This window comes from Camellia sinensis, unplaced genomic scaffold (genome assembly GCF_055761805.1).
Source record: "Camellia sinensis isolate YWXY unplaced genomic scaffold, ASM5576180v1 Unanchor1, whole genome shotgun sequence".
Lineage (NCBI taxonomy): Eukaryota > Viridiplantae > Streptophyta > Magnoliopsida > Ericales > Theaceae > Camellia > Camellia sinensis.
Window position 1 is genome coordinate 3042335 of NW_028128987.1, and position 72089 is coordinate 3114423.

A 72089-nucleotide genomic window follows, 5' to 3' on the forward strand; every position below is an offset into this window, starting at 1 on the left:
AATGGAGGAGGAAGATGAAGTGCACGGTTTTTGGCACTTCAACTCTCATTGATTGAGAATGTGATACATTTCATTTTTATGTTCGTTAAATGTTATTTTTAATGCCATAAATGTTTTTATTGTGAAAAATGGAGTCCGGCAGTATAAAAATCGAACCAGAAAACACCCTGGAAGGCGGAGCATGGGCTTCACGCGCCACCTGACGCCGTGGGAGGCTTCCATGCGCCTCCACGCGCTGCCATGCGCTCTCACGCGCCTCCATGCGCGCGCTGTTCCGCACTTTCCACGCGCGTGCCATCCGCGCCACACACGCTCGCCGCGCGCTGAGTCGCGAGCCGAGCCGCGCCGTTTTTCCTCCGCCGGCTTGGCTGCTGATGTAAGGGTCTGTTTGTTTTGTTTTTAAATTCAGAATTACGTTAAATGATCATAATTAATTTGTTATAACTTTGTTTTAAGCGTGGTTAGTACCGTTAGACTCAGAATTATATTTTCTATCTTTTGTAAAATTTTGAAAATTTTATGAAAATAAAAAGTATTTTTCCTGTGATTATAATTCATTATTTATGCTTTAAAATGCTTCTGGTATTGCATAAATTATTTTCTGGGGTTGAATTTTTTATTGTAGACTTCTGAAATGTTTTACTATTTACTGGAGTAATTTTTTTAGTTTATCAGATTCTAGAATTTTTTATTTCTAATTTAATGTGTGTTTATTAGTTATTTAGAATTCCAGAAAATTTCAGAAAAATTCCTGATTAATTTCAGAAGTGATACAGTTTCTGTTATGGCATAATTTGAATATTAAATACAGCATATTATTTTTTTTAGGATTTGTAATATGTTGTGATTAGAATAGCATGAATAATTGTTTTTTTTATTTTAATTCCGTTATTAAATGTAACATAGCATGTATTGATTGTGAATCTACATTATGATGCTATTGTATGGAATTAGAATTTTTTTATCATGATTTTAGACATGCCATAGTCAGTGGGAGGTTATTCGGTTGAGATAAATCTTTGTAGATTAACTCTCGAAAACCAATATTTTGTGCATAAATTAAATTAAATTTTGGATAATTGTCACCTGTGGCGCAAGAGATGATTATGAGCATAGCGGATTTTCGATCTTGCGACTTGTGTAATATTGTCACTATTTAATTTAGATTTTTGTGGCAAAATTATATTATGCTAATCAAATTAATCCCAATGCGAATTTCTCTCTAAATTGACTTAGCTTATGGAAGTTAATTGGTTGACCTAGACTTAGTAAAGATGTTCAAATGTGAACAATGTAATCCCATTCTTTAGATGAGCAAAAGTCTTGGAGACTTTAGGTCAAGTCTTAATTGAGCCAAAGTAAGGAAACATGACTCAAAGTCGCCGTGGTTTTGTTGCCTTGTTTGGCATAATAAAAACTAATGTGTGCGCTATGGTTAGCGGCACGCTACGTAGTTTAGTTGGCGAGTTTTGGAGTTATGAAATTAGTAAGCCATCAATAGATCTGTATATGATCTTGACTATTGAGCTGCGCGGATGGACTTTGTAATTTGACTTGTAAATAATGTTACATCATTGGATGAAGTAACATTCAAGAGTCACGTCATCCAAGAAATGCGAGCTCAAATAAATTAGTCATTAAGTGTAAGACGAGTAGCCAGTATGAGTAGTGTTTTGCTCTCTAACCAATTATTGGGAGTGGATGGAGCAAAATTTTATGCACTACAATAGTGTGCGTTGAAATATCACGTGAAGTTAAAAGATTAGCGCTTAGAAGCTGCAAAATCTATTAACACTATGTGAAAAGATTAGCGCTTCGAAACTGCAAAATCTATTAACACTAAGTGAAAAGATTAGCGCTTAGTGTCTGCAAAATCTATTAGCATTGCCAACTTGTCTAAGTCTGGACACTTACTGTTTCCACACTTGTGTGTGAGACATGAAGAGGGGCTCATTTGTATGATTCCTTAGCTAGGCTAATGTTTTTTAATAACATTTACCACTAAGCGCAAACGTTGTAGAATAGTAATGAAAAGGTCAAGGCCGACAAGGTTGTTATGACTCTAAGAATTTGACGCATCGCTTGTGAGAGCATGGTGTTGAATTAGACTCTTTAGCCTAATTCGCGCTTAAGTTACTTCAGGAGCTGTCATAAATTGATAGCTTATTCTCTCCTTCTTGTGGGTAGTAGAATTAATTGCAAGTAACTATGAAGCGAGAAACAGAGATGGCAAGAGGAGTATCGTCATCTTTCAATTAGATGCAGTAAAGTGTATGGAGAATAAAATTAACTTGAAAGTGTAGGGGATTAGCACTTACTAGTTAAATTTGCGACTTAGGAGCACTTGGTATCTCCATGACATCCTTCTATGATCTAGTGAACATGAATTAGTCATGAGTCATTACCTAGTTAGGTCTAAACCTTTAAACTTGTCTTCAAGAACTCACACATTAAGATGATAGGAATTAGTTTATGACATTGGTCATGAACCGGTGGCTTATTATACTTAATCACATTAATGAGATGATGACACGATGGTTTGAGTAGGCCTTCTCGGGCCAACTCGCTTATGACATCCTGCTCTCATGTGAATGTATAACTTTGTTCGCAATGGTTGCGCACAAGGAAGTAGGAAAGCCGTAGAAGGTCATTTGTATTGGCGCATTTAAGTCCACTATTGTATTGGCGCATTTAGTCCACTATGATATTTGTGACTAGATATGTGTGAGGGTATGATAGCTATGCCTCAATCTCGACACATTTATAGATTACGATGCGTATCTGAGTCAAGACTATTTGATCTCCCATAAGTCAAAAGTTTTTGAGATGATTTTTGACATTGCACATATGAGGTCGAGATCAATTAGATAAGAGCTTTTGTGCTTTTAGTTTTCACCAAGGTGGCGAGTATCTATTTGAGTTATTTTTTTAGAAAGCTCTGTGAAGAGAGATGGATGCTTAGAAAATTGATTATTCCTAATACTCAATAACACAATGGTGTAGTAGAGATAAGAAATTAAGTATTGTTAATGTTAGGTGGATAATGGCGCAAAATGTTTCCCAATTGGAAATTGCACTAGTTTGTTGCCTATATCCCTAACTAAGTGCCCTCCATATCAGATTTTACACTCCATTTTGAGTAATAGGTTAGCGGAGAGCCATCTATGGGCGATCTGTAACCGTTAAGCAGCTTATCTTTATTTTACTTCTCATAAGATTGCGAAGTTAAGACCTAGGGTTCTATAGCGCATTATTGTATGCTGTCTTGTAAACACAAAGGGTCGTGTGGCACATTATTGTATGCGGTCATGCAAACCCTCTGGGTCATGTGCATATAGGTAAGCAGCTTTGTGGTAGTGTAACTAAGTCACATAAAGTTTTATTAGTAAAGGTGACGTGAATAGAGTTTTTGGAACTCTATAAGATAGAGAATTCTAAGCATAGCCTAGTTGAGAATGGAAAGAAATTTTCAATATCCTAGGGACAGTGGGAGCGATGTGCCTACTAATGGATTACTCCATTAGAGAAGAATACTCTACATTCTTAGTTGCATGGTAGCGAATGTGAAAATTTTTCACGTCATCACTAGGTGATTGAGAGGGAAACATTCATGATTGCTCCGCAAGATGATAAAGAGCCTAGGATAATGCCTAAGGCTCTAGTCCCCTATTTTTAGAAAGTGGATCAATGTTGCGCAATTTAAGACAAAGTCTTTGAGGATTAACCATTTTTATAATTTGTTTGACTTTCCATTATGACGCAAAACTGTTATAAAGTTATGTGTAATTTGGATAGTCATTGTTGAGTCATGAGGCTCGCTAGATACCGAAAAGTCGCACTATTGTGGAAAGTGTTGACCATGAGAAGGCTTGGGGAGTGAGGTTATTTTGACTTAGGCTATGATTGACATAAGTTCGGAACATTGATTTGTGGACATTGTGACCCAACTTTCTCGTTAGAGAATTGAATAAGTAGATCCGTAGGGATTTACCTTCTGCTTTTATGGTGAAAAGTTAGGAGCGCAAAAAGGTTGCTAGTTCCAATAAATCTTTTACAGCCTAAAACAGTTATCCAAATAGTGGTTCTTAGATTTTGTCAAGCCATGATAGGCCAACGATGATCGATGAAGACTACTGAGGCATGATCAATAGTCCAAAAGAAGTTTTTCCTTACTTAGTCATTATAAGCCAGGAATTTATAAGGTTGTCGCCACCTAGGGTGGGCAGTCCTCTATTTTAGATATGATGGACATGGGTGATGTAATTTATATGCTCGGGTGTACGATCCTTAGGGATTGCTTTGGGAGAATTCATGTTTTGTCTTTGATGACTTACATAAGGAATATCCTAGAACGATTCTAGATGCAAAATTGCAAACCCATTGACTTACCTATCGGTAAAAGCCAGAGCCTTAGCTATTGAGTGAATCCTCGGATTGTCTTTGGGAGAAACAAATGACCTATATTCCTTGATCTTTTCTTTGTTGTGGGAGCCTAAAGTACGCTATGTGGGCGTATTCGGCATGATAAGTGTTATCTTTGGTAAATGGTCAACTGAGTTGTTTAGACATTGACCTTGCTCATTAGACTGTGGATAAAATGTTTTACTAGTAGTATATTAATTTGCTCCTTGTAAGATTCAATGCGCTAGTTGGGTGCATATGCGCTAGTTGGGCGCATCAAGAATGAACGCAAATTGGTCACCAAAATATCTTTAGAGAGGTTATTGCACAAGAGGTAGTGATCTTAAATCACTTCATGTAAGGCGCACATGGTGGATTCTGTTGTATATACTTATCGCAAGAGGTGCTGATAAGGTCTATGTTTGGAATCTAGAATTGTGATCTTGAATCACTTCGTGTGAGACGCACATAGTGGATTCCGTTGTATATACTTATCGCAAGAGGTGTTGATAAGGCTTATGTTTGGAATCTAGAATTGCGCAAGCTGTGGTCAAATTTTTTTTAATTGATCACTTATTTTGAGATGATGGGATGTTGACACTATTATGGTTTGTGTCATAATGATTAGCAAATGATGATGTCAGCATGCAAGATTGGCTCACTCACATGAGCAATCGCCCTTGGCGCTTGGGAGCGAGCAAGGATGAGACTAGTGGTTTATTTTTATTTGGAGCCAAGAGAGGCTTAAATAATCCACTATATATGTCGCCTTGGTTACACCAAGATGAGGTCATGTTAAGGATCAAACATGGATATTAGTACCCACTTTCCATGTTGTGCCTGTTATGATTAGCCAGATGCGAGATCTCCTTTGGCGCCTAGAAGGCGAGCAAATAGAGAATTCGGGTTAGGCGCTAGAAAGCGACTAGACTTATATCTGTATGATGTATCGAGGATGACGTCACTCTTTTGGAAGAGTTACTCCACCGTAACATGTATTCATACTATATGTGCTTGGCGACTGAGTAATGAGGTGAGAGAATGGATCCCTATTTCCTCACCGTGTGAGTCTTACGTGTCATTATTGATATGACTTTCATTTATGCACCCTTTTGTGACTTTTGACTATGTCATAAGGTAAGGGGTTGATGTTCTGCTACTTTGGTATGTTGCCTGCGGTCATGTATGATTCGGCCTTAAGGGACATCACTGGGAAAGCGGTCAATACTAAACTAAATGGCATGAGGGCAAAGGGAAGATCATCTAGTATTACACCACTGTTGTATATTCACTGCCGGCAACTCACATCGCTCTGTATGAGAAGTGGATTGAGTGTGAATATATTGCAAGAATTGAGAGGGTCAAACATGCTCTTTTGAGGGATTAGAGATGTTTTTTGGACCGGTGTAATTAGATGTGTCTGGGGTATATGAGACACTATTTCTGTTCTTTTTGGGTTGATGTCTCTATGCTGGCTCATTTTGAGTTTCTAGTATAGAGCTCCCACATGCAAGTGTTCTCAGCAGTCGCACGGTGTAGTGGCTAGTATGAGATTGTTTATTTTTTGAGGAGATTGAGATAGAGATGTGGCAGTGTCATGCCAACTCCTGTCTGAGTGGGAGATGTTAGAAATTGGGCGCCCATGTGGCATGACCCTTAGAACCTTTTGAACCTAAACCTTTTGAACCTTATCCATGTAAGTTTGAATTTGAATTCAAACTTATTTGGATAACCATTCAGGATATCTATATCTATCATATCAATAGATATGGATAGATGGATAGATAGATATTGGTTATATATCAGATTATATGGTTAATCTAAAGATATACGTATATCAGATATACGTTCTGTGATTTTTACCCATAACCTTTTTTCCAGACTCTCTCTCTAACTCTCTCCTAGAAAACAACGTCAAGCCATTTTGCACTGTAACTTGTGTGGGTGATACTCATTTTGTAGTATCACTCCACTGCTGGGTTCGTTGACTAATCAGATTTTGGAAGCACATGATTTACCCACGAGGTTGTGTCATTAAGGTATGATCCGAATTATTTTTATCCGCTGCGTTAATTTATAATGCTTTATGATTTACATAAAAGAATTTGAATGAAAGAAGAGAAAGGGAGTGAGGTGTGGGAGACAACCCGTGTGGGTTCGCTTCCCCATGGATGATCACCTAACTTAATATCATACAAATTAATACAGAATATATGGTAATAATACCTCAAAATTTTATAATATAAATTATGAAATGATATAATTTTTCTTACCACAAAATATAACATTTTTATACACCACAAAATATAATATTTTGCTCACTATGAAATATACACATTTTCATTCTTTATAATATATATAATTTTTCACCATATGGTACACACCATAAAATCAACTATCAAATATTTGTTATAACCCCTATATAATAAATAATAACAACTTCCAAGGTGGTTACTACCAATCACATAATTAAAAAGGACCAAACAGTTAAACATGAGTCACTAAATAAACTCAAATTAAATTAAATATAAATCATGGATCTCACCCATAAGTTAAAATCACCCAATTATACACCAAAATAGACCCAACAAATTTATCTCAAATCTTGGTCCAAACACCCAAAACTCAATTTCAAATTCTGCTATAAATTAAACTGAACACCAATCAGTCCGTGAATTTTCATAAAATAAATACTCATCATTTAATTCTGAAATAATTTATCCAACGTGCTAGACTCATATGAGAACAACATATAATCATTTCATAATTTTCTGAGATCGGGAACTGTTTTTAAAAAATACAAAGCCGAACTATTTTCGCACAGAATTTACACAGCAATCAAATTTGAAAATTTGCTCAATTAAATTATGCACTGACTATATATATATATATATATATAATTGAGTCATTACAGTGTGCTAATATCACGTGAGATGGAACAACCCAGTTTAATGGTGGGCCACGCTTTCTTAACTCACTACAGGAAAAATGGGGTATTGCAACGGTTCTTTTATGGCGTTTATGAAAATGCCATTATAAATTAATAAAACACAACGTTTTGAAAAATGTTGTCTCTGACCTCAGTTAAACGGCGTCATATTGGGTCAATTTATTGACCATCCAAACCTCTGTCTCTTTCAACTCAGTCTCTCTCTTTCTTAGTCTCTTCCACAACTTAGTCTCCCTCTCTTCCAAAACCCTAGATTTGAAGCTATCACTATCACTTTCACTTTCATTCTCAAACAAACTCACTCTCTTTCGCTCAATTTCAAACACACACACACACACACACACACTCTCGCTCGCTCGCTGGATTGCAGATTTTGCATTTGATTAGTTTCTCACTCTCACACACCATGGTTTGCACTTAATTGATCTTTGTTGCTCGCAATCGAACTATCTAGTTGTTCTTCATTGATCTTTGTCGCTCGAGGGCTTTGCTCTAGCTGTTCTTCATCGAACTCAAACTTGAACTCAATCTGTTCTTCATCAAATCGCAGATGCAAAATTGATATCATTCTTGAACCAGATCGATCTCTCTTGCTCTTATCTCAGGTACATTTTTCATTCTCTACTTTCTCATTGTCAAATCTGCTGATTAACTTTGAAATTTTTTCATGCTTTAGTTTAAAAAAAAACTACTTTATATAATTCGTGATGATCTTTCTATTCTAGTTCTTTAGATTATTTATGATTTTAGCATTGCAATTTGTTTTGGGGGGGGGGGGAGAGGGGAACTAGTTAATATTCACTTGATCCCTATCTTGAATTGGATGTTGTGTTTCATTGCTTACTCGATGACTTCTCTTCTGAACAGTTATTGGTAATTTTATTCTTCTTTCTTACTCTGTCTCTGTTTGAGAGAACTAATTGATGATGTGTTTGATTACTTACTCAAGTAGTTGATCTCTGTTTCTGAAAGTTGTCTTTAATGTTGTTTTTGAACATAGAAATGATGTGATACATAAAACAAATAACTTGTTACTATTACATTTTAATGACTTAGTTTTAATAATTGTAACTTAGATGGAAAGACCTATTTTGGATGATTCTTCTGTTTAAATCTGAGTGGTCTTATTTTGAAATGAATGTGAAAGTGTTGAAAATAGTATTGATGAATAGAGTAATTTTTATTTTTGCTTTTTGGGTCTGATGAATACAGTAATTTGAGTTAGCCATGAATCAATCTGTCCTAGAATAACCCATTTATAAATTCCCCTGAGTTGTTTTTTGTATTCAATTGCCTAGAACAATTGTTAGTTTGTCATTCGATTATCACTACTGTCATAGTTGTCGAAGCGGAGGGTGTTAGAATATGGATTTATAAAACGATGCAAAACATTTTTAACTGTGACACCAGTTGTTGAAGTGGTATCAAAGACAAGGAGATTGAGGAAAAAATTCTTGAAAAATAAAAAAGGACACCTCTATTGTGGTGGTTGGCTAACATAAGCTCATTAGAGGTGTCCTATTGAAGATGATTGTAGTAAGAAAAATAGGACACCTCTACAGTCATGTAATGTGCTATCAACTACAATCATGAAATTTTTTACTTTGTGATCAATCAGGATAATTTGGTTATTCTTGTAGAATCTTCATTAGAGATACCTAGTCATCTTGATGAAGCTCTATGTCATAATCTATCAAGAGCATTATAGAAACTATTAGTTTCTTCATTAATATGCTTCATGCTATAAATGCTTCTAGTATGCTTGATAGTTCTGATTCAGGTTGCACCATTGAGATGCAAAAATCATGATAGTTGTTAATTTAGCAAGTAATTATTCATGCATGCATAAATAGCCGTAGACCCATCCAAGAATCTTCATTAGAGATACCTAGTCATCTTTGATGAAGCTCTTCTTGGATTGTCCAGTTTGGATAGTTCAGAAGCACAAGTCTATGTTGTAATTAATATTTCTACTGCTTAAATGTAGTCCATCTCATAGAGATTTCATGTAGTAGCTCCTCATGTTCTTTGGGTGCATACTAGACAAGGTGTAGTAGTACACCCAGTCTATGTCAGTACTTGGAGAACCATGGGGAGATGTTGCCGAAATTTCGTTAGAGATGGATAGAGAGGTATGAGCTACTTTTTACAATATAGACTGTGCATTCTTGAATAGGAAAGTAGGATGAACCAACCTATTAGACAAGAGTTAGAGGTGAATGGTGTCATGTCGCATGCATTATAAGGTACTTAATTGAGGTTAAGAATAATTAAAATGAAATGATAATTTGAACTTTGTTGATTTGGCAGTGACATTTGTAGTGTACGAAGAAGTCAGATGGATAAAAGTTGGATAAATCAGCATAGGTTGCACCCAGAATATATAGAAGGGGTTAAGGAATTTGTTAAACTTGCATGCCAAAATAATCCTCTATCAAATGAAGTCACATGCCTATGTAAACAGTGTTGGGATGTCAAACTAGTAAAGAAAGACCTTTTAGGGGAACATTTAATGGCCAATGGGTTTCTTCCAAGCTACACTAGATGAATTTTTCACAGGGAAGATTTATCGGCGTTTATGCCATTGAATGAGAATATCAGGGATTTGAATGGTGGTGATGAAGTCAATGAAATGATATATTAGGGGTTTGGACTTCATCCAACAAGCTTAGTCCATCTTGCTAGTAATAAGACAGGAAGTTCTAACATCGAACTAGGCCCGGATAAGAAAATTGAAAGATTTTTCAGTTTATTGAAGGAGGTCGAAAGAGAGTTGTATCCAGAGTGTCACAAGTTTTCAACACTCTCATTTGTTGTTCGATTATTTCATATCAAGTGCCTTAGTGGATGGAGCGGCAAGTCTTTCATAATGTTGCTTAAGCTTTTCAAGGATGCATTCTCAAAAGGTGAAACTTTGCCAAAGTCGTTCTATGAAACAAGGGTACTCCTTAGGAAATTGGGCCTCGATTATCATAAGGTACATGCATGCCCAAAAGATTGCTCACTGTATTGGAAGGAGACAGCTAGTAGGGATGATTACATAGTGTGTCAGACGCCTAGATACAAACAGTTTGAGGGTGAGAAGAATGATTATAAAAAGAAGCAACAAAGAATTTCCCAGAAGATTGTGAGATACTTTCCTTTAATTCCAAGGCTTCAAATATTGTTCATGTCATCCAAAACTGCTTCATTAATGAGATGGCATGCAGAGGGCTGAATTGATGACAACAAAATGAGACATCCTGCTGACTCTCCTATCTAGAAAAATTTTCATACTTTGTATTCCAAGTTTGCGAATGAGCCTCGCAATGTCAGACTAGGTTTAGCAGCGAATGGATTTAATCCATTCAAGGCAATGAATCTTGCTCATAGTAGTTGGCCAATTATTGTGATGCCTTATAATTTGCCACAATGGTTGTGCATGAAGCAACCTCATATGATGATAATATTTCTCATTGATGGTCCTTCTTCACCTGGCAATAACATTGATGTCTACTTGTGCTTGTTAGTGGATGAACTAAATGAATTGTAGAAAAATGGTGTTCAGACATATGATGCTGAAACTAATCAAATGTTCCGAATGCACGTGGTCTTATTGTGGACAATAAATGATTTTCCTGCATATGCAAATTTGACTGGATGGAGCACGAAAGGCACTTTAGGTTGTCCTTGTTGTAACATACGTACTTGACATCGGTATTTGAAGAATGGAAGAAAAATTTGTTACATGGGGCATTGCCGTTGGTTGAATGCGAGTCACAAATTTCGTAAAGGTGGTGCATCTTTTGATGGAACTTCTGAATTTGAACCATGTCCGACTCGGTTATCAGGGGCTAATGTATTACAACAGCTAGGGCCTAAGCATCAACAAACTAGCAGATGAAAAAGAACCAGGAAAGGAAAGGAAAAAGAGGACAACGAGGAGGATCATAATTGGAGGAAGAAGAGTATTTTCTTTGAGGTTCCATATTGGGAGCATAATTTGATTCACCACAATCTTGATGTTATGCACATTGAGAAGAACATGTGTGATAATGTATTGTGGACGATATTAAATGTTGATAGGAAAAGAAAGGACAATTTAAATGCTCGTCGAAACTTGCAAGATATGAGAATTTGAAAGGCACTACATCCTAAAAAAGGGGTTGGGAACAGGTATTATTTGCCGCCTGCATGTTTCTCTATGAATAATAGAGAGAGAGGTTTGTTTTGTACACTCCTGAAGAATATCAAAGTTCCAGATGGGTATGCATCTAATATTTCTCGTCGTGTTAACCTCAAACAACATAGCATATCTGGACTGAAAAGTCATGACAACCATATATTGATGCAACAAATACTTCAAATAGCAGTGAGAAATTTGTTACCGAAGAAAGTAGTTGAACCATTGATTGAGTTAAGCAATTTATTCAAGCAGTTGTGCTCCAAAACTCTAGAGCCAGATAGGTTACATCACCTTCAATCCCAAATTGCTCTTACACTTTGCCATCTTGAGAGAATTTTTCCTCCATTCTTTTTCGATATAATGGAGCACTTGCCCATTCACCTAGTAGAGGAGGCCAAGATTGCCGGTCTAGTGCAATATCACTGGATGTACTTTATAGAAAGTTGTGCAATTCTACTCCAATTTACATTTGTATTCATTTGTTTGTTTATAATTGAAAGTCATGTGTGCATTTGTTTGTTTATAGGTATCTTATGACACTTAAGTCATATATGTGTAATCAAAGTCATCCAAAAGGTTCAATTATAGAGGGATACTTAGTTGAAGAGTGTATGACCTTTTGCTTAATGTAACGCCCCAAATTTCTAGCCCAAATGATAATACAACAATCATGGCTCTTTCAAGGGAAACAGAATATAAATCTCCAAACTTACATTACATGATACAATAGTTCTTCATGCAACAATACATTAATCCAATAACAAGTAAATAAACAAATAAATATCCCCAAGGGTTTACAAGTTTCCAAGGCTTGAGCCTGGTTACACAAAACAGTTATTCAAACTAACACACATATAACCCTGGCTTACACACAGAGTCACAACATAATGAGAGTCTCGTACTCTCAACACACATTTTCTCGCCTTTAGTTAGGCGGCATCACCATATCTTTTCCTACACAAAAATCCCATAGGGTGAACATAAAGCCCAGTAGGAAATCCTTAACAAATTATATACATTTTATACAAGTCTCAAGAGATGAAATGCACATGCCATGTTATGCCCCTTTTTGATGATAAATCACATTTTCATCTTTTGAAAACCATCATGCTCAATGATGTCATGCAATTTCAATTGTTCAAAACTTAACAATTTATTTCAAGAGCGGTAAAGATGACTCTGGTAATCTCTAGGTCAGTGTCTGCAAGTAGACTATACAAGTACTACAAATTTGTCATTTTTACCGGTATTAACCGGAAGGCTCGACACCTATCCGCACGGGTTTTTAGTCTTTCACCCCGGACTCTCAGGCCAACTTATTCAATATCATCTACACCACTTATCAAAACTTAACAATGTATTTACCCTAAAACCATTCCATGAAAACATGTTTCTCAACATTCTTTTCTCAATGCAAGTTTTCAAATCAACTTTCAAAGCTTAATATAATCAAATGAATTGATATGCCAATAACACAAGATGAATATAAATACTTTTATTCCAATTCATCATCCAAGGAATAACACAATTCCCTCTTCTCAAGTATCCTCAACAACTAGTCATTTCAAGACTATTTCAACGTTTTGAACAATAATTTCCAAAATGAACAATAATTCTCATATTCCCCGAAATTCATCATTTATATAAATATAAATAAGAAATTTTCCAAACATCCATTTATTTGACACACAAAATAAATATAACAATATCATTCATGGATTTTCAGTCTCTTAAAAAAAAATCCCCAAATTCTAGGTTTTCTCACCAAAACTATACAACTCAAATCTTTTGAAAGAAAACCTTCCAAAATCATCTTTTCTTCAATTAACGAAGATCAAAAACCCATAAGATCATTTTAAAAGAACAAGAGACAAACCCACTTTCAAAATCGCTCAACTTCTTAAATTAACAATCAATTTTCAAAGCTATCGAAAGATGATTTCAAAAATCATATAGATCTTGCAAAATCATATATATAACTCTAAGAAAATCCCTACCTCAAGTTTGAAGAAGAAATGAGATGAAACCCCCAAAATCAATGGTGTCAAAACTCGATCTTCACCGCACACAATGAAGCTCTCGAGAAGTTATCCAACTTTGATGAAGAACTTATGGTAGAACTCTAATGAATCTTGAGAAATCAAGGTTTTGATCCAATTTGGCGTAGAGAAATGTAGAGAGAAGGGAGAGGAAATGTTTTTAGAGGGAGAGAGATATACAAAAGTGATCTGAAATATCAGATTCACGAACTGATATAACATGGTGCGCGCAAGTGTGGAAAGCCCCGCTGGAGCGTCGAATACACCTTCCCAGTACTTTTGCAAACAGGTCAAACTTCTGGAACCAAACATTCTCTGCTCGAGTGCATAAACAGCCGCTTGAGCGGACAAGCAACTTTGAATATATTTCGTATTTTTGCTTCAGGACGTTGCCCCTCGACCCAGCCAAGGCGCTGCCCTCGGACCCGCCAAGGGGCGCTACCACCTAGACCCCCGTGAGCTGATCGGGCAGCTCGATCCCCGACTTGCCCAATCGAAGTGGCAAAACATGAAAGAAGGATCGAAACCGGGATCGCTACACTCAAGATACTTGGATGATGTCGAATCAAAATTGAATCGACCAATAAGGAATTACGATGTTAGCGACAATCCTGGGATATTACCGGGTCATACTTTAGGAAAAAGAAAAGGGTTTGCACTTGATAACACATCATGGGTACAAGCTCATCGTTATGTGTTATTTAACACTGTTGTGGTTGTCCCATATCGAGAGTAAGATACACATCTTTGTTCCAAAATTTTATTGATATCATTAATAAGTATCTTGCATTTTATAAGTACTTTAAATGTGTAGGGAGCATCGTGATTTTATTAAGAGGTCACATCGTCGTCTCAAAGATTTTGATGTGGATCGCCGTCACAATGATGAGTTTCCCAGATGGTTCAATTCTCATGTAAGTACTAATAACTTACATGTTTCCAATTTTTAATTCTCATGTTTTCAATTTTTAATTCTCTGTCAGTCAATGTTTAATTTTGTTAACTTTTTAAAAATAGGTTGAAGAGTTTCTAGCTATTGAAAATGTTGTGTTGTCATATGAGATTAAAATTTTTGGCATTGGGACCTAGTAAAAAGGCCACAAGATTCAGTGGGTATATAATTAATGATACTAGATAGCATATGAGGAGTTGTGAGTGGAGAAGAAAGACTCAAAATAGTGGGGTTATGGTGAAAGCAAATACTTGTAACTATGCAAGTACTAGAGACATACGTAGAAACTCGGAGTTTGTAATAGAATTGTTTACTACGTTAACTGATTTGGAACACCGAACACATTTGAAACCATCGAACAAAACATTAATTGATTAGGTAGTTTCAAATGTTTTTCATTGAAGATGAATACATGGGTTTAGAATGGTGATGAAGAAGAATACGATTAGAGTTTAGATTGGTAAGGAATATGTATAGATAGGAATTGAGGTGTGTGTATAATATTATAGAACGTCATTCTAATTGTTTTCATTTGGTGGGTGAGTGTTCCATTAAAAGTTGTTATTTAATGCACTTCAGAGTATAATTGTAATAAAAAAAAAAATTGAGAATTAAGAGGTCTAAAAAATTAAGTACTAATAGCAGCACTCTTTGTTTTTCCAATGGAATGGGCGTGACATGACTTCTCTTTGCAGAATATCATCACTACTTTTTTTTTTTTTTTAGAGAGACACAGGGTACTTTGGTAAATTTACTACCTCCGTTAACTGGTTATTTGACAGGGGATATTTTGTAATTTTTGAAAACATAGTGGTATTTTATATTTTGCTTGAATCTTAAGGGGGTGTTGGTAATTTGTCCTAAAATGTAAGAAGACCACTCCCAAATTTGTCCATGACTATCTATATGTCTAACTATCTATGCGATTAAATGGACCTTAAATGATGCGTCAATACTTTACTAGTTTCATGCGAACGGTAAAGGTCAATCAAAACTTAGTATTGTAAATCAAATGTCACTGTAAATCTTTACACTATGTGTTTCTAAATTTAATAAATTAAAAAATTAAAATGTTAAAAAATTAAAAAATCATGTAAAAAAGTTAAAAATTAATTTTCATTCTTTTTACTTTTTGCACATTTTTTTATGAAAGGTAAAAAATTCAGTCCTACATATTTCAAGTATTTTGTCAAAAAATTAAATAATCACAAAAGAACATCACTTTTTATATAAACCTAACTATCTAGCAAATCAAGACCAACAAGGACATGGCATGAACTTGCCAGTTTCATGCAAAATCTAAATGTCACTTTCAAACTTATCATTGTAAAACAAATATGTGACTATCAAACTTTTTATTTCTAACTATTTAGCTAAATAAATGGACCAAAAAGGACGGGGCAAAACCTTACTAGTTTCATGTAAAATGTAAGAAGGTCACTCTCAAACTTATCAATGACTATCTATCCTTTTATGTCTAACTATCTATGTAATTAAATGGACCATAGACGATGCAGCAATATCTTACTAGTTTCATGCAAATTGTAAATATCAATCTAAACTCAGTAATGTAAATCAAATGTCATTATGAATCTTTACATTTAGTCTATATTTGAAAATTGGCTAAATTAATTAAAAAAGATTAAAAAGTCATACAAAAAAGTAAAAAATTATTTCCATTCTTTCTATTTTGTACACAAATTAGTCATAAAAACTCAAAAAGTCATTCTTAAATATGTCAATTTTTTTCATTTTATATTTTTAGTTACAAAACTAAAAAAACATTAAAAAATATTCTCTAAAACATTAGCTTTAAAGCAATAAATTTGATTAAGGTTATAATAACATTTGATTTAAAGGAATAAATTTGACTAAGATTATAATAACATTAGTCATAAGTTAACACCACCCACGATATAAAGTTACTATAGAAAAAATCAAAATGATCGTAGTGGCACTACAAGAAATAACACCTTTGCTGACCAAAAAATTGGTCGCTAAAAGCTCATTTTTAGTCGGCAAAAGTTATCCGCGACCAATTTTTTTGGTCGCTACTTTGGTCGCCAATTGAGGGTCAGCAAAAGTAATTCGCGACCAAAATTTTTGTTGGTTGGGAAAAGTTGGATTTGCCGACTAAATTTTTGGTCGCTAAATATATCATTACTACGACTAATCCATTTTGTCGGTAAAACACTTTGGTCGCGAAAAGTGATATTTTCCCGACCAAATATCTTAGTCACCAATTGTCACATTCCACGACCAAAAAGTTAGTCGTCAATTATCACATTCCACGACTAAAAAATTTGGTCGCCAATTATGACATTCCATGACTAAAAAGTTAGGTCGCAATTGTGACGTTTCACAACCAAAACTTTTGGTCGCCAATTGTGACATTTGACGACCTCTTAGTTTGGTCACCAATTGTCACATTCTATGACCAAAAAGTTTGGTCGCCAAAAGGAATGTTTGTGCCAACATGCAACAAAATAAACCTATAATTCATAATAATCTATCCAATCCATTCAATACAATCTGTAATTTACAATAATCAATCAAACCAACAATTCACTTGAATCATGAACATTCCACAAAATATATAAATCATCAAATTCTGAAACTGTTTGTTAGGTTTTTTTCTTGACAATCCCATTTGAACAACACTCCTTTCAGTTGTACTTATTTTTGCACTTTTTATTTCAGTGAGGCTATGAGTGTTTAGATGTGAATCCAACCCGAATTGTGCCTTGCAGAGAAGTTTGTGATATTAATACTTTCAAGATTGCCACTTCGCTGATTATGACGGGGATCGAGCTGCCCGATCAGCTCGCGGGGGTCCAGGGGGCAACGCCCCTTGGCAGGTCTGGGGTAGCGCCCAGGCGGGGTTGAGGGGCAGCGCCCCCGAAGCAAAATGCAAAAGCAAAATGCAAAATTGCATTCAAAGTTGCATGTCTGCCCTTGCTCGCTCGAGCGAAGGAGTTCTCGCTCAAGCGAAGGCTGCGTCCATATAAAAACCTAAAAGAGATGATTTTACGCTCGAGCGCAGGTTGTTTAGCTCGAGCGAGGCCACTTATGGAAAACACGCGTTTTTGGTTCCTCGCTCGAGCGAGAGAGTCTTCGCTCGAGCGAGCATCGCGATTCAGATTTCTATAAGTACGTGTTTCTGTCAGATTTTAGGATTACTTCTCTAGATCTTCTTCTTGGGTTCTAGGGTTTATATCTGGGGATATTTTGCTAGTTTTCTTTGATGTTTTGATTGAGTATTCAACTCATAGTTTAAAGAGTTTACATCAAAGGATTGTTTGTTTGTTCTACACAAAAAAGAGAGTTGTTCTTTGGTGGATTCTAAAGAATTCGAGCCTCAAGCTTTGGTGGATTCTGGAGTGGCTCATCGTCAAGACAGTTCCGAGGTGAAGACGGGTTAGAAGAGGCACATAGGGGTTGGTTCAATTTGGGATGCGGATTCGCTAGGTAATTGAGATTATACCTGTGTAATTCCTTTATATCTTCTTAGTGGATTGTTTTGTGGCTGTTGCTCGTGATTTTTTTTTATCACAATTGGTGGTGTCCAATTGTGGTTTTTTCATGTAAAATCGTTGTGTCGATTTGTCTTGATTGTTTGATTGGGATTGTTGTTTACTGCTTAAAATTGATACATAATCACAAATTAACATCTAGGGGATGTCTAGATTTTTCAATGTTTAATTAAAGTCAACCACTATTATAAGTTTTCATCCACAAGTAATTCCAAACTACATATTCCTTCAATTTAAAATCCACTTGTAATCTTATATAATCATCCAATTCACAGCCATCTAGCATTAAAATTTAAAACATATTCTTTAATGCTGTGTTTGGTTGGGGGATTTGAGGAGCGATTTGGAAAGGGAAATGGAAAAGGTAGGTGAAATGTGAATAAAACATACCCATATTTCACCTAGTTTCACACACCTTTTCCCTTTTCTTTTCCAAATCCTTCTCCAAATCCCCCAACCAAACACAGCGTAAGTGAAGAGTAGAACTCCCTTTGCATAGTATTAATAGCTTTCATTGATTGAGCAGAAAGAAAATTCTTCCAGCAGTATTCATATCCAGCTTCGCCTCTTTCGGCTTCTTTCCAGCCCTCATAAGCTCGGACAAGAGCAAAGTGATCACTGTAATCACGTGAAAATTGTGCTTTTGATGCTTCTGCTAGCTACAAAGAGAAAGACACACAAATCAATTAGTAAAACAGATAAGATAAGATACTCAAATTTCCAGCAAAAGCTATCTATTAGTGAAATCACAATGCCTTGTTACACGCCATTTTGAATAATCTAAATAGGAGTTACACGACGAAATGGCCAATGTTTAGAACCATTGCTAGCATCCTTTGTGAAGACTGCAAAGTGGCCCATTTAGCCACAATAACCACCAACCAGCAGCTAAATAGCCAATAGAGGTTTTCATTTTGCAGATTTAGATAGGGAATTAAAAACTAATTGAACAAACTATATACCATATGCTCAACAACTTCCTAAGAAAATAAAAGAAAAAAGAAAAGGGTAAAAAGGATAATCTTGAGTTTTATCTTGTAATTGGTTTTCAGAAAACTAAAATTCTACTGCACAAAGTTGTAGTAAGCACAGTTGCAGGAATACTTGTAACTCAAGTACTTGTACTACATAATTCAAAAATGAAGAAGATACAAAGATACAAAATTCTTTCTTTCTATTCTCTCTCACTACAAGAAATGTGTGATTTAACGGCGTTTTGTTAAAGGTCACGTTTTTTAATATTTAACGACGTTTTATAAACGTTGCATTTTGGTTTAAATAAAACGGTACCATTTAGCTGATAGAAGACGTTTAAAAGCGCCTTAAAATGTTATCCCTTTCTCACGTGCTCCCTCCCTCTTCAAACCCTCATTCTAAATCTGAGAAACCCATCTTCTCACTCTCACTCTTTCAAATCTGAGAAACACAAATGTATGAATCTCGCTCGCTCACTCTCTTTAAACCCTTAAAGTGATTTCAATTTCGAAGTTCAGTGATCCAATCTCAGACTGATTTCGATTTCGTAGAGCAAAATCGATTTCGTAGAGCAGAATCGATTTCAATTTCAATTTGGAAGATACAATTCAACCTTCTTCAGCTAGGTGATTTCGATTTCGAAGCTCTCTCTCTCTCTCTCTCTCTCTCTCTCTCTCGATTTCGAAGCTCCACCACCACCACCACCATCACCATCTGCATCGTCTACTAAGGTGAGCACTACTGTCTACAATCTCGATTTTGATGTTGAAGTTATCTCTCTTTCTCTCAAGATCTTCATTACGTTGATTCTTCTCCTAGGGTTTACAATCTTGAACCTCCTCTTAGGGTTTGGATCAACTCTCCTCTTGCCTGACTTGCCTCGTGCTATTTCAGGCTGTAAATTCGCTCTCTGATCTTGAAGTTCATATTTAATTATAAATTTGTTGTGGGAGATTTCAATTTGAATCCATGTGTTCATTTGATTTGAATTTGAATATGAATTTATAATTGTCAAATCTTGAAATTCAATCTGTGATGCTATGATATTGAACTTGAGTGATTGCTTCCTCATGAATTTACTTGAGTTATTGTGTACTTATCATCTCTAAGTTTATATTGCAAGGCTTCTCTATTTTAGTATTCTGTTCCATGTTGTTGTCCTTCTCCGATATTAAAAAACCTGAGTGAGTCCAACCATGCTTAGTGGTTGTGCTAAGACTGATTTGAGGGTTCTATTACTTGTTCATTTGAAAAAATTATGATGTGATTTTTCACAACACTGCCATGTATCATGCATGTGATTCCTGTAGATATTGTATTTGGGTAAGAAAATTAAATTAATAGATAGATAAAACACAAGTTTGATATATACTCTAGTTATTGTAATTTGTTTCTCGGTGCCAATTTAATCTCCTATGTTCTAATACATCAATTTTCCCTTTGATGTTTCTTAAAATTGTATCAATTTTTAGTTTAATTGATAAGTCTATTTTAGAAACAAGACTCATACTGCAATTAAGGGGTAAACTCTCTCTAAGTTTGGTGTTCCAGGTTACATGTTATCTCATTTTTTTCCCTTCATTTTTGCTTCTTGAGTTTGTTAAATCTGAGATGTTGTATATAATCTTATTGTTATGATTGATAGATAAACTATATGTAAGTGGGTACAATCAAACTTTGATTTCATGTCTAACTCCACTGTCACTACAAGAAAACTTTGATAAATAATTTCAAGTATTTTATGCATTAATCTCTTGCACTTGATTTTAGAAAAAATGGGACAGTGGTAGTATATATTTGTCAATCTATTGAGTGATCAGTAGTTATTTATTTTGTTTAGATATTTAATTTTGCATAATTTCAGCTTTGATCTTGGTGTTTGGGTCCAGCTCCTATTGTATTTGTTTGAACCATCATTCAACTACATCAAACTCTTTGGTATACAAAACAGTGTTATTCCTTTGGTATATAAAATTAAAGAAGAAATGAATTTTATCTTGAATTTGTTAAATTGAGTTGAGATGCAAAATTATTGGTAAATTGCCACACGATCTAGTCTCTTTCACAAGAATTGTCTATTATCTTGGAAGATTAGTTTATTTCTTGTTAATTGTGGTGACTCAGTACACCATTTGTTCTTACTTATTCATACAATCCTAAGAGAATATGGTTTTGGTTTTGAAGTTCAGCCTCCTCTTAGCTATATGTAATTTAGCAAATTTATGTTGGACTTCTCTTTTAGTCCTATATTATAGCTCATTTTATGGCTTAAAAAGACATAGAAAAGGAGGGAGTATAAGAAGTATCAGTGGGGTGTATTTTAACCAAATGCATATCAGAGAATAAGTATGGTACAGGATACTTGACAACTGTTAAGTTGGTTCAGAGAGCATTCATTTTCACATCATGTTTTTTAGGTCCTAGCTGAAGTTAAGCCACACAAAAGCAGACAAGAGGTTCCATATATGTGCATGGTCAATGGGGTATTAGTGAAGATGGCGTTTTAAAAGTTGTTTCAAGTCACATCTCTTGCTTTACATTTGGGAAATTAACTAAAAATTAATCAAAACTATTCCATTACAATGCCATGATTTAAAAGCTCTGTTAACTTCTTTCACAACTTGTTTTTTATTACTATATATGCATCTGTGCTATTTTCAAATAAATAGCAACTTGTTTCACAACTTGTTTTTTCAAATAAATTTGTGTTAAATTGAGACAAAAGATTTCATCTCATTGTTCATTTAAGGCATGTAACTGCTATCAATGACAGTGACAGTGTAATGCCATGTACTTACTATTTGTCTTTTGGTTGGATGATCAATGTAAGAATTTCATAATTGTTTTCACAATCAGTGATAGTGTATTTGTTCTTGTTCTTGAACTAGGACAGCCTATGTTCATAGAAAATGAGTGTTTGCTGTTAATATACTTTTGTGGTGGTTACATGCCAATTCCATATACAATTTATACAAGAAATCATTTGATTTTTTTTTTCCAATTTCAAGGAAGCTGTGAGTTGTCAGTATTGCAAAGTTAAATTCCTTTTTGGTTTATGCTCTTAGGGATATTTTTTTTTTTCCGTTGGTTTATGCTCTCGGATTTGGATTACCTTTATCATACTATGGATTTTTTGCATCTAGTCTGTTGGGGCACCATATTCTTGTGATATCAGCTATGAACCATTTCTTGGGCCTGAGGTTTGTTCCTATTTTCTTTTCAATTTTTGCTTCTTTTGAACATCACAATGTATGTTAGTGAAATGATGACTCCAACACATCTCCGAATCTGATAAACGTATTTTGGTTTGATTTGAAAGTCATGATAAAAGTACTATATGGTTTTATTCTTGTTTTATTTTTAGAGATGGTTCTTTTTTTTTTTTTTAAAAAAAAAACAAATTGTAATTCCATTTATTGGTAGCCTAGTGTAACCAGCCCGCGGGGGACCTCGCTACAGCTCGGACTCGATTTGTGTTCACGGTTCTAAGTCTGAACCAAAGAGTCCAAATCCGGCAAATCGTTTTGAGAAAAATAGATTTTTTTGAAAGAAGTGCCAAACATGGACTGCTTTGCCAGATACAGAGTCGCTACCTAAATATTTTTTAATGGGAAATTTAGGAAACCCTGACTCGGTGCCAAAGGCCACGTGTCCGTCATCACCAAAGTTGTCTCGGCTCGGGAACTTGGGTACGATTGGGGAAGGTCACTTCGTGAGCACCCCCGCTCGCCCGATCAAAGATCGGCCTCTACTAACCATGATATCTATTTTTGAAAACATTGTGAGTTCTTATTCCAGTTATTAGCCTAGGTTATTATGTGATGCGCACAGCATATAAGTATAGACTGGGTCGCCCGAATTGGAACAAAACATTTCATGTTTGCTTATTTGAAAGATGGTTTGCTACTCGCAAGTAGGCTTAAAATACAGATTTTGCCACTCTCAGGTGGGCTTAGTAAAGATGGTTTTGCCACTATCTAGTGGGCTTAAAACAAATAGTTGATGATTTATTCCAATTCAGATAACTCAACCTTCACCCATAGGCATTCAGGCAGTTATATCACATAAGCAATTAGCCTCATGGTAAGCATGCTATTCATGGCAGTCACTCACACGCATGCGAGGATGCTAAAGCATAAAACTTACCGAGTACTCCAAGCAAAAATAGAAACTCATTAGAAATCATGCATGAATCCTAAGCATACAGAAATGCCTAATGTAACACATGCAAAATGCAACTATAGCAGGCTCGGCTATTCTAAGATGGCATATGGAATGCTACAGCTAACATGTTTTCAATTTGGAATTGAAAGTACAATGCAGTTAGTATGATGCGCCGAGCCCGGTGTATGCAATACAGATGAATGATGCAAACATGCCGTCATACTGTATGCTAATTGAAATATGCCCTAATCTAACCATCATAAGCAGGTAAATAAAAGGGAGAAAGACGTGGGGTTGGAAGACATACATCACACACATGCACACTTATTACAGTTGTGCCCTCGCGCAGAGGGTCCGAATAAATAATACAGTCCCGAATGAAAGAATATTACAGTCCAAATATTACAGTCCGAATAATATACAAATTCCTAATTAATTAACAAATTAACTAAGAAAATAAATAAACTGGCATGCAAGCCAGGGACTGCCTTGCTTCTGATGGATGATGCATGTCCGGGTTGTCTTGCGCGGAAATCCACTGGGATGCCCCAATTAGCCTCTGTTTAGCAGTTATTCTTGAAAAGCGTCCCAAGTCCCGAAAAGTTGCTGATTCTTCATTTTGCTGCAACAGAGAGCAGGAAAGGGGCATAGCAATGTATTTTCACAAATATATGCATGCCTCGATCCTCGTGCCACCAATCACGCATACCGAGGCATGATGACCGAGGAGTCGAAATGCACAATTCAATATAGGATGAATGCACATGAAAACACAACTAAAACCTAACTCCATCATGGATAATCCGGAGTGTCGGTGACTAGGGAATTGAGACGCATTCCGTCACTCGGAGTACGAAATGCACCTCGTTTCCCGTGCCCGGGCTAACTCCTATCCCGGATACGATGCGATATGCATGACATGCATGAAATGCAACTAAGATACAATCCTAACATACACAATGTTATGGAATGACATGCCTCGAAATACGTGCACACGGGCACACAAACCGAGAAAATGACAGAATGCGATCTAAGATACAACCTAGTATGCACTATGCTGTAAAAATGAGATGCCTCGAAATGCGTGCACACGGGCACGCAAATCGAGAAAATGACATACGCAATGCAAATGACATGGAAATATGATATGGGCTTACACTAACATGAGAGAGCCTCAACCACACTCACATAAGAGGCCGATGGGTGAAAATGAAGCGCCTCGAAATGCGTGCACACGGGCACGCAAACCGAGGCAATGCATAGAGCAATGCAATGGCATGGAAATGGCATATAGAATGCAACATGGACTTACACTAACATGAGAGAGCCTCAGCCACACTCACATAAGAGGCCGATGGGTAAAAATGAAGCGCCTCGAAATGCGTGCACACGGGCGCGCAAACCGAGGCAATGCATAGAGCAATGCAATGGCATGGAAATGGCATACAGAATGCAACATGGACTTATACTAACATGAGAGAGCCTCAGCCACACTCACATAGGATGCCGATAGATGAAAATGAAGTGCCTCGAAATGCGTGCACACGGGCACGCAAACCGAGGCAATGCATACGCAATGCAATAACATGGAAATGTGATATGAAATGCACCATGGACTTATACTAACATGAGAGAGCCTCAGCCACACTCACATAAGAGGCCGATAGATGAAAATGAGGTGCCTCAAAATGCGTGCACACGGACACGCAAACCGAGGCAATGGCATACGCAATGCAAATAACATGGAAATGTGATATGAAATGCACCATGGACTTATACTAACATGAGAGAGCCTCAGCCACACTCACATAAGAGGCCGATGGATGAAAATGAAGTGCCTCGAAATGCGTGCACACGGGCACGCAAACCGAGGCAATGGCATATGCAATGTAATGGCATGGAAATGACATATAGAATGCAACATGGACTTATACTAACATGAGAGAGCCTCAGCCACACTCACATAAGAGGCCGATGGATGAAAATGAAGTGCCTCGAAATGTGTGCACACGGGCACGCAAACCGAGGCAATGCAAAAATGCGAACTATGGGATGGGAAATGGTATGCAAGCATGGTAATAGAATTTAAGCACTGAAATGTGGGGGAAAACAGCCCCGAAATGAGGCGAAAACACACCCGATGCGAGGAATGGTCTCGAAACATGAATTTTGGGACCCGAAATGGCCTATGGCTATACCAAACATGCACAATATGGATATGCAATGAATAGACAGTAGCAAGGCAGCCCCAAAATTAGCATTTTACCAGCACAAAACATGGCCAAACAGCAAGCAAAGATAGGGCAACAATGGCATGCAAAAATGGTCTTAAACATGAGATTGTGAAGCAACTCATAGCTGCTAATTCCAAACAGGTTAGGGCCCTTCAACAACATTGAATAGGGGCCAAAAATAAGCATATTTCCAGAACTGTAAAAACCTTAAAAACAATCATAGACAAGGCTAAGTTCTTATGCAAGAAAAAGGGCCAAAAGGTGGCCAAAGAGGCAAGTGGTATATGCAATGCCCAAACTGAAAAATTCCCTTCTACAACATTGAAGAGGGACCAAAAATAAGCATATTTCCAGAACTGTAAAAACCCAAAAACAGAATAAAAACATGCTATAAATGCAATGCAAAATGAGGCTCAAAAAGAGGCTATAACATGAAGTATACAAAATATTCCACAAATGGCCAAAGACCCTTAATGAAACATGTTAAGAAGGTCAAAATAAGGCCATATCTAGGCTTGTAAATCGTCCAAAAACAGAAGCATGATAGGCTGCCAAAGCATGCAAAAATGGGGACCAAAAGAGAGATATAACATGAAGTGACATATGGAGGTCCCAAACAGTGATGATCCCTTCTTCAATGTTGAAGAGGGGCTCAAAATAAGCCTATTCACAGAACTATAAAACGCCCAAAAATGGAAGCATAATGGGTTGCCAAAGCATGCAAGAAAATTGACATTTAAGGGGATATTGAAGCAAGTGCAATATGGGGGCCTCAAACAGGGTTGAGCCCTTAATGAAACAAGAAAATGAGCTCAAAAAAATGACCTTTTCAGTTTTGGTCGGAGCTCAAATCAATAATCATGTATGGCTTAGAGATGGTGCAAAAATGGGCTAGAAAAGAGGGAAATTGGACTTACCTTTGAAGACCAACACTTTTGTTGCTTCTTGGACCAGATTTGGTGACTCTAAGCTGCTGGAATTCTTCCCCTTGCTGCTGGAATGGAAAGGTGGTGGTAGAGCTTGAAGATGATGAAGGAATGGAGCCCAAAACTTGAAGGAAATGGGGTCCTATGTATGTATATGCTCCAAGCAACTCTTGTAACCCTTTCTCTAGAGTTGGGAGGCTCTCTATATGGATAAGAGATGAAGAGAAGAGTCTAGCCAAAGTGGAGGGAAAATGAGGCCTTTTTTCCCTCCAAAAGGGTCCTCCGGATGTAGATATTTTTGGGGGAAAACCAAGGCACAGCTGGAATGTACTCAACCTGAAGAAGCAGGCCGGCCTGACATTTTGGCTGCAGGTGGCCGGCCGGCCACTTCCCCTAGCCGGCCGGCTAGGTCAAAGGAAAAAAGTGGCCGGCCCTCCAGAAAAAGTGGCCGGCCACCCCCTAGGATGAAGCCCCAGAAGTTAGCTTTCCAATGGCGCAAACCTTGCATTAAAATTCCTCCTGTAGAAAAAGTTATGCCCTTTTCCGTGAAGCCGCGCAGATTCGGTCCAAGCGGACTTCAACCAACCACATCTCTCCCCCCCGGACTTGGACTTGGGATATTCTTGAGTGCAAAATGAAGCCCTGGAAGTAAGCTTTCCAATGGTGGTGGCCTCATATCTTAATTCCTCTTGTGCAAAGAGTTACGCCCGTTTCGGTGAAGCCGCGCAGCTTTTTCTCCTTCCCGGATTCATGCTGAACCACTTTTGACCAAAAAGAAGTTGGATTTTCAGAAAAATTGCTGGCCTACCACCCTCCTACAAGCTTTCTAACAGTGAAAATAAGGTCTCCACCAAAAATGAGCCCAAACCGATGCAAAATGAAGGTTCGGGGGCCAAAACGCGCAGCCCGAGGCCTCGAAAATTGGCTGTTAGGCACCGGGAGTGGTGTTTGACCACGAAGTGGGTCTCTCAGACCCCAGTGTCCCTCAAAAGGGAGTAAATAAGATGCTTACCAAAATTTAGAGCAAACGGAGATGGTTAAGCGGTCCCGAACTGAGGCACACGGCCTGACGGCTCCGAAAACCGGGAACCGGGCTCCGAAATGGGCAAAATGGCCTACGGCCACAAAATGTAGCCCACGGTCACTGAGAGATGGTCTACGGGACCTCTCTCTTCCCTCAGGAAAAGAAACAGAGAAAACCGAGTCTGGTTCGCAAACCGAGGCAAGGCACAGAAGAGGGTTCGGAAGTCCGGAGGCAGGGCTCGCAGCCGTGACTCTGAGACTTCTGAACAAGCACAACATGCAATATCACCGAGTGCTCAACTGGTGGCGTCTGAGTCTCAAGGTCGGTCAAAAATGGGGTGTCTACACCTAGTTTAAATGAGAAGTGAAAATACATTCCACATGATTCTCATGACTTTGCTTGTTCATTTACCTTCTGATTGAAAGATCTTGCCATCCTCATGGGTACTTCAGTTATAGTGGGCAGTCCCTCTTCTTGATTATTTATGAGCAAATAAAGATATGTTGACTATATTTACAATTGCGAGCTTATAGGGGGCAGTCCCTCTTCTTGATTATTTATGAGCAAATGAAGATATGCTGACTATATATACTTTAGCTATAATAGTCAGCTTGATCTTCATCCATAACAAATGATGGGTATGTATGCAGATTATTAGCCCATAAGAAGCTGGATCATAAGAAGCTGGATCATCTCGTAAGAATGGGGCAAATGGATATATTATGAGAATGACTTTGTTTTGGATATATTTGTTGAGATCGGAATGGGGCAAATGGATCATTATGAGAATGACTTTGAAGTAGATATGCTGAAAGTTACCGCGGATTATTATTCTCGAAAGGCTTCAAACTGGATCTTAGAAGATTCCTGTCCAGATTATATGTTGAAAGTAAACATCTATTCATTTTCTTTTTTTCTTGTTAAGGTCAGATATATTTGTTTGATAATCCTATATAATTTCTAAAAAATCCTTTTGTAACTCTTGGCTGAGGAGTGTTTGAAACGAGAGAAGGATAGGGTTGCTCATTACCTACATTCTAGTAGCGAGCTGAAGTTGCTTGAGGTTTGTTCTTCCTCTTGTAAAGTCATACTAAATTTCTTTCCACCCAATAATAATTAGTCTTTTAATGGTTACTTCTTTTTTATTTATTTATTTATTTTGAGGCCAATTTTGAAGATATGCACTTTCGCTGTTATAATTATGGGTAATTTTGTCTTCCTATAGAAAGTTCAACATGAATTGTTGTTCATTTATGCAACCCAATTGCTTGAGAAGGAGCACTCTGGATGTCATGCATTGCTTAGGGATGACAAGGTAGTCATTTGGACCATTTTTTTTTATCAGACTTGGACAGTGTTATTATTCAAGCCTTCTTGCTGTTATTTCAGTTGCAATTAACTAAAGTTTATTGACATTTTTTTCCTATTCTCTTGTAGGTAGAGGATTTATCAAGGATGTATAGGCTCTTTTCCAAAATACCTTGAGGTTTAGATCCGGTTTCTAGTATATTTAAACAGGTTTTGGTCTTTAACTTGCAGTACATTGTTCTGTAAAGAATGTAGCATTGTGCCTCTGGTATTATTTGTTTCTTCCCCTTGTTTATTTTGAAGTTTGGCTGGGTTTTTCTTTATGCAGCATGTTACTGCTGAAGGTACAGCATTGGTTAAACAAGCGGAAGATGCAGCCAGCAATAAGAAGGTGATGTAATCTTGATTGTGTTATTTCAGATCCCATAGTCTTTGTGCAATTTGTCTTCTGAGGAGGTGCATTTCACAAGGCTCATGATTGATCTGCCATTACATTGGATTTGGTTAACAAGTTATATACTCTTTTTTTTTTCTTTTTTTTTTTTTGCTGAAGGAAATTAAATTTGGATTTTAATTAAATGAATGGCAATGTACAAAATTTAGCACTACATTTGACTTTGGGGGTACAAATAATTGTTTGATGTGGTGGCATCATTGACCAAGGTTGTTCACTTAAAATTTTTCTTTCTTTCCTTTTTTTATTTTATTTCCCCTTTTCTGGGTGGAAAGAACATATCTACTCTTGTATATGTCTTAGTGATAATCTTTTCTAATTTTATTTCTGGTTCTAATGCTAAGAAGTGTCCTGGTACAGGCAGATAAGAAAGATGTGGTTGGTCTGCAGGAACAGGTAATGTCAAATTCTTATAGTACTTCACTTCTAGGATTTGTCAATGGATTCTTGGTATGGGAACTGACTAACTTGTGGGGCCTTCAGGTTTTTGTTAGAAAATTTATCGAGCTTCATGACAAGTACATGGCGTATGTAAATAACCGTTTTATGAACCATACTCTTTTCCACAAGGTTTGTATTAAACAATTGCTGCATAGTCGTGGTTTCCTTCCTATTATTCATGTATTAAAATCTCCTTTGTTTGCCTTAGGCACTCAAAGAGGCTTTTGAAGTCTTCTGTAACAAAGGTGTTGGTGGAAGCTCGAGTGCAGAACTACTAGCCACATTTTGTGATAATATTCTTAAGAAAGGTGGGAGTGAGAAATTGAGTGATGAAGCCATTGAGGAAACACTTGAGAAGGTATGCTTCTATCTTTCATAGCATTTGCTTTGACTTATTGTTGAGAATGAGATACAAACAGTTGCAATTGGATTTCTTTTTATTCTACAGGTAGTAAAGCTCCTTGCTTATATTAGTGATAAGGATCTGTTCGCTGAATTCTACCGGTAATTTTATTTAATTTTTTGTTATTTTTCAAGTGATTGCAGAATATTGTGATTCGATGATTCATAGATACTTATTTTTTGTTGCAATGACTGGTAGAAAAAAGCTTGCTTGACGCTTACTTTTTGACAAGAGTGCCAATGATGAGCATGAGAGAAGTATCCTGACAAAGCTAAAGCAGTAGTGTGGTGGTCAGTTCACATCAAAGATGGAGGGAATGGTGAGTTGTCTACAGCCTGTATTAATTTGCAAGCCATGCTTTAATGTAGTTTTGGGATACTGGCAGAAATAATTGTTTTCTTGCTTTGCTGTTTTCCAGGTCACAGATTTGACTTTGGCAAGGAAAAATCAAACTAACTTTGAAAAGTACCTCAAAACCAATCCAGATGCAAGTTCTGGGATTGACCTGACTGTTACTGTCCTAACTACTGGCTTTTGGCTTGGTTACAAGTCTTTTGACCTCAACCTCCCAGCAGAAATGGTAATGCTTGTAGATTTTTATTCGCACATAGATTGAAATTTTGAAATTGTTTCTTTTAATGTGAATTTATGTCATATGATGTGTTTCTGAACATTCCCACTGACGTCATTCTATTTATTCACTTCTGCTCTAGGTTAAGTGTGTGGAAGTTTTCACAGAATTCTATCAAACAAAAACAAAACACAGAAAACTTACATGGATTTATTCATTGGTACTTGTAACCTCAATGGAAAATTTGAACCCAAAACTATGGAGCTTATTGTGACAACCTACCATGTATTTTGTTGAAGAAACTTATTTTAATCTAATGCATGGATTTATGATTCTTAACGTAGAGGTTTGAGCTTTAGCATTTCATCCATACAGGATTCTGAGCTGCTGCTTTTTAATGCCTCAGACAGATTGAGTTACAGGAAATCATGACTCAATTAAACTTGACAGATGATGATGTTGTTAGGTTGCTTCATTCTTTTTCATGTGCAAAGTATAAGATTCTTAACAAAGAACCAAACAACAAAACAATCTCTCCAACGGATCCATATTAGTGTGCTTTCTATTCCTTTTTAATTTTTTTGGGGAAATTACACTTCTTGACCATTTTGATTTTAATTGATGTATTTAAAATCTGAATTGTTTCTATTCTTAGGTATGCAATGCATTGTTTTTTATTTTTAATTTTGTTTTCAAGCTTAGTTTATTTATTATTTTAATAAACATCAATTTTAGTTCTTGATAATTATTTTTCAGGTATTTTTTTTGTTCAACCATATTAAATTAGCACAATGTAAAAATTAAAAAAAAGGCTATGGCGGCGTTTAAAAAACGTCCCTATATCCTACTCCAACGGCTAGATTTTAAAATGTATAAATGTCTATGATGGCATTTTCAAAAACGTCGCTAAATGTCCATAGTGATGTCATAATACAGCTAGGTAGGACATTTGGCGGCGTTTTTAAAATATAACGACGTTTTTCAAACGCCATAAAGTTATAGCGACGGCCGCGTCGTCGACGTTTCATACTAAACGTCACAAAAAGAATTAGTGACGTGTTTAGTGCTTTTGAGCGGAGTTTTTTAAACGCCGTTAAAAGTGGATTTTCCAGCAGTGTCTCTCTCTCTCTCTCTCTCTCTCTCTCTCTCTCTTTTATTTTCCTTTTTCTTATGTCTATTTTTCTGACTTATCCTCAAATAACAAGGTCCTATTGTGAATGAAACCAAAAAAAACCCTTGAACTAAAAGCCCAACAAACAAGGTCTCAATCTTGAGGGACCAAGACATTCCAACAGTGGTACTTGAGCTGGGAGCAGGGCCTAGGTACTCCACTCGGACGAGTCTTAAAGAGAGACTTTGACCAAGAAGTATGTGCAAATTATGATACGCTAACTAACTAGTAAACCACCAGATATGTTTAACTCCAACACAAGTGTGTCTGAGTATGTTGTATATAGTAAAAATTTTGAACATGATGTGCCTAAAATATTAATTCAATAGCCATCACTAACCTCTGTTTGGAATTCTTTTGCTCCTTGCTTGGAATCAGCTGCAAGCACTTTAACAGCAATTGTCTCACTAGTTAACATCTGAGCTTTATAAACTGGACCAAATGCCCCTTGACCAATCAATGTGGTAAAATTATAGGTTGCTTTTGCAAATCCTTGATTTATTAGCAACAGAAACAAGTTAAGAACTGACAAGGAAAAGAAGAATCTAACAAATAAACATGACCACCAAAAAAAATAAAACTAAAGAATATATATATATATATATATGTAGATGTATAAACTACTTGGTGCAGGCAGATTGTTGTAGTATTAAGTAATCTGATATTCATTTTGTAGAGCCTATTAAGTAATCTGATATTCATAACCATATGATCATATCATATCTTTAAAAAAACTTAACGACAAATATGAAAAAAAATGGATGTTCTAGTATTTACAATCTTTGAACATTTTTCAATAGGTTGGTAGTTCTGTTTTGGATTCTTCTTGAGGTGACCCTTAAGATAGCCCCAAAGGGCCCAAAATGATCTGAAACACCACTTGCCATTGGGAAGCAAAGACAGAATGGGGAATAGGTTCTACATTGGGCTTGTTTGGTGCACCTTTATCAAGTTAAAATTAATAATAAAAAGATAGAAGTAAAAATATGTTTCTCCTAACTTTTAAACAATAAATTTTTTCAACTTATTTAAATTATTTTTAGTTTATAAGATATAAGAAAAGAAGAATATATATCAAACACTTTAATGCAAAATTTTAATATATATATATATAAGCAACTCTATAAGCTACCAAACATGACCACTCTACTTCACAGAGATGTGCATACCACACCACTCATCAAATCTGGCGTAGGTTGACTAAAAAACGAATCTAGTATAGTCATGATTTTTGGTTCCAAATTGAGTTCTCACCAACTTGTTAGTGACTGTGGAACTAGCATTGCTAGCTTGTGGAGACGTACTGATGACCCACATGTTAAAAGCATACAAAGCCATCATTAAAGGCACAAACCCAATGAAGAAAAAAAAAACAAGAAAACAAAAAAAAGATCATAATCAGAACTCACAATACTTGGGTTTTTTTTTTTTTTTTTGGGGTTAGATTAAAAGCCTGTGGCTTGTTGAGGAAAGTATTGTATATAGTAAGGCTTCTCTCTTTAATCTCCTGATAAAATACAAGAGTTCTAGTCAACTAACTAGCTCCAATTAATTACATACTTTTGTATAGCCAAGATAATTTGTATATCTAATATGAATAATATTGGGCAAATATATCAGATATAATAAAGCTGTATATCTAATATGAATAATATTGAGCAAATATATCAGATATAATAAAGCTGTATATCTAATATGAATAATATTAGGCAAATATATCAGATATAATAAAACAAACTACATGTCATATATGATTTTTATGTCTATAATTAGATATGATGTGCTTAGAGGGAAACAAGAACTGAATAATTAGCCTAATTGAGCTTGGGTCTTTTGGGAACTTTTTTTTTTTTTTTAGCTTACATGTTCTTTGGTCTATTCTATTTTTAGACTTCATTTTGCTTGAGCTGGGGGTCTGACAAGAGAAATATAGCATCAATAGGTGCTTGACAAGTCCCACCTGTAGTTGTAAAAAGTTTTGATTTCATTGCACGAAAGCTTCTGAATTTGACCAAGGTGTTGTCTTCTCTGGGCTACAGTCTTCCATAAAGTCTTGCTGGGGAGAAACTGATCCCTGGTGTATTATTATCAGGTTTAGTTTTTCTGATATCGATATATTTTGGTATATTAGTTAAAATTGCACTGCTTGGCACTATGTTAGTGGTCCTAATAAGAAAGAAGAGACAAAGTTCAATTTGCAGCAGAAATTTATATGCACCAATACCATGACTAGTTAATTTTAAGCAACTAACAAAATCTAGAGAGTAAGATTTGAGGCCATCCCTTCAAGCATCCACTCATTAGGGCTTTGAAAATTAGGGATAACAAATAAATTGGTTTTGAAAATTAGGAAAAACAGAGAAAAAATTAGAAATTGAGCGAGAGAGAGGGAAGGACCGAGGACCCATGACTAAAATTGGGTTTTTGGAGATAGGCGAACTGCTGGTACCTGGAAAATGATGATGGCAGTGTTGGTAGGTGCAAAAATGGAGAGAAGGAAAAATAAACATAGATGAACAGAAACATTGAGAGGGAGAGGGAGAGAGAGAATGGGTGAGTGGGAGAGAGAGAAAGAGAGGGATTTATACCTCAAATTGTTTTTAGGGAAAGTTGAAGATGCTCCAGAAAATGCGGATGGTGAAGGTCCTGGTGGGTGAGACATTGTAGAACAAAATTACTTTAGTCAAAGAGAAAACAAAGACAGAGAGAGTCACGGAGTGAGAGAGATAGATATTAAGGGAAGAGAGGCCGAGGTAACCGTGACGATCTCGGGGCTGTTTGGGGGCTGTTTCCAATTTTCGCCCCCAAAAGGCCCGTTTTCGCCTTTTTTTCTCACATTTTTTGTCCAAATTTGTAAACATTTTACACATAAGGCGCGCTTAGCCGAAACAGGATAATTTGAACATAAATGGCAAGGTACTGATGGATTACCTCTACTAGGGTTCCATTAGTGTTGACACTTAGTATTTAACATAGGCCAGTATTAGTGGCAAAGGATATAAAATTATACATCATTCTGTAATCTTTCAAAGAAATCATTGGTCTCTTCATCTATATTAGAACCAGAACTAACAATTTTGATATCTTCAGAGTTAAATCTCCTTTCTCCTTTTAGGCTAGTCTTTTGGTATAATGGTCCAACAATTTTTGCTAAATCTTTGATAAAAGGTCTAGCATAATTGACTAATCCTAAAAATTGTTGTAGTTTATTTAACTCTGGGAAACTATCAGGCATTTCTAGAATAGTCTTGGTGATATGGGGTTGAAGTTTTATTTGTCCATCACTAACTTCTACTCCTAGAAACTTGATATATTTTTTACCAATTTCTATTTTAGACTTATAATAATACCATGTTCAACAAAGAGTTTAAATACTTGTTGAAGATGATGGTAATGTTCTTTTTCATTTTTACTGAATACAAGAATATCATCTATATAAACTAAGACAAACTTCCTGTATTCACCAAAAATCTTAACCATTTTCCTTTGGAAAACAGATGGATGGAATTCAAAAGTTGGTCTTTTCCAGGGATATCATAGCTGTAACGCCCTCAAAATAATAACAATAAACCCATCAGATAAGACATGCAATTACATTTAAACTAACCACATTCCTTTCATTCATTAGAATTCCAAGACATAAGTATTACATGTTAACCTCATAACAAAATGCCCTACGGGCTTACAGCTTTCCAAGTTAACACTTGGTTACAACAAAGAGTTCTAACTCGTTTACACATTAAGCCCTTGGCTTGAAATTACATGTAATACATCAAAAGTAAAACGACAAAAACTATGCCCGCCACTAGCCTCCCAGCTATGTCCTTGGAGGTGGCATGCTTCCTGTACCTGAAAATGATATTCCCATATAGGGTGAGCCACAGCCCAGTAGAAATACACTAAACCAACCATGGACAATGACTAAAACATTAGCAATTGATAGTTGGTCAACACTGATACAATCACATAAATTACATATTTATGTCAACGACTTACAAGTCCCAATTACTTTTCATTTTCCCTTTTTAACAGATAAGCATGCTAGCTCTATCATCATTTCCACAGATATGTATAAAAACTATATCTCACATTCAGATAAGCATAAAAGCTATATCCACAATCTTAACAGATATGTATATCAACAATATCCACAGATAAGCATACAAGCTGTATCCACACTCTACATCAGATATGTATATCAACAATATCCACAGATAAGCATACAAGCTGTATCCACACTTCACAAAGATAAGCATATGAGCTCTATCTTCACTTCTCTAGACAAGCATATGAGCTCTGTCTACGGAGTTCATCCCCTATCTCCTCCAAATACCTATCCGGTTTAGAGGTACATCCCCTATCTTCCCCTAAACCGCGGAGTACATCCCCTATCTCCTCCTCTACACATAACGTATATAAACACATTGGTTCTATATACAATCACACAATACACACAATTAATGTATTCTATCAACCGTCAAGTTCCATGACACATTCCATTGATTAGTTTCCGTTTACCTAATCATCATGCATTGTCTACAACAATCTCGACTATCCTCCACCGATAGCCCAAAGCAGTTATTTCTAAAACAGAAAATAAATGCACAAATGGATATTCAATCAACATTTCATTTCCTCATTTCTCACCAATTAATTATCCCAATTAATTAAACAATGTAATTAGGCCATTTTCCATAATTACCATTTCAACCCTTAGGTCCCATTTTCATCAATGATTTAACAATCATTCCATTTTTCTATGCCAAACATGCATCTAGGTTTATTATGATTAAAACCCCAACTTTTGTAAAATTACACAAAAGCCCCAAACTTTCACAAAATTACCAAACCAAGCCCAACATCTCAAAATACCAAAATTTAAAGACAAAACCCATAGAGATGAGTAGGTTATCCCTACCTCAAATTCGGAGTCCCAAAGGAGAAGACGACAAAACCCAACATGCTCCAAAACCCAAGATTTTCAGATTAAAAAGAAGCCCTCGACGATCAACAACTTTTTTGTAAAGGCCAAAGGTGAGTAAATCACTCCTACTAGATCAAAACCTAGAGAGAAGGTAGAGTCTAGAGTGAGAGGCTCAACAATGGTGATTTTGGAAAAGTAAGAGAGAGAAGAGAAAGTGAAAAAGTGATTTGAAAAGTCACAATTTCGGGATTTAAACCCAGTCTTCCGCTCGAGCGTAAAACACCCCGCTCGAGCGGCCACTCACAGACTTCCGCTCGAGCGGCCAACCTCCCGCTCGAGCGCAGAATGCACTCGCCCAGCACTTTTGCAGAACCAGGCCTCCGCTCGAGCTCCCAACCCTACGCTCGAGCTCACAACACTGCACAACAAGATACTGGATGGATGTAATCTACGCTCGAGCGCCAACACCACCGCTCGAGCGTACAGGCCAAAAATCTGGGCAACTAGTTTTGGTTTCTAAACTCAACCAACCTGTAACAAACCCGCTCAACACATCCTATAACTCAAATACAAAGTAAGAAAGGATGTAAACAAGATAATAAACAACTACCAACATCCACGGACACATGTCCGGATCACTATACAACAAGGGTAAACCCGGGATCGCTATAACCTCCCCCCCTTAAAGAATTTCGCCCCCGAAATTAAGCACAAGTTGCAAAACAAGCTTTCCTCCATTTTAATCGATGTTACAATTTAACATTCAACAATTCGACCCATTACCGGTCATCCCATCCCTTAAATAAGAGACATATCACAATATGTAAACAACATATGTACTTTCAACATGCATCAACATTATGCACTATCCTTCCAATTTCAACAATATATTCAACAGATATAATGTTACATTCAACTTCCATATGAGGCAAGTTCCAAAACATACTACCAATAATCAAAACATTCTCAATGTTTCACAACTTAAGACATATATAAAAGCTCTTAAGTTCAACAAAATGTAAAATTCAAATACAAAATTACATATCAATAAACAAGTCCGGATATTTCTCACGGACTTCCAACTCACGTTCCCAAGTGGCTTCCTCCACTCCGTGATGTTTCCACAAGACTTTCACCAAAGGAATGGTCTTGCCACGCAGGACCTGATCCCGCCTATCCAAAACCCGAACCGGTCTCTCCTCATACGAGGCATCCTCATCTACCTCTAAATCGCTCCAATCCAACACATGTGATGGATCTGGCTCATACTTCCGAAGCATACTCACATGAAACACATCATGCACTCCGGACAACTGCGGCGGTAAGGCTAACCGATAAGCAACCTCACCTATCCTCTCAAGGATCTCAAAAGGACCTATAAACCGAGGGGATAACTTCCCACTCTTCCCAAACCTCATCAGGCCTCGCCTAGGTGATATCTTCAGAAAGACATGATCACCTACCTCAAACGCCAAAGGCCTCCTCCTACGGTCGGCATAACTCTTTTGTCGACTCTGGGCTGTAACAAGCCTCCTACGGATAAGCTCAACTTTCTCCGTCGTCTCCCTAACCAACTCCGGACCCAACAAAGGTGCATCACCCACCTCGGCCCAACAAACTGGAGACCTACACGGTCGGCCATACAAGGCCTCAAACGGTGCCATACCGATGCTAGACTGAAAACTGTTGTTGTAGGCAAACTCTACCAATGGCAAGTGCCTCTCCCACGTCCCACTGAAATCCAGGACACAACCCCGAAGCATATCCTTGAGGATCTGAATAGTACGCTCGGACTGCCCATCAGTCTGAGGATGGTAAGCCGTACTAAAGGTCAACTTAGTGCCCAAGGCACTCTGCAAACTCTACCACAACCTAGCAGTAAAACGAGGATCTCTATCTGAGACGATCGTCACTGGGACCCCGTGCAATCTCACTACGTCCCGAATATACAAATCGGCAAGATGATCTACCGAATCTCTCATGCGCATAGGAATAAAGTGCGCCGACTTAGTCAACCGGTCTACAACCACCCAAATAGCATCACTACCCCGCTGAGTCCTCGGAAGACCTACAACGAAGTCCATAGTGACATGCTCCCACTTCCACTCGGCAATAGGCAAGGGTTGCAACAAACCCGCTGGCCTCTGATGCTCGGCCTTCACTTGCTGGCAAGTAAGGCACTTCGATACGAAAACAGCCACATCTCTCTTCATACCCTGCCACCAAAACTGGCGGCTCAAATCCTGATACATCTTAGTACCTCCCGGATGCACCGCAAGGCGCGAATGGTGAAACTCTCGGAGTACCTCCTCTCGGCAAGCCTCCGGTACAAACAAACGGTCTCGGTATCTCACACTCAGGTCGGGATACACCGTCAAACCCTTCTCAACTTTCCCACTGGAGATCTTCTCTCGGAGGGATTCTACCTCAAGGTCACCTCTCTGTGCCTCTAACACTCTAACCACAAGTGTAGGCTGCGCAACAACAGAAAACAAGGCCGCAGCCTCAACAGATTCGCCCAGTAGCAAATCAAACTCGCCAAGTGCTCCCAACATCACCCATTCCCGGATGGCTATACAAGCTACATCACTAATGGTTTTCCTACTAAGGGCATCGGCCACAACATTGGCCTTTCCCGGATGATAATGCAACTCAAAATCATAATCCTCGATGAACTCCATCCATCTCCTCTGCCTCAGATTCAAGTCTCTCTGTGTAAACAGATACTTCAAACTCTTGTGATCCGAGAATACCTCGAACCTCTCACCATAAAGGTAGTGCCTCCAGATTTTCAAGGCAAAGATCACAGCTGCTAACTCTAGGTCGTGTGTGGGGTAATTCTTCTCGTGTATTTTCAACTGACGTGAGCCATAAGCTACCACTTTTCCCTCTTGCATCAACACACAACCCAAACCCTCTCGTGAGGCATCACAATAAACCGCATAACCCAACCCTCTCTCCGGAATAATCAACACCGGAGCGGTGGTCATTCTAACTTTCAGCTCTTGAAACGACTTTTCACAAGTCTCACTCCACACAAACTTGACTCCCTTCCGAGTCAGTCTAGTCAACGGTGACGCTAACCTGGAGAAATCTTTCACAAACCGACGGTAATACCCAGCTAATCCCAGAAAACTGCGGATCTCAAACACACTCTTAGGCTGTGCCCAATCTTGCACTGCCTCAACCTTGGATGTATCAACAGACACCCCTTCCCCGGATACCACGTGGCCTAAGAATTTGACTTCCCTCAGCCAGAACTCACACTTCCCAAACTTGGCATACAGCCTATGGGCTCTAAGTAACTCAAGCACCACTCTCAAGTGTGCCTCGTGCTCCTCCTCAGAAGACGAATAGATAAGGATATCGTCCACGAAGACAACCACAAATCGGTCTAAGAACTCCCGGAAAATCCGGTTCATCAAGTCCATAAAGACTGCCGGTGCATTGGTAAGCCCGAATGGCATCACCAAAAACTCATAATGGCCATACCGCGTACGGAATGCCGTCTTAGGAATATCTTCCTCCCTGACCCTCAACTGATGGTAACCCGATCTCAAGTCTATCTTAGAGAAACAATGGGAACCCTTCAACTGGTCAAACAAATCATCTATACGGGGCATAGGATACTTATTCTTAACCGTAGCCCGATTCAACTTCCGGTAGTCTATACACAATCTCAAGGCACCATCTTTCTTTTTAACAAAGAGGGCCGATGCTCCCCACGGTGAAACACTAGGGCGAACAAAGCCCTTATCGAGCAATTCCTGGAGCTGAACTTTCAACTCAACCAACTCTGCTGGAGCAAAACGGTAAGGTGCCATAGAAATCGGCGCCGTACCAGGCACTAAATCAATAGAGAACTCTATCTCTCGGTGAGGTGGCAAACTAACAAGATCTTCGGGAAAAACATCCGAATACTCACAAACCACCCTTGGTAACACAACCTGGGTCTCACCACTCTCACCACTCTCAAAGCTAGCAAGTAGACTACTAAGTTCACTTCGCCCTCGCGAATCATACCCCGGTGGCAAAACACTACCAACCCGGTCTCCCAAGAAATGGAACCACTCCCCGCTCAAGGTACACAATGTAACCCTCTGGCGGTAGCAATCAATAACAGCCCGGTATGACGATAACCAGTCCATACCCAAAATAACATCAAAACCCTTCATGGGCATGACAACAAACGGAAAAGGAAGCCTATAGTCGGCGACCTCTATATCACATCCTCTAACACCCTGTTTCAGAATCAACTCACCACCCAAAGGCGATACCACACAAATAGGAGATGCTAACTGTGCTAACTCCAATTCCAAAACAGATGCAAATGCAGCAGATACAAAAGAATGAGATGCACCCGTGTCTATCAACACATTAGCAACTGAGTTGCAAAACAGAAAAGTACCTCTCACTACTGATGGAGCCGGTACTAAATCCTGCGCGGTAACAGCATACACGCGCCCTGTAGGCCCCTGGTCTACCTGCTCACCTCTCGGAGCAAAAGACTGCTGCACAGACTGGGATGACGAAGCTCCCGGATTGGCCCTCGAGGCCTGCACAGACTGAGCTGGCTGAAAACCCTGCGTCTGCCTAGAACCAGACGCTCCCGAAGTGGCACTCAACTGTGGGCAAAACCTCTTCATGTGCCTAGGTTGTCCACACTGATAACAAGTCAAGAGCTGCCCCCTGCCCAAACTCTGACTCTGCGGTCTAGCTGAAGAAGAAGCAGCTTTCTGACCCCCACCCTTCTGCGGGCAAACAGATACCTTGTGACCCAGCTGGCCACACTTGTAACAAGTGAATTCTCCCTGACTGCCTCTCCCCGAGCTTACACTAGGCACTGGAAAGGTCGATCTAGAGACTGCACCCTGAGACTGCTGAGGGTTATAACCCCTCTGCCTCCTACCATCACTCTGACTATCCTGGCTCCTCTTGGAGCCTCTCTGACCCTCATCCTCCTCCTGCATCATAAGCTCCATATGAGCTGCAGCATCTACCAGGTGTCTATACTCTCGAATGTAAGACCCACCAATTCTCAACTTGAGGCCTCGCCTCAACTTCCGCTCAAACTCATAGCAACGGCGTTCCTCAGACGCCACCAGTTCAGGTGCAAACCTAGACAGACTGGTAAAAGTAGCCTCAAACTCGGCCACTGACAAGCCCTGCTGATTAAGCCGGCTAAACTGATCCCTCAGCTTCTCCCTAGCTGCTGCTGATAAAAACCTCTCCTGAAAAGCATTCACAAACGCCTCCCAAGTACCATCAACACGAGCTTTCTCGTATTTCCACCATTGACCCGCATCTCCCTTCAGTTGGAAGGATGCCAAGGTCACTTTCAGTGCTCCGTCTTCGATGCCAAGCATCTCAAACGTCTTCGTTGTCTGTTCGAGCCATTCATCTGCCTTAAGCGGCTCTTTAGAATCCCCGATAAACTCGTCCGGATTACACCGAAAGAACTCCCTCTTCAAGAAGGAAGGCCCTGTCTCAGCTGCCTGATTCCCAGCTCTAAGAATACCTAAAGCTCCTGCTATCTCTCTGGCCAAGGCACCCATAGCCTGCTGACCTACTGGCTCGGCCACATTGGCCTGCCCAACTCCCTCCTGCACTGCCGGAATCTCACCCTGTAACGGTACTTCCTGCCTCGCAGGTCTACCACGCCTAGCACCTCTTCCTCGTCCTGACATCCTAATAAAGGCAACACAGAACGTTAGCACATTCATAAATGTGCCGAAACTAAACACTCACGTCCTAATGCCTGGACAACTGTAATTCACTCCACATAAGCACATAAACACATAAGCACTTACGAATTTCATTTCCGGATAATGATAGTCCCGAGGCGTTACTAGAGTTCCGGTTAGAAACAGCGTTGATCAAGTGCTTTTCCAACAAGACTCCCAGAAACTCAAGGATCCGATCAACATCCAAGAAATTAAATCCCATACCCACATAGTCACATAAGCATGTTATCAAATAAACACATAGCATATGGTACTACTTTTAAGTCTCTATCAAGCGAGACAAACCCATTGTGATCCTAATCACTTCCCACGTACCCAAAGTATTCGAACCCGGTACGCTTTGATACCAAGTTGTAACGCCCTCAAAATAATAACAATAAACCCATCAGATAAGACATGCAATTACATTTAAACTAACCACATTCCTTTCATTCATTAGAATTCCAAGACATAAGTATTACATGTTAACCTCATAACAAAATGCCCTACGGGCTTACAGCTTTCCAAGTTAACACTTGGTTACAACAAAGAGTTCTAACTCGTTTACACATTAAGCCCTTGGCTTGAAATTACATGTAATACATCAAAAGTAAAACGACAAAAACTATGCCCGCCACTAGCCTCCCAGCTATGTCCTTGGAGGTGGCATGCTTCCTGTACCTGAAAATGATATTCCCATATAGGGTGAGCCACAGCCCAGTAGAAATACACTAAACCAACCATGGACAATGACTAAAACATTAGCAATTGATAGTTGGTCAACACTGATACAATCACATAAATTACATATTTATGTCAACGACTTACAAGTCCCAATTACTTTTCATTTTCCCTTTTTAACAGATAAGCATGCTAGCTCTATCATCATTTCCACAGATATGTATAAAAACTATATCTCACATTCAGATAAGCATAAAAGCTATATCCACAATCTCAACAGATATGTATATCAACAATATCCACAGATAAGCATACAAGCTGTATCCACACTCTACATCAGATATGTATATCAACAATATCCACAGATAAGCATACAAGCTGTATCCACACTTCACAAAGATAAGCATATGAGCTCTATCTTCACTTCTCTAGACAAGCATATGAGCTCTGTCTACGGAGTTCATCCCCTATCTCCTCCAAATACCTATCCGGTTTAGAGGTACATCCCCTATCTTCCCCTAAACCGCGGAGTACATCCCCTATCTCCTCCTCTACACATAACGTATATAAACACATTGGTTCTATATACAATCACACAATACACACAATTAATGTATTCTATCAACCGTCAAGTTCCATGACACATTCCATTGATTAGTTTCCGTTTACCTAATCATCATGCATTGTCTACAACAATCTCGACTATCCTCCACCGATAGCCCAAAGCAGTTATTTCTAAAACAGAAAATAAATGCACAAATGGATATTCAATCAACATTTCATTTCCTCATTTCTCACCAATTAATTATCCCAATTAATTAAACAATGTAATTAGGCCATTTTCCATAATTACCATTTCAACCCTTAGGTCCCATTTTCATCAATGATTTAACAATCATTCCATTTTTCTATGCCAAACATGCATCTAGGTTTATTATGATTAAAACCCCAACTTTTGTAAAATTACACAAAAGCCCCAAACTTTCACAAAATTACCAAACCAAGCCCAACATCTCAAAATACCAAAATTTAAAGACAAAACCCATAGAGAGGAGTAGGTTATCCCTACCTCAAATTCGGAGTCCCAAAGGAGAAGACGACAAAACCCAACGTGCTCCAAAACCCAAGATTTTCAGATTAAAAAGAAGCCCTCGACGATCAACAACTTTTTTGTAAAGGCCAAAGGTGAGTAAATCACTCCTACTAGATCAAAACCTAGAGAGAAGGTAGAGTCTAGAGTGAGAGGCTCAACAATGGTGATTTTGGAAAAGTAAGAGAGAGAAGAGAAAGTGAAAAAGTGATTTGAAAAGTCACAATTTCGGGATTTAAACCCAGTCTTCCGCTCGAGCGTAAAACACCCCGCTCGAGCGGCCACTCACAGACTTCCGCTCGAGCGGCCAACCTCCCGCTCGAGCGCAGAATGCACTCGCCCAGCACTTTTGCAGAACCAGGCCTCCGCTCGAGCTCCCAACCCTACGCTCGAGCTCACAACACTGCACAACAAGATACTGGATGGATGTAATCTACGCTCGAGCGCCAACACCACCGCTCGAGCGTACAGGCCAAAAATCTGGGCAACTAGTTTTGGTTTCTAAACTCAACCAACCTGTAACAAACCCGCTCAACACATCCTATAACTCAAATACAAAGTAAGAAAGGATGTAAACAAGATAATAAACAACTACCAACATCCACGGACACATGTCCGGATCACTATACAACAAGGGTAAACCCGGGATCGCTATAATAGCCTTCTTTCTCTGTGTTATTATTGAGTAGATACTCAAATTGACCTCTATAATGCTATCAAGATAGAAGTCAATAAGATTAGTATGTTTGATACCTTACCAAGTACAACAAACATTAGAGATCTTATAACAATGATAAATGATAAACCTAAACAAATTGAAATTGAGACCAAAAATTTGTTAGGATATATTAGCACGCAGTCTAACAATCTTGAAGATAAGTGTAATTTCTTACAAAGACAAATGGATATATTAGCATCCCAAAATACTGAAACAAAAAGGTTAGTCAAAACATTAGAAGAATTGGTAACTAGAGAAACCACGAGAATAGAAGATTTAGTTACTGAGTTATTAGCACTAGCTAAACGATGAGTGAATTTGGAACTTTTTATGATGAAAGTTTAAGAGAAGCTTCTGGTTATAGAATAGACAATTATGGACTAGAAGGCATAACAACATATCCAACAAAGAATGAAGCTGATTAAAGGATATTATTACAAAATAATTTGTTAATTTTAATGATGATTATGATGAACAAAGATTATACCAAAAAAATGAGTTTAATTAAGAATAACATGGAAACTTTAGCTAACATAAGTAATTTTAATAAAGACACTCTTAAAAGTAGAATATAATAAGAAAAAGAAACAAAGCAAGATTCCATCAATTCCATCAAAAGAAATACATAATAAGAAACAGAGCAAGATTCAATTTTCAAAGCACAGATCAAGTCAACAGTAGTAACAATAAGTCCACAAGCAATTACAGATCTCTGACAAAACAAGAGAAATTGAAAACTAAAAAACAGATCTAAGGAATAGATCATCAGAGTACTCACCACCAAAACGCAAGGCAACAATCTGCATCAAAGAAAACAAACCAAAATTAATACCATATTAGAGTACAGAAGTGAGAGAGAGAGAAAGAGAGAGAGAGAGAGAGAGAGAGAGAGTACATGGAGTGTCGACCTGAATGGTGCCCATGAGATCAGTGTGCCAGAGGTTACGGTTGTTCTGGCTGAGCTGCATCTTGTCCAGATGCTCTTGTGACGCCATTGACATCTTCGAAGAGCTCAAAAACCAGGAAACCCTAGCTGATGATGAAGAGGAAGAAGATGAAGATTTTCGAAAACACTTTTGAAAAACACCCAAAGCACTTGGCCCATTCCTACAACTTTGGGTTATCTAAGCTGGTTCATGTTTTCTAAGCTATTTTTTTGACCAACTAGGCATCTGAGAGATCTGTTTGAAGTAGCAATTGAGCGCGACTCCGACAATGCAAGCGCGTTTGGTCGATTTCACGGCGATTTAGGGCTCGAGAGGGGGTGAGAGGACTCCGATCAAGGGTCGAGATTGAGCGGTTAGGTTAGGATTTGGCTTGTTTCGAGGGGTGTGGTAGAGAGAAGGTTGAGAGAGATTAGGAATCGAGACAAGGACTCAAATCTGATTCAGATCTCGACGATCTTTCGAATCCAGCGGAGGCACCAGTGGAGAAGAAGAGGATGAGCCCAGCTGGTGCGGTGGGTGTTTAGGAGAGAGAGAGAGAGAGAGAGAGGCACCAGCAGTGAGGTGGAGGTGAAGGAGAATCAGTGTCAGAGAGAGAACAATCGGATTTGTTTAAACAGAGAACAGGCGGTGACAATATTAAATGGTTTCCCTCTAAAATTTTCACACCTTTGGCGACAAAAGTAGTTTTTGGCCGGCAAATGTTAATAATTAGTGACTAAAATTTTGTTGTAGCCAAAGCTTAGTTAACGGCGACTAAAATATTAGTTGCCAAAAATATTAATTTGGCGACTAACTTTTTTTTGGTCGGAAAAAATAAATATACGATGACTAATTTTTTTTTGGTCGCTGAAAATAAGTTTTTGGCGATCAAATTTTGGTTGCCAAAGATAAAAAATAATTTTTTATTTTCCATTCGGCAACTAAATAGTTTAAGTAGCCGAAACTCAATATATAGCGACTAAAATATTTTTAGTCGCTAAAAATAAGTTTTTGGCGACAAAAATTTTGGTCGCCAAAGATAAAAAATAATTTTTTATTTTCCAATCGGTGACTAAATAGTTTTAGTAGCCAAAACTCAATATACGGCGACTAAAATATTTTCAGTTGCTAAAAATAAGTTTTTTGGCGACCAAAATTTTGGTCGCCAAAAGATAAAAAATAATTTTTATTTTCCATTTGGCAACTACATTGTTTTAGTAGCCAAAACTCAACATATATTATTTAAATTGGCACAACATTGTTTTAGTAGCCAAAACTCAATAAATAAATTGGCACAAAAATAAAATAAATAAATAAATTGGCACAAAAATACAATACAACATATAAGAGTTTTAGAGGTCAAACGTTTTGGTCTCTAAAAGTGAAAATTTTGTTGTAAAAGATATTTAGGGACCAATTTCTATTGTCATGAGGATAGTCACTAAAAAGTCGTCCCGAAAAGTCAAAAACAAGGCTTTTAACAACAAAATTTTGAAAATGTCACTAATAAATAGACTTTTAAAGACAAAATAATTTAGTCTCAAAATGGTTTATTTTTTTAGACAAAAAATTTGGTTTCAAAAGAATAATAATTCATCAATAATGTCTAATTTTCGTTGCTAAAAATATAATAACGATACTTTTCGCAACAAAAATATTTGGTCCTTAAAAAATAGTTTTGTCTCTAAATTTTGGTCTCTAAAATCTTATTTTTTTTGTAGTGATATATTATTTTAAATTTTTTAATTTTCGTGCCTAACAAATAATTTACTACAGAGGAAGTACCACTTTACATAATAGAACACTATAATGAGACAGTGATAATTTTGATTTCTCAAATTTACAAGTCCTATAATCATAATGAGCTATAACCAAACACTATAAATTGGTAACTAAAATCTATTTTAGATCCATCTAAAAAAAAAAAAATCAATTTAAATCAACAACAAACTCTTGGCCTATTTGTTAATACTACAGTAAATAAAGATTTTAGAGACAAAAGTTTAGTGATTATAGCGACCCCGGTCTTTTTCCCATTTGACTATTGTGTCCGGACATAGGTTCCGTAGATTCTGTCATTGTATAATGGTTGTTGTTGTCCCTTATTTTCTCATTTGGAATTTTAGGATGTGTTGGGCAGGTTTGTTTCAGGTTGGTTGGGTTTAGAAATCAAGTGTTGCTGTGCAGTATTTTGGATCTTCGCTCGAGCGAGGAGTTTGTCGCTCGAGCGAGCCGTTGTTTTTGGTTCTTCACTCGAGCCGGGGTTTGGTAGCTCGAGCGAGAGTTTGCATCTGGTTTGGACCTGTAGCTTTGCATTCTTGGCTCGAGCGAGATTTTCTTCGCTCGAGCGAGTTAGTTCGTTCTTCGCTCGAGCAATAGTTCCTTCGCTCGAGCGTGTGTCTGGTTACAGACCTGAGGGTTTGAGTTCTTCGCTCGATCGAGCTTTCTTTCGCTCGAGCAAGCTTTTGGGTTGTTGGCTCGAGCAAGGCTTCCTTGGCTCGAGCGTAGTTTCTCTGTGTCTGGTCGCTCGAGCGACCAAGTTTTCGCTCGAGCGAGCCTGTCCAGTATATATTTACAGCAGCGGGTTTTGATCAGTCCTTTTCATCTTCTTTTTGATTCCAAACCCTAGGTCCGACTTCTCCTTCTCCCTACTCACCTTCTTTCTTAGATTTGATCCACATAGGGTGTGTTTCTACCCTAGATCCTTCATTAAAAAGATAGAGGGAGTTGAGGGCTTTCATTTAATCTGAACATTTGGCAATTTGGAGCACTTTGGTAATTGGGCACTCATCTTTGTCTTCACCATTTGTGTTGTTTTCTTCGAGGTAGGGATTTCCTACTCCATTATATAGGTTTTGTTCTAAGTTTTGGTATTTTAACATGTTGGGGTTACTTTGATAAATTTTGGGAAAAACCCTTGTTGTATTATTGAATTAATTTGTATAAGTGATTCATGGAATTGGGAAAAGAGTGTTAAATTCATGGAATTCATTGATTAAATGGTGTAATTGGGTAATTGGTATCATTTGTCTATTGAATTGTTGACATAGTTATTTTCAGTTTAGAAATAACTGTTTTGGGCTATCGGTGGAGGATAGTCGTGATTGTTGTAGACATTGCATGTGGATTAGGAATAACTGAAACTAATCACATTGGTTAAGTCATTAATGTTGACTATGGCATTGATACAGAAAATACGTGTATTGATTGAGCATTGCATTTGCATACATTATTTGTGTGTGGGAGGAGATAGGGGATGTACTCCACGGTTTAGGGGAAGATAGGGGATGGACCTCTAAACCGGATTTTGTTTGGGAGGAGATAGGGGATGGACTCCATTAGCATCACTTTTATGTGTGCTTATTTATATAGAAGTGTTATATTGATACAGCACTAAAATGTGTATCAATTTGGAAGTATGAAGTGTTTGATTTGAGCTTGAGTCTCATTTGTTTGTTGATATTGGAAGGATGTGAATATTATATATGTGATTTACTGTTGTAAGTTTGGCCAGGTTCTGAGCCATGTTGATAAAATTGGAAAGTAAAACGTATCTTAGACAATAGTGTCATGAGATCGTAAAATGAAGTAATTGATTATCTTGGTTAACCATCTGTTGAATACTATTGCTTTATTCATTGCTTATAAGTGGTTTAGTATATTTCTACTGGGCTGTGGCTCACCCTTTATGGGAACATCATTTTCAGGTTCAGGCGATAAACTACCTCCAAGGACTTAGCTTGGGAGGGTTTGGCTTCTGGATTGAAGAAGACTGCCTTTAGTTAATAGTTGTTATTTATTAGTACATGTAAACATTCAAGCCTAGGGCTTTTCTTGTATTGAGATTAGAACTCATATTTTTGAATCCAAGTGTTGGCTTGGAAAGATGTAAGCCTGTAGGGCATTTTATTCGATGTTACATGTAATGCTTTGTTTAGTAATACTCTGATGAATGAATGAATTAATTGTCTTCTTTAATTAATGCATGGCAATGATATATATAATGGGTTATTTTTTGAGGGCGTTACAGTGATAAATTATCTTAATTACCAAAAGTGTTTTTAATGTATTTTTAACAACAGAATTATACATTTAATAGTGAATTACTATCATTTTGAGACCAAATTTTTTGTAAAAAAAAGTAAAATTCCTGGCACAAATTTATTTTTTCTTTAAAAATGTATTTATTAACGACATTTTTAAAATTTTGTACCTAATGATCTTTTTTTTTTTTTTTTTTTTACTATTCCGAAATTCAAAACCTAATGTTTTTTATAACAAAATTTTTATTTTTCAAGATGAAAGAGTCTGGTCCCTAAAATCCTTATATATTGTATTGTAGGATGCTCTTTTACCAAATGTCTAGGTTCGAGCTTTATCTCTACAATTGTAGTTTCTCTTTCTCTTTCCATTTTCCTTTCTTTCTCTTGGCATATATAAAAAAATAAAATAAAAATAAAAAATCAAATTTACACATAACTTATATTTGGTATGCATCATATATTTATATTATTCATGTAATGTGTTCCTCTACTATTTTACTAAAGGTTGAGTATCTCTCTAGTTCACAAGGTACTGTCTGAATTTGTGAGTAGGGACGAAACCAGAATTTCGTGGTGTCAAAAGGAAAATATTGGTCGGTTTCGTTTGGTGGGTGGTTATATTTGGAAAAATTTAATGACAACCAAATTTAACAATAATGAGCTTATTTGATGTAGTTTATTGTAAGTTAAAAAGTGATAATCATGAAGTAGAAGCCAAAATCACCCTTTGTTAACTTCTAGATAATCAACTCTTTTTAACTTATTTAAGTTATTTGTTGTACCAAACAGTCTCATATAAACTTCTAACTTGTGATTTTTGCTTCTTCTATCTATTGATTTTTATTTTATTTTATTTTTTGTTTGTTTGTTTGTAGAAGATGCTTTAAATGTTAGTGATTTGCAACGTGCATAGAAGGGCATTTCTCAAACACAAGAGGGCCATGGCACCCTTTAGTTGTAAAGTTGGTCTATTGATGATGCCGTGGGTTCATTACGGGTTTAATTTTGTTGATTTTAATCGTTTATTTATAGGGTTATCATAATAAACAATAAGTTCATTTTTAAAAATAAATCCTCTATTTTTTCTAAGGGGCACTCGTGATTTCTGATCAAGACAATGAATTATTGATGAGTACTAAAATAATCTTGACTATTATATGAATATTATCTTAATTTCTTTTTTTTAAATGGAAAAAAGGACAATAAATTGATATAAAAGGGAAGTGTATGCAAGACAAGAGGACCTCTATTTGGTTTTGAAACTTAAAAACTTTATTTAAGACATCAAATGCCTACCATTATCATTTTGTTTATTGATTAATATGCGATTAAAAGTAAGATTGGGGTTTGGGTTGAGCTTAAAATGACTCGAACTCTTTAGTCAAACAGTTGAGTAGAGAATTAAAAAAAAAAAAAAATGCAAATTGATCTGATCCAGGTTGTAATGACCAAATAAATGTGAACTTTTAATTATTGTGCTAGAGGATTAGGTAACTTAGAATAATTGTAATAAAGTCCCCAGTGAAGTCTTGATACTTCAGTTTAGACCTTTGTCGATTAATTTTTTCACTCAGCCAGTAATCTCGATTTATGTGCACCAATCCCTGAGTTGACTTAAGACCTGAAAATAGACCTTCAGGGCAGTAGATGATGTTAGTATGATCATAGGGCCAATCCAGTTAAATTAAAAGCATTTTATTTGTTGTAATAACTAATGTGGCTATCGTCTCGTTTTGCATGTACACGGATCTAGTCCTATTTAAAAAAAAAAAAAAATAGATGGGCTCTTATAGCGATCCCGGGTTTACCCTTGTTGAACAGTGATCCGGACGTGTGTCCGTGGATGCTAGTAGTTGATTATTATCTTGTTTACATCCTTTCTTACTTTGTATTTGAGTTATAGGATGTGTTGGGCAGGTTTGTTACAGGTTGGTTGAGTTTAGAAACCAAAACTAGTTGCCCAGATTTTGACCTGTCCGCTCGAGCGGGGGTGTTGGCGCTCGAGCGGGAATTGCACCCATCCAGCATTTTCTGTGCAGTGTTGGACGCTCGAGCGTGGTATTGGCCGCTCGAGAGGGGTTGTGTGAGTGCCGCTCGAGCGGGGAGTTGGAAGCTCGAGCGGAGACCTAGTTCTGTAAAAAGTTCTGGGAGTGTGCATCCGCCGCTCGAGCGGGATGGTTGACGCTCGAGCGGGAGTCTGTGAGTGACGCTCGAGCGGGGAGTTGGACGCTCGAGCGAGGCGACTGGGTTTAAGTTCCGTGTTTTGACTTCTCAAATCACTTTTTCACTTTCTCTTCTCTCTCCTACTTTTCCAAAAACACCATTGTTGAGCCTCTCACTCTAGAACTCAACCTTCTCTCTAGGTTTTGATCTAGTAGGAGTGATTTGCTCATCTTTGGCCTTTACAAAAAAGTTGTTAATCGTCGAGGGCTACATTTTAATTTGAAAATTTCGGGATTTGGAGCATGTTGGGTTTTGTCATCTTCTCCTTTGGGGCTCCGAATTTGAGGTAGGGATATCCTACTCCTCTCTATGGATTTTGTCTTTAAATTTTGGTATTTTGAGAGGTTGGGGTTGGTTTGGTGATTTTGTGAAAGATTGGGGCTTTTGTGTTATTTTACAAAGGTTGGGGTTTTATTTATAATAAACCTAGATGCATGTTTGGTATAGAGAAATGGAAATAAATGTTGAATCGTTGATGAAAATGGGACCTAAGGGTTGAAATGGTAATTATGGAAAATGACCTAATTACCTTGTTTGATTAATTAAGATAATTAATTGTGAGAAATGAGGAAATGAAATGGAATTGTTGAGATTGGGAATGTATGGGGAAAAAGGGTGTAGTTGAATTATTTATCACTCACCGAATTGAAATGTCGATTGAATATCCATTGTGCATTTATTTTCTGTTTAGAGATAACTGCTTTGGGCTATCGGTGGAGGATAGTCGTGATTGTTGTAGACAATGCATGATGATTAGGCAAATGAAAACTAATCAATGGAATGTGTCATGGAATTTGACGGTTGATAGAATACATTAACTGTATGTATTGAGTGATTGTATATAGAACCAATGTGTTTGTATACGTTATGCGTAGAGGAGGAGATGGGGGATGCACTCCGCGGTTTAGGGGAAGATAGGGGATGTACCTCTAAACCGGATAGTGTTGGGAGAAGATAGGGGATGAACTCCGTAGATACAGCTCATATGCTTGTCTAGAGAAGTGAAGATAGAGCTTATATGCTTATCTTTGTGAAGTGTGGATACAGCTTATGTGCTTATCTGTGAATGTGGGATATTGTTGTTATACATATCTGTTGGGAATGTGGATATAGCTTATATGCTTATCTGTGAATGTGGGATATAGTTTTATACATATCTGTTGAAATGATGATAGAGCTAACATGCTTATCTGTTGAAAAAGGGAAAATGAAAAATAACTTGGACTCATAAGTCGTATGACATAAACACGTGATTTATGTGAATGTATCAGTGTTGGCCATCTATCAATTGCTAATCTTTTAGTCATTGTTCATGGTTGGTTTAGTGTATTTCTACTGGGCTGTGGCTCACCCTATATGGGAATATCATTTTCAAGTACAGGTAGCATGCCACCTCCAAGGACATAGCTTGGGAGGCTAGAGGCGGACATACTTTTGTCGTTTTACTTTTGACGTATTACATGTAAATTCAAGCCAAGAGCTTAACGTGTAAATGAGTTAGTACTCTTTTGTTGTAACCAAGTGTTAACTTGGAAAGCTGTAAGCCCGTAGGGCATTTTGCTTTTGTTGTTAACATGTAATACTTTTGTAATAAAACTCTGATGAATAGAAGGATGTGGTTATTTCATATGTTAATGAATGTTTTATTTTGAGGGCGTTACAGCTTTTCGGTCCTAACAATTATTATTTGTGTGTTATTTATGTGTATTTTTTTTTTTCATTGTTGACGCTACAAATTTTATAGAATTTTAGTTCAAAAAACATATATATTCTGTGTCTGAAACTGTTTAAATTAGGGGATTTAGTCAAAACCTCCTTATAATAAAGTTTTAATACATTAAAGACAAGTGCAAAAAGTTTTCATTGAAAAGTTCAACACATACCACTATTACTAAAATATTAAACTTTAAAATAATATAACTTTTGATTTAGATGTCGGTTCTTAATAAAATTAATATTTTTAGAATTCTCTCATTAAGATCTATCAAATAATATCCATGTTGACTATTATTTATAAAAAAATTCTTATTAACGTTGAAATTGATGTAAACAGTAACATGTTCCTCTTTTTGACAGTAACATATTACTCTATCTCACAGTAACATGTTACTCTGGTAATATTGTCCAAGAACAAAAAAAAAAGATGTTTTACTTTATCCTTACTCAATTATGTGCCTTCTCCTTAGAAGGTTTATGAAGCAAAATAAATTAGACTGTCTTTTTTTACCAAATAAAAATCCAATAAAAGAGTTTTGGCTAAATTTCTTGTTTAAATTTGGGGTAGGATTTTGGGAACTAAAACCCTCCTTTATTGAAGTTTGAAATATTTTTGACATCCACCAATATGTGTTGACCGACCACCCTATTCTACAATCACATGTTTATCTTTACTTCATTTAGATACTTCCATTACTTACACATTTTGGTCACTTTTCTTGCACATCCTTAGAATTGAAATTCGTGCAACAAATTTTAAACAGTCTAAAACTAATAATCTAAATCATTTAACACATACGAAAGTGACTTAGATTATTGTTTTATAATTAATAAATCGACACAAATAATTTTTATATGGAAAAAACTACAGTTGGAGTACCTTCAATTGTGATTAAAAAATTACAGGCGAAACGCTACTAATCAATCCATTGTGAAGAATGAAAATACACAAGATTACCAAACAATTTACCCAATACACTGTAAAACTGTCTTCCACCACTTGTACCTTTTTCACCAACGCGTTTGTCTTGGAATTGATTAGTCTGATGTTGAATCCACGAAAACGAGTGGCTTCAAACTCCTTCAAAACCTTCATGCTCGAATATTTTCGGAATCCACCGAACTAACTCTCTTTCAATAGAATGATTAAACAACCCCCTTGATGTAATCAACTCAACTCATGAGGCAATCTCACAATTACATTAGGGAAACAAGTAAAAAAAAGCTCCAGAAGCAATCACAAACTTTCAGGATGTAGATTTGGACGCCATAACCCTAGAATCTGTCTTCCGTACAACTTTATAGTGAACAGGGTCACAGAGACTGCTCAAGCACATGAATGGTCACTTGAGCGGTGTGCCTTGCATGTGGAAAAGCTATAAGTGCCTTCGCTCGAGCGATGAAAAGATCGCTCTAGCGTCAAAACAAAACTCCCAGTATTTTTGCAGACTGCCTGAACTACTGAGAGACAGAGTTCTTCGCTCGAGTGGTAAAAGCTTTGCTTGAGCAGTCTAGCTAAAACACAAGCATAAAATTACAATTCAAAATATGTTTCTTCGCGAAATTGAGAACACAAAGAAAGTTTCATCTTATTTGTTGTGCTAAACACCTTTAAGCCTATATATATATATATATATTATTGGTAAAAAGAAAGAATTTTATTGATGTAAACAAACAATATACAGAGCATCAAAAAATACGTCAATAAAGAAGGTAAGAGCAAAAGCATCACAGCTAAATAAAACTATTCCAACTAAGTTGACACTGAATTGTTAGCTTGATCATCTGCAAGCACCAAACCAAGAGTTGAAGAGCAAACAACTCAGAGAATAAAATAAAACAAAACAAAAAAAAGGCAGAAAACAAACAAAGAAAAGCATAACACCCAAATAACTACCATTGGGTTCAAGGCTTGCAACAAAGTAACCTAGCCAAGTCTTCAACCAAAACCCTATTAAAAATCGGAGCTTTTGCAACGGTCGAAAACGTCGCAAAAGGTGCACATGCCATTGCAAAATACTTTTTGCGACGGAGTGGGCGTGACAAAAGGTATTTGCGACGGTTACAAACCGTCGCTTTTTTGTAGCGATGGTAAATCAATGGTTTTTGCGACGGTTTTTTGCGACAGTTTAACCTAACACAAAATAAAGAAAAAAAAAATCTCTTTTAGCGACGGTTTAGGATATCGTCACCAAATTTTTTTTTAGAGACGGTAGTTGATGTCGCGAAAAGTATTATTAGCGACAGTCTTAAATGTCACAAAAAAATAGAATTAAATCAATAATATATTCGCAAAAGTTTAAACCATCACTAAAGATGGCATTAATATGTGTATGAGACAAGTTAACTTGTCGCTAATAAAATGCAAGGAAATGATGATTCCATTAGCGACGGTTTATTATTGTCGCAAATTTTTTTTTCATAAAATAAATATATATTTTATTAATTCATTCCCTGTACAAATTATTAATACATGTCCACATTCACATTCACAAAATCATATATACGAATAATTATATATATGTACCCTATAACGATACAGTGTCAACTAAACATTCTTTACAAAAATATATAAAACATCCTCCAACAATACTAATATTTTTTTGATAATTCAAAAACTCAAATTTGTATCTAAAACAAAACCAAAGTATCGACAATACAAATAAAAAAAACATATATATTAATAACTTGTTTTAGTATCAACAGTAAGCTCCAATCTTGATATGTAAAGATATCATCATGTACTCAAAAGGGTAGCATTTGCAAAAAGAAACAAAAAAAATAATTTATTTATAATATAATTAATTTCAAGCTTACAAAATATGTAAAAGATTCGATATTTATTTCATAAAATAAATAAATAAATAAGATTGTAATATATACATAAATCAAACGCCACACAATGTATCTGCCAAGAGTTTCTCCATTTGTTCTTCGAAAAAGAATTTCTAAAGGGCAAGTTTTCACAAATGGAAATTACGCTCCAGATTCAAAATAGGGAATCGATTTTGAGTCCCATCTTTTCCTACAAGTCATTTGTGCCTAGTCGTATGTGTTAAGTTTTGTTGACATTCGATGCTGTTTGACCAATTTAGTATGTCAACCGGTTTGGAAAAAAAGTTTCTAAAGGACAAGTTTTCACAAATAAAAATTAGGCTCTAGATTCAAAATCAGGAATTGGTTTTGAGTCCCGTCTTTTCCTACAAGTCATTTGTTTCTAGTTAGGCGTGTGTCAAATTTCGTTGACATTCAATACTGTTTAACCATTTTAGTGTGTCAACTGGTTTAGAAAACAAAAGTTAAAAGTACTTCAGCTATTTTTGCCTCAAAAGATGCATCTACACTCTAGCAAACTTTCAAAGAAAAGAAAAGAAGAAAATAAACTATTAAGTAGCTCCATAAGCTAAACCAAACAACCCCTAAATCAACGAACTTTGTAACTTTTTGGAGCAGAAGTAAGGACATAGATGGTGAGGTAACTGTTAGTTAGCCCCAAGAATGATGAGAGCAATATCATCCAGCCCTGGCTCCCATATTTAGCTGTGAAATAAAATGCTGGGATGAGTTTTTAAGAAAATACAAATGGCAATTGGTCAGCCAACTTAGGTTAGTAGATTTTCAATCTATTCTTGAAAAACATTGTCATCTAAAACAGCTACCATAGTATTCCTAATTCAAGTGTAAAAATTGTGACTCAGTGCACCCATAAGGAATCCGAGTAAAATTAGAAAGGTTGTAAAACATAGAAATAAAAAATGGCACGGGCGGATTTGAAGTCTTAGGGTAATAACCTTAAGGTTATGGGTTCAAGTCTTGGGGCCACCACTTTGTGCATTATGCCAAAGGCTAGGTGTGTACTCAATCTTTTCCCTCCCAAACACACATTAATGTGTACTAATTGGGCGTTGTTTTATATATAGTTCTTTCATGGATATCTAGAAGAAAAAATAAGAAATATTTCTTAAAATGATTGATGTTACAAAAACGCCAACAGCCATATCCTATGGTTTTAGACGATATTCCCAATATGCTTCTACAATTCCTAAAGCTATATGGTCCATATCCACTGCAGTTGCACCAAGTCTTCTTACCCGCTACACATAAAAATGTCAAAATAGAGAGAGAGATTACAAAAACTTGAAACAAAAAATCTTCCACCCCTATCTTTGATGTAAGAAGTAAAGCAAGTTATCAGTAAAGCAAGTAAAAGAAAATGGTTATTACTCGGCTGACATCAGTAAATTCTTTGAATAACTCTATGTTGGTACTCCATGCATCGTCCTGTTCATACCCAAATCCAGTAACTAGAAGTGATTGCTCCACCTGAGAAAACAAGTGAAAAAAGGTGAGCTGAAAAAAAAAATTCCAACTTTCAGCTCTAAACCACCACACTTTTACACATTTTTTTTTCAATGTGATCTGTTTCTAGAAGTAGAAGGAACATGATTAATTTCATAGATAGATAAGAAGTGAAATATACACAAGCATTTGAACTGTCCTGCAATAAAGTCTGTTGTTGTCAATACCTTCTTCTCAGTTCCTTTTCCTTATATAAACTGGGCTTGGGGAAGTGTAAGATACAGATAACGCAGCGGGTAAAAGGATTCAAACCATACCTTATGTGATATAATCTAAAACAAAGAACCTTGTGGGTAAATAACGTGCTTCACGACCACGAACTAAGAACACCCAGTAATGGAGTGATACCACAGTATGAGTATCACCCACGTTAGTCACAATGCAAAGGCTTGATCGTTATTCTAATGGGAGAGAGTTAGAGAGAGAGCATGGGAAAAATTCATTCGTTATTTGATTCATCCCATGTCCCATATATTGTATCTGATATATAGGATGACCATCTAACCATTTATCCGTATCTCTTGATAAGATATGATAGATATAGATAATGATAGTGGGTTATCCAAATAGGATAGATAATAATTCAACTTCAAATTACATGGGTAATTTGAATGGGTTATGTCATGCCACATGAGCGCCCAAATCCAGGTCCAATACCCGGCCCAATTTCCAACATCTCCCACTCGCACATGAGTTGGCATGACACTGCCACATCTCTATCTCAATCTCCCCAAAATTCAACAATCTCATACTAGCCAATGAACCGTGCAACTGCTGAGAACACCTACATGTGGGAGCTCTATACTAGAAACTTAAAATGAGCCAACATAGGGACATCAACCTAAAAAGAATAGAAATAGTGTCTCATGCACCCAAACCCATCTAGTTACATTAGTCCAAAACATCTTTAATCCCTCAAAGAACATGTTTGACCCTCATAGGTCCCGCATTGTATTCACACTCAATCAGCAGCACATATAGAGCGATGTGAGTTGTCGACACTGAATATAGAGCAGAGATGTAGAACTAGATGATCTTCCCTTCACCCTCGTACCATTTAACTCAGAATTGACCGCTTTTCCAGTAATGTCCCTTAAAGCCGAAATCATACATGACCGCAGGCAACATACCAAAGTAGTCGAGCATCAACTCCTCATCTTATGACATAGTTAAAGATCACAAAAGGCACAAAGTGAATTCATTGAAAAAAAATGACTTTTAGGATTCACACGGTGAGGAAGAAGGGATCCATTATCTTACCTCGCTAATGGGTCGATAAGCACATGCAGTACAAATGCATGCTATAGTGGAGTAACTCTTCCAAAGAGTGATGCTAAACTCACATACTATTCAGATCTTAGTCTAATCGCTCTTAAGCGCACAAGTTACTTCCTGGCGTCTAACTCAAATTCTCTATTTGCTCGCCTCTCAAGCATCAAATGAGATCTCGCATCTGGCTATCCATAACAGGCACATCATGGAAAAGTGGGTACTCTCATGTCCATGGTCGATCTTTAACAAGACCTCATCTTGGCTCTAACCAAGGCGACATAGCTGGTGGATAATTTTAGCCTCTCTCTTGGCTTCAAATACAATAAGCCACTAGTCTCATCCTTGCTCGCTACCTAGCGCTAAGGGCGATTGCTTGTGTGAGTGAGCCAATCTTGCCTACTAACATCAAATTTATTTATTCTGTGTGTGTGCTAATTCACAAACCATTGCAAAAGGTAGCAAACATAAATGTGTAATAGAAATAAATATGAATACTAATGGCATAAATATCCCCAAAAAATAAGAGTTCAACTGAATACACATATATCACCACCTACGTAGTCCTAAAGCCCCTAACATGAGTAAGATAAACATCTCTAGCAATGGGCTTAGTCAAAGGGTCCGCAACCAAGCAAATCGTAGGGATGTGCTCCAAGATCACTTCTTTTTGCGCCACAGTGTCTCTGATAAAGTTGAACCTCATATCAATGTTTTTGGTTCTCCCGTGATACTTAGTGTAACGCCCTCAAAATAATAATATTAAAACCCATCAACTTAGACATGCACTAAGACAAAGAAACCAACCATCTTTCCATTAATCTGAATAGTTCTTACAAAAGTATTACATGTTAACAACAAAAGCAAATGCCCTACGGGCTTACAGCTTTCCAAGTTAACACTTGGTTACAAAAAGAAGAGTGCTAACTCAATACATATTAAGCCCTTAGCTTGAATTTACATGTAATACATCAAAAGAAAGCAAATAACAAGCAGTCTGTCTGCCTCTAGCCTCCCAAGCTAAGTCCTTGGAGGTGGTATGCTACCTGTACCTGAAAATGATGTCCCATAAAGGGTGAGCCACAGCCCAGTAGAAATACACTAAACCAGCCATGAACAATGACTAAAAGATTAGCAGTTGATAGATGGTCAACATAGATACATCCACATATATCACATTTCGATTTCATGACATTAAGTCCATGTTACATTTCATTTCTCATGTCTTTTCCAACTTTGAGTTTGAAAACAAGGCTCAACACCTAGCCAAATAACTTAATGAGATTTAGACTCATCTTTAAAACACTTTCAAAATTCATGAGGGATACACATTTTAATGCTGTATCAATAACACATAAACCATTCCCACACTTTGCGAAATATAGACATTTCGGTGCTGTATCAACATAACATAGAATCACTTCTATACTTTACAGTTGATAACGATATACATTTTAGTGCTATATCAAATCCATTCAAACACTTCCATAATCAACACTTGATACACATTGTGGTGCTGTATCAATGTCACACAAAATCCGGTTTAGAGGTCCATCCCCTATCTTCCCCTAAACTGTGGAGTACATCCCCCATCTCCTCCCACACAACACATGTATATAAACATAGATCATATACAATCAATCAATACATAGAATTAATGTATTATTCCAGTTGCTATATTCAATAGCATTCTCAATCGATTAGTTTTAGTTGGCCTAATCATCATGCAGTGTCTACAATAATCAAGACTATCCTCCACCGATAGCCCAAAGCAATTATTTCTATACTGAAAATAAATGTACCAAATGGATATATAATCAACATTTTAACTAGGTGAGCGATGAACGAATCAAACTACACCCTTTAATCCCATACACATCCAATTCCAACATTCTCAATTTAATTCTTCTTTTCTTCAAATTAACTATACCAATTAATTTGTCAATGTAATTAGAGCATTTCCCATAATTAGCATCACAACCCTAAGGTTCCATTTTCATCAATAAACCAATATTGATCTCATTTCTCTATGCCAAATATGCATAAAAGTTTATATAAACAAAACCCCAATTTTTGTAAAATTACACAAAGGCCCAAACTTTCTCAAAATTACCCAACAACCCCCAACTCATCAAAATACTAAAATTCAAAGACAAAACTCATGAGAAGGAGTAGGATATCCCTACCTCGAAGTTAGAGCTCAAACGGGGAAGTTGAAGAAAACCAAAATGCTCCAAACTCAAAGATCCACGGATCAAAATGGAGCCCTCGACGATCCACACACCTTTTACAAAGGCCGGAGGATAGTGAGACACTCTAACTAGATCAAACTCTAGAGAGAAGGGAGTTTCTAGAGAGAGGAGCTCTCAAAATATCTTTTTAGAAAGTAAGAGAGAGAGAGAGAGAGAGAGAAAATGTAAAAAGTGATTTTAAAATGCCCAGCTGCCAACTGATATACGACATTCCCGCTCGAGCGGAGAACACAACGCTCGAGCATCAAGAACAAAAAACTAGGTACGCTCGAGCGCCAAGACCCAAGAATAAAGTACTTCCGCTCGAGCGCGAAAACCAGTCCGCTCGAGCGTAGATTTTCCCCTCCCAGAACTTACACCAAAAAGTACTACCCGCTCGAGCGTCAGAATACCCGCTCGACCGTAAAATAACCCGCTCGAGCGTAAAAATCACACCTGCAGAAGTTTTGCAGGGACACAAAGTACTGGGAGTGAGCAATCTCCGCTCGAGCGCAACAAGGCCCGCTCGAGCGGAACGACCAAAAACCTGGCAACAAGATTTCAAACCAAGGTTCAACCCACCTGTTCGAAACATGCCCAACACATCCTAAAACTCAAACAAATGGAATTAAAGGACGACAACAAGATAGATACAACTACCAACTCCACGGAATCGAGTCCGAAATACAACAGAACAGTAAAGGGACAACCGGGATCGCTATAACCTCCCCCCTTAAAGAATTTCGTCACCAAAATTAAATACAAGTTTTTCGAAAAGAAGATTTTCTCAATTCCCAACATTACCACAATGCGAATTTTAACAGCTCGACCAATTACCAATCATCTCATCTCTTTTCAAGAGGCAGTTTATAACATTTTCCACAACATGCATTATAGTTATGCAATCCCTGAAATTCCACAAATTTCAATACTACATTCCACAATTCTATATCATATTCAGTATTCATGATATATTTCCATTTCTACAATACATCCAACATATACAATGTTACATTAAACTTCCATTAAATCAAAACATAAACCATGTTTTACAACCTAAGATATATTCAATACTCTTAAGGTTCAACAATATAACAAAATATACAATACATGCTCAAACATCCATAAATAGATCCGGATATCTCTCTCGGACCTCCAACTCACGTTCCCAAGTGGCTTCCTCCACTCCATGATGTTTCCACAAGACTTTTACCAAGGGAATGGTCTTGCCTCGCAAGACTTGATCCCGCCTATCCAAGACCCGAACCGGTCTCTCCTCATACGACGCATCCTCATCAACCTCTAAGTCAGTCCAATCCAATACATGCGATGGATCTGGCTCATACTTCCGAAGCATACTCACATGAAACACGTCATGCACTCCGGACAACTGCGGTGGTAAAGCTAAACGATAAGCGACCTTTCCAATCCACTCAAGGATCTCAAAGGGACCGATAAACCGAGGGGATAACTTCCCAGTCTTCCCAAACCTCATCAAACCTTGCCTAGGTGATATTTTCAAGAAGACATGATCACCTACCTCAAACGCCAAAGGCCTCCTCCTACGGTCGGCATAACTCTTTTGGCGACTCTGGGTTGTAACAAGCCTCCTACGGATAAGCTCAACTTTCTCCGTCGTCTCCCTAACCAACTCCGGACCCAACAAAGGTGCATCACCCACCTCGGCCCAACACACTGGAGACCTACACGGTCGGCCATACGAGGCCTCAAACGGTGCCATACCGATGCTGGACTGAAAACTGTTGTTGTAGGCAAACTCCACCAAGGGCAAGTGCCTCTCCCACGTCCCACTAAAGTCAAGAACACAACCTCGAAGCATGTTGTAGACACCCCATTTTTGACCGACCTTAAGACTCAGACGTCACTGATTGAGCGCTTGGTGATGTTGCATAATGTGCTCATTCAGAAGTTTCAGAGTCGCGGCCGTGAGCCCTGCCTCTAGACTTCCGAACCCTCTTTTGAACTTTGCCTCGGTTTGCGAACCAGGCTCGGTTTTCTTTGCTTCTTTTCCCGAGGGGAGGGAGAGGTCCCGTAGACCATCTCTCAATGTCCGTAGGCTACATTTGGTGGCCGTAGGCCATTTTTCCCATTTCGGAGTCCGGTTTCCGGTTTTTCGGGACCGTAGGCCGTGTGCCTCGGTTCGGGACCGCTTAACCATCTCCTATTGCTCTAATTTTTGGCATACTTCCTATTTGCTCCCTTTTGAGGGACACTGGGGGCTGAGAAACCCACTTCGTGGCCGAATGCCACTTTCGGTGCTTAACAGCCCATTTTCGGGACCCCGATCTGCGCGTTTCGGTCCCCGAGCATTCGCTTTGCAAGGGTTTTCGTTCATTTTTGGCAGGTACCTCTGTTTTATCACCGGGGAGGTCACTGAAGGGTGGGAGGCCAGCAATTGTTGCAGCAACCAGTTATACATCCTCCGACGCCCTCCAGCGCCCGTTTTTCACACTTCCGGGCTAATGTTGAACCCCTTGGACCCTCATTCTCGAACTTTGAACCGCATATTTGTGATGTACACACATGAGAGGACCCTAAAAGTTCATGGCCGGCCATTAATTCAACTTGACCCTTTTGACCCCCTCCTTCCGGGCTAATGTTGAACCCCTTGGACCCTCATTCTCGAACTTTGAACCACATATTTGTGATGTACACACATGAGAGGACCCTAAAAGTTCATGGCCGGCCAGCAATTCCACCTGACCCTTTTGAACCCCTCTTTCCGAGCTAATGTTGAACCCCTTGGACCCACTTTCTTGGATTTTGAACCACAGGGTTGTGTTGTACACACATAGGAGGACCCTACCAGTTGGTGGCCGGCCAGAAAATCTGATTGACCTTTTTGACCCCTAGCCGGCCGGCTAGGGGGTGTGGCCGGCCGGCCACCTGCAGCAAAAGTACCAGGCCGGCCGAGCTCCTTGCACTGTTCCCTTTACAGCTGTGGAGCTTTATCCCCCAGAAAAGATCTTTATCCGGGGGATATTTTGTGGGGGAAAGTTTGTCTCCTTTTCCCCCACCTTTACACCCCCTTGTTGGCCTATATAGCAAGCAAGATATATCCTTTGTTGGGGTTAGAAAACTTCACCTTCAAGCCTCCATACACAACTCCATCTCCATACCTCTCATTTCTTTAAAAATCTCTAAGTCCCTAACCATCATTTCTTCTACACCACCAAGCTCTACCACCACCACCTCATTTCCAGCAACAAGGAAAGTTTCTCAAAGGCCAAAGAAGCTGCAAATTGGTCCAAGAAGCAACAAAAGTTTGAGTCTTCAAGGGTAAGTGATACTTCTTCACTTTGACCCTTTTTCTTGATCCATTTGTAAGCCCCACTTTCTTTTTGTTTCAAGCTCCGGCCCTAACTGAAAAGGGCCCTTTTTTGAGCTCATCTTCACTTTTCATTAAGGGCTCAACCCTGTTTGAGCTCTCTATGATGAACTTGCTTCATTGATCCTCTTGTATGTCATAATTTTGCATGCTATTTTCGACCCATGAGTAATCTGTTTTTGAGCATGTTGTAAACTGATATTAGGCTTATTTTGAGCCCCTCTTCAATATTGAAGAAGGGCTCAACACCATTTGGGACTTCCATGTTGTACCTACCTTTATACTCCTCTTTTCTTCCCCATTCTTGCATGCAATGGCAGCCTACCATGCTTTTATTTTTGGCCATTTTACAGTTCTGAAAAGGTGCTTATTTTGGTCCATTATTCATGTTTCATTTAGGTCCTTTCATGGTTTGGGACCTCCATAGGTCACTTCATGTTATATCCTTCTTTTATTCCCCATTCTTGCATGTTTAGTTAGCCTATCATGCTTTTGTTTTTGGCCATTTTACAGTTCTGGAAAAGTGCTTATTTTGGTCCATTCTACATGTTTTATTAAGGGTCTTTGGCTTTTTGGTGATTATTTTGTATACTTCATGTTATAGCACCTTTTGAGCCCCAATCTTGTGCTCATTTTTTATCATGTTTGTATACTGATTTTGAGGCTTCCATATACTGTAAATATTCATATTTTTGGTCCCTCTTCAGTTTTGTAGAAGGAAAATTTTCAGTTTGGGTTTTTCTTATATCACTTGCTTCATTACCCCTCTTTTGGCCCCTATTCTTGCATGCTATTTTTGCCATACCTATGCTTGCTGTTTGGCCATGTTTATAACTGTGAAAGTGCCTTTTGTGGGACTGTCCAGCTTCTGTCTTTGCATTGCATGTCCATATTGTGCATGTTTGGCATAGCTATAGGCCATTTCGGGTGCCTAAATTCGCATTTCGGGACAATTTCATGCATTTGGTGTCATTTCGCCTCATTTCGGGGCTGCTTTCCCCCATATTTTATTGCTGAAATCCCATTACCATGTTTGCATATCACTTCCCATGCCATAGTTCGCATTCTGCCATTGCCTCGATTTGCGTGCCCGTGTGCACGCATTTCGAGGCACTTCATTTTCATTCACCGGCATCCTATGTGAGTGTGGCTGAGGTTCACTCATGTTGGTATAAGCCCATATCATGTTTTCATGTCATTTCATCACATTCTGTTATCGCCTCGGTTTGCGTGCCCGTGTGCACGCATTTCGAGGCACTTCATTTTTCATCTACTAGCACCCTATGTGAGTGTGGCTGAGGCTCACTCATGTTGGTATAAGCCCATATCATGTTTCCATGTCACTTGCATTGCGTATGCTATTGCCTCGGTTTGCGTGCCCGCGTGCACGCATTTCGAGGCACTTCATTTTCATCAACCGGCTTCTTATGTGAGTATGGCTGAGGTTCTCTCATGTTAGTATAAGTCCATGTTACCTTTTCCATGCCATTTTAGTCACTTACATAGCATTTTGCCATTGCCTCGGTTTGCGTGCCCGTGTGCACGCATTTCGAGGCACCTCATTTTCATTGCATTGCGTATGCCATCGCCTCGGTTTGCGTGCCCGTGTGCACGCATTTCAAGGCATCACATTTTCATTGCATTCATGCATTTTCTCGGTTCGCGTGCCCGTGTGCACGCATTTCGAGGCATGTCATTCCATAGCATCGTGTATGTTAGGATTGTATCTTAGTCGCATTTCATGCATATCATGTATATTGCATCGTGTCCGGAATAGGAGTTAGCCCGGGCACGGGAAACGAGGTACATTTCGTACTCCGAGTGACGGAATGTGTCTCAATTCCCCAGTCACCGACACTCCGGATTATCCATGATGGAGTTAGGTTTTAGCTGTAGTTTCATGTGCATTTATCCTATATTGAGTTGTGCATTTCGACTCCTCGGCCATCATGCCTCGGTATGCGTGATTGGTGGCACGAGGTTCGAGACATGCATATATCTTTGCAAATACATTGCTATGCCCCTTTCCTGCTCTCTATTGCAGCAAAACAAAGAATCAGCAACCTTTTGGGGCTTGGCACGCATTTCAAGAACAGGTGTGAACAGAGGCTAATTGGGGCATTCCGGTGGATTCCTGCGCAAGACAACCCGGACATGCATCATCCATCAGAAGCAAGGCAGTCCCTGGCTTGCACGCCAGTTTTATTTGCTTTCTTAGTTAATTCATTAATTAATTAGGATCTTGTAATATTTTGGACTGTAATATTCTTTTATTCGGGACTGTAATATTGGGACTGTATACTTATTCGGACCCTCTGCGCGAGGGCACAACTGTAATAAGTGTGCGTGTGTGTGTTGTATGTCTTCCAACCCCACGTCTTTCTCCCTTTTATTTATCCGCTTTTGATGGTTAGATTAGGGCATGTTTAAATTAGCATACAGTATGATAGCATGTTTGCATTCATTCATCTATTTTGCATGCACCGGGCTCGGCGCATCATACTAACTGCATTGTACTTTCAATTCCAAATTGAATGCATGATAGTTGTAGCATTTCACATGCCATGTTTAGAATAGCCGAGCCTGCTATAGTTGCATTTTGCATGTGCTGCATTAGGCATTTCTGTATACTTAGGATCATGCATGATTTCTAATGTAGTTTCTATTTTGGCTTGGAGTACTCGGTAAGTTCTATGCTTTAGCATCCTTGCATGCGTGTGAGTGACTGCCATGAATAGCATGCTTACCATGAAGCTATATGCTTATGTGATATAACTGCCTGAATGCCTGTGGGTGAAGGTTGGGTTATTTGAATTAGAATAATTCATCAAATGTGTGTTTTAAGCCCACTAGATAGTGGCAAAACCATCTTTTCTAAGCCCACCCGAGGGTGGCAAAATCTGCATTTTAAGCCTACTTACGAGTAGCAAACCATCTTTCAAATAAACAAGCATGAAATGTTTTGTTCCAGTTCGGGCGACCCAGTCTATACTTATATGCTGTGTGCATCACATAGTAACCTAGGCTAAATAACCGGAATAAGAACACACAATGTTTTCAAAAATAGATATCATGGTTAGTAGAGGCCGATCTTTGATCGGGCGAGCGGGGGTGCTCACGAAGTGACCTTCCCCAATCGTACCCAAGTTCCCGAGCCGAGGCAACTTTGGTGATGACGGACACGTGGCCTTTGGCACCGAGTCAGGGTTTCCTAAATTCCCCCATAAAAAATATTTAGGTGGCGACTTTGTATCTGGCAAAGCAGTCCGTGTTTGGCACTTCTTTTCAAAAATCTGTTTCTCAAAACGATTTGCCGGATTTGGACTCTTTGGTTCAGATTTAGAACCGTGACTACAAATCGAGTCCGAGCTGTAGCGAGGTCCCCCCGCGGGCTTGTTACACATGTCCTCAAGGATCTGAATAGTACGCTCGGACTGCCCGTCAGTCTGAGGATGATAAGCCGTACTAAAGGTCAACTTAGTGCCCAAGGCACTCTGCAAACTCTGCCACAACCTAGCAATAAAACGAGGATCTCTATCTGAGACGATCGTCACTAGGACCCCGTGCAATCTCACTATGTCCTGAATATACAAGTCGGCGAGATGATCTACCGAATCTCTCACGCGTATAGGAATGAAGTGCGCCGACTTAGTCAACCGGTCTATAACAACCCAAATGGCATCACTACCCTGATGAGTCTTCGGAAGACCTACAACGAAGTCCATAGTGACATGCTCCCACTTCCACTCGGCAATAGGCAAGGGTTGCAACAAACCCGCTGGCCTCTAATGCTTGGCCTTCACTTGCTGGCAAGTAAGGCACTTCGATACGAAAACAGCCACATCTTTCTTCATACCCCGCCACTAAAACTGGCGACCCAAATCCTGATACATCTTAGTGCCTCCCGGATGCACCGCAAGGCGTGAATGGTGGAAGTCTCGGAGGACTTCCTCTCGGCAAGACTCCGGCACAAACAAACGATCTCGGTATCTCACACTCAGGTCGGGATACACCGTCAAACCCTTCTCAACTTTCCCACTGGAGATCTTCTGTCGGAAGGACTCTACCTCAAGGTCACCTCTCTGTGCCTCTAATACTCGGGTCACAAGTGTAGGCTGCGCAACAACAGAAAACAAGGCCGCAACCTCAATAGATTCGCCCAGAAGCAAATCAAACTCGCCAAGTGCACCCAACATCTCCCATTCCCGGATGGCTATACAAGCTACATCACTAATGGATTTCCTACTAAGGGCATCGGCCACAACATTGGCCCTTCCCGAGTGATAATGCAACTCAAAATCATAGTCCTCAATGAACTCCATCCATCTCCTCTGCCTCAAATTCAAGTCCCTCTGTGTAAACAGATACTTCAAACTCCTGTGGTCCGAGAACACCTCGAACCTCTCACCATAAAGGTAGTGCCTCCAAATCTTCAAGGCAAAGATCCCTACTGCTAACTCTAGGTCGTGTGTGGGGTAATTCTTCTCGTGTATTTTCAACTGACGTGAGCCATAAGCTACCACTTTTCCCTCTTGCATCAACACACAACCCAAACCCTCTCGTGAGGCATCACAATAAACTGCATAACCCAACCCTCTCTTTGGAATAATCAAGACCGGAGCGGTGGTCAATCTAACCTTCAACTCTTGGAACGACTTTTCGCAAGTCTCACTCCACACAAACTTGACCCTTTTTCGCGTCAATCTAGTCAACGGCGAAGCTAGCCTGGAGAAATCTTTCACAAACCGATGGTAATACCCAGCTAATCCCAGAAAACTGCGGATCTCAAAAACGCTCTTAGGCTGTACCCAATGTTGCACTGCCTCTACCTTGGATGTATCAATAGACACCCCTCTTCCGGATACCACATGGCCTAAGAACTTGACCTCTCCTAGCCAGAACTCACACTTCCCAAACTTGGCATACAGCTTATGGGCTCTAAGCAACTCAAGCACCACTCTCAAGTGTTCCTCGTGCTCCTCCTCAGAAGGCGAATAGATAAGAATGTCGTCCACGAAAACGACTACAAACCGATCCAAGAATTCCTGGAAGATCCGGTTCATCAAGTCCATAAAGACTGCCGGTGCATTGGTAAGCCCGAATGGCATCACCAGAAACTCATAATGGCCATACCGCGTACGGAATGCCGTCTTCGGAATATTCTCCTCCCTGACCCTCAACTGGTGGTAACCCGATCTCAAGTCTATCTTAGAGAAACAACGGGAACCCTTCAACTGGTCAAACAGATCATCTATACGGGGCATAGGGTACTTATTCTTGACCGTAGCCCGATTCAACTTCCGGTAGTTTATACACAATCTCAAAGCACCATCTTTCTTCTTAGCGAAGAGGGCCGGTGCTCCCCACGGCGAAATACTAGGGCGAACAAAACCCTTATCTAACAATTCTTGGAGCTGAATCTTCAACTCACTCAACTCGGCTAGGGAAAAACGATAAGGTGCCATAGAAATCGGCGCTGTGCCGGGCACTAGATCAATAGAGAACTCTATCTCTCGGTAAGGTGGCAAACTAACGAGATCCTCGGGAAAAACATCCGAATACTCACAAATCACCCTCGGCAATACAATCTGGGTCTCATCACACTCACCACTCATAAAGCTAGCAAGTAGACCACTAATCTTATTCCGCCCTCGCGGATTATACATCGGTGGCAACACACTACCAACCCGATCCCCCAAGAAATGGAAACACTCCCCGCTTAAGGTACAAACTGTGACCCTCTGGCGGTAGCAATCAATAACAGCCCGGTATGACGATAGCCAGTCCATACCCAAAATAACATCAAAACCCTTCATGGGCATGACAACAAAAGGAAAAGGAAGCCTATGGTCGGCGACCTCTATATCACAACCTCTAACACCTTATTTCAAGATCAACTCACCACCAACAGGCGATACTACACATATAGGAGATGCTAACTGTGCCAACTCCAATTCCAAAACAGATGCAAATGCAGCAGATACAAAAGAATGAGATGCACTCGTATCAATCAATACACTAGCAACCGAGTTGCAAAACAGAAAGGTACCTCTCACTACTGATGGAGCCGGTACTAGGTCCTGCGCGGTAACAGGATACGCGCGCCCTGTAGGCCCCTGATCCAACTGCTCACCCCTCGGAGCAAACGACTGCCGCACTGACTGGGATGACGAAGCTCCCGGATTAGCCCTCGAGGCCTGCACAGACTGAGCTGGCTGAAAACCCTGCGTCTGCCTAGAACTAGACGTGCCCAAAGTGGCACTCAACTATGGGCAAACCCTCTTCAGCTGACCAGGCTGACCACACTGATAACAAGACAAGGGCTGACCCCTACACTGACTCTGGCTCTGTGGTCTAGCTGAAGATGAAGCAGCTCTCTGACCTCCTCCCCTCTGTGGGCAAACTAAAGCCTTGTTGTCACGACCCGAACCCGCCCCTATGGGTTAAGGACATGACCGGCCAGTAATCCTGTGATTACCTACGGCCTTAGACCGAAATAAGATGACTTGTCAGAGTAAAGGGGCCAAACGGAAGCAAAAATTAAAACTTTGTCCATAGAGCCGTGCTTATATGCACATCAACAGACCATACTCAGATACGTTAATAACGCACATCAAAAGTACAGTTTCACAAAATTCATTACAGACAGGATCATCCAAAACGAGTCAACCTATGACAGACTATGTACAGATATACATAAAGTCCTTGCCGACAAGACCAAATATAAAATACATGGCAAAGAGGCAAGGATAGGTCTCAAGAGTGAGACGCAAGGCTGACTTCCCCAAAACTTGGATTTTTCCTAGCAGACTTCACTGGGGCTGGGTTTGAACTTCCCTTGGCTCACCTACAAACACATGAATGAGCGTGAGCGATAGCCCAGTGAATAATATCAAATACGAAAGTCATATAAACAATATGTAGAACAATATACTCCAAACGGCCTTGGGCCCAATTCATATTCCTACTTAGCATATGTACATTTATACAAAGTTCAGATCAAGTGACTGTAGTTCTAAACATATTGGCCTTTGGCCCATTCTGATTTCCATCTATGTCAAAACGGCCTTCGACCCATTCATCTGTGTCAAAACGGCCTTCGGCCCATTCATTCATGTCAAAACGG

The 72089-nt window shown here is 38.4% G+C and overlaps 1 long non-coding RNA gene and 1 pseudogene across 2 annotated transcripts; one reads left to right on the top strand and one right to left on the bottom strand.

The window, feature by feature from the left end:
* Window positions 1-18580: 18580 nt before the first annotated feature.
* On the bottom strand, window positions 18581-46331 carry LOC145814291 (uncharacterized). Its single transcript, XR_014357635.1, has 3 exons — window positions 45756-46331; window positions 45626-45647; window positions 18581-18699 (listed from the first exon to the last, which is right to left on the bottom strand). It is a non-coding gene; the product is annotated as an uncharacterized LOC145814291 (long non-coding RNA).
* Window positions 19394-30879, top strand: LOC114297677 (cullin-1-like; annotated as a pseudogene). The gene is made up of 13 exons (XR_014357634.1): window positions 19394-19746; window positions 28014-28252; window positions 28349-28426; window positions 28589-28678; window positions 28801-28881; window positions 29000-29062; window positions 29486-29521; window positions 29609-29695; window positions 29775-29924; window positions 30015-30070; window positions 30168-30288; window positions 30388-30549; window positions 30683-30879. The product of XR_014357634.1 is annotated as a cullin-1-like (transcript).
* Window positions 46332-72089: the final 25758 nt, after the last annotated feature.